The sequence below is a fragment of the Vanessa atalanta genome, chromosome 7, assembly GCF_905147765.1.
Source record: "Vanessa atalanta chromosome 7, ilVanAtal1.2, whole genome shotgun sequence".
NCBI lineage: Eukaryota > Metazoa > Arthropoda > Insecta > Lepidoptera > Nymphalidae > Vanessa > Vanessa atalanta.
The window spans coordinates 12907200-12979288 of NC_061877.1; the positions used below are offsets into that span (position 1 = coordinate 12907200).

Below are 72089 nucleotides of genomic sequence, written 5' to 3' on the forward strand. Positions count from 1 at the left end.
AAATTATATTCCAAAATGTATATCATGTTAGCGATTTATTTTTTAAATAATTCGCTAAAATAATATAGGCTAACTTTTTTAATGGTTTTATTAATTTGGAACACTAGCATAGCAACAATATTTTTTTTTAAATGCTAATCAAATATTAAACGATTTGTCCTTCAATTCAATGATTCCACCAGATATGAAAATGGCGGCCGGTATCAGTTATAAAAAAATCATCATTTCCTAATTTATCCTTTTCTGGTTCTTCGATAAGGCTCGGCTTCGGAATCTCAGTAAAACTATTCCCCAATAGGTGTGGGCTACTGCGTCGGTATAGGAAAACGATCGAGCTAGCGAGGTGCGATTGGCCATTACCAAGGACGTCGTAAAGCGCTCGCTCGGAACGCGCAGATACCGGCCCGCTACGGATTATTTTTGACCAGCCGCGATACACCGAGCTCATTCGATAGTCACGCAATAACAATATTATCAAATATAATATTAAATTTTGATTCAAATATTATGACATAAATAAGAAGTAACACAAGAAATAAGTTTGTAATGGGTAACGATCCTTGAATTTATTTATTTATTTATTTTATTTATTTATTTTATTTCAATATATTTTATGGTTATGCTCAGTAGGATGATGATCCCTTATTGTAATCTGTGGATTTTTGCGTAACGCATTTAGTCCAGCACTAAAGAACACACAAACACGTTCGTTCGTTTGTTTGGCAATATTTTTTTTAATAACTATAATGACTTAAGATAAACAACAACTCGCTATGAAATGATTTTTGTAAATACTTGCCGAGAATATGCCTATATACTTTTGCTTTGAAAGCCCTTGTAAGGCTGAACGCTGATGCATACATAGTAAGGCGTATTGGCGTCTGACAGGAAGTCTGAAAAAGTAAGCCGAATATATATAATCTTTAAATAAATATATAATAAATCCCGGTGTGTCATCATTTTTTCGCTACCTTATTTTATGGGGATTATACGATCAGATCAGCGTCCACCTTGTCAACGTTCCACATACCCAGGTTGAACATTGTAATCGCTACAAGAAAATCCTCCCCAGTCGACAAACCTTTATTCTTAATGCAGTAAGATTCAAAAACGCATATTCCAAGCGTAAATTTGAAATTGTAGGTTTAGGGTAGTGAGGAAAATTGACTTACCCAAGATAAGGATAGTAATGGCCAGTGTTTTTTCTTCCCAAATTACGTTTAGACGTTAACCGGCCTCTTGTTTACCTTTATTTTGTTGGGTTTATGATATGGGCAATACGAATAAATTGTTTTCTTACGCGGTTAAAGGGAATTGCAACCTTAAAAATATGATGTGACGAGTTTTTGTATAAAATTCGAACGTCTTTCAAAAGATTATTGAATAAGGAAGTATTTACTACTCTTCCTTGTACAGATCGTCATGGATTAGTTACAATTTACTTTTAACTGGATCCATGCACAGTTGGACATAAAATTATAGAACAACTATAGTGTTCTTGGAATAACACCTCGTCTCATTGGATATGGGCTGGCTTATTTTTTGCCCACAGGATCGGAATTGTGATTCAACGGCAAAATACTGCTAACATTCTTTTGATTTGTACAGTAACTATTATTAGTTTTTATTTGTATATAATCAAAGCCTTCGTGTAAATAATTGTTAACGAAATATATATTTTATACAAATTAAAATCTACTAAATAAAAATAACACGTAATAAGTAGTTTTTGTATATAATTTGATTTCAGCACGACCAACTTAAATTCACAGATTAAATTTGTTGTTAAGGTGTGTTTTTAAAATAAGATTTAAGTCAAAGTTTGAAATAGAAGAAGGTGTTTAGTTACAAAATTTTTGCCGAATGAGAAACGATTTTGATATTGTTTTAAAAATTTTAATTTGAAGAACGTAATCGAACCTATATAGTTATAACCATACCAACCAATTTGTAAGTTTAAAGTTTTATTTAAGTATTTAAATAATAATAAATTAGTATTTTATAAACTTTTCTCAACGTAATAAATTTTAGTAAAGTTAGTTTAAATAATGGCCTTTTTTTGTTAAATTATGATTAAATTTATGATGTATTTCTATGATTAAATGGACTTCAAGCTTAAGAATGTCTTAATCTGCAGTGACAAGTGCATGAATTTATGGCCATTCATTAAAATTCGCACGTCAATAATACCTTATTTGCTACTCCTGGTTTCCTCCTTCCTCCAGTTTTGAAAACGCAATCATCGGTTCAGATTCACGTGTTCTAACAACTTGGCCACCTCGGTTCATAACTATAATTTGGAATTAGTTTGGAAACCATTTATATACTTCCTTATAAATACATTTAAAACACACTAATTGTAAAAAATAGCTTCAAAGAAAAAAAATCTATTGCCAACATTTCGTATAGTCTCGTTGTAATTCTAACTTCAATAAATACTAGGTGGGCAGTGTATGCATAGTTTTGCTAAACAAATTGGGGTAACTCTTTGCCAACAAGCGCTATAAGTTAAATTCGTTCAATCGTAAACTTTAAGTGGTACTACGCATTGCAGACATTTCAACTATATATCTTTACTGAAAACAATTCAACATGTTAAAACATACTTCTTGTACATTTTTTTTTTTATTAAACAGTTAATTATTGCTTGTGAAGTTTTTTCATGATAAAACGAAACATTTGGATAGTAGCTTAGACGTTATACTGTATACAACGTTTCACAAAAAAAGGTCTATCTAACGCGAATATATTTTTTGAAAATTTTTATTTTAGAAACAAAAAAACTGCTATGGACCTAGAAAATATCGCTACTTTTTGCCTAGGCGCTAAATGATATGGCGCGCTATCGTTTTCATCTCTCGCTCTCGGGACCCTATGACTCGTGCGCTTAAAAACGACAAGCTTCCGAAAGAAAACGAGAGCCGAGAGATGACGCGACGAGGGCACTGTACTCGACTTGACTTGTGATATCTCTAGGATGACGAAGAAGATTTCAAGTGTTAATGGAAGGAAAACATCGTAAGGGAGGAAATTGGCAAATTAACCACCTGATGGTAAGTCACCACCGATCTTTGATACTGCTCTAAAAAAATCACCTATGCCCCCATTGCGCGCCAACATTGGGAATGAAATCTCTTAAAGTAACTATTCAAATAACAGCTTGATTAGAAACTGGCCAGAGTTTAAGATTTAGAAGCTTATTCCACCGAGCTGATCTAATGCTGGTTGGTAGAATTACATGAAGCAGAATTTGAACTTACTTATTATGCAGGTTTTTTTCGTTCACCATCAAGTACGAAATTCATTTTAAACAGAAATTAGGAACACGAAATAGTGATCATTGTCCTAATATGAAACGCGATCATACGATACGATTCACGTGTTCTAACCACTGTGCTATCTTGGTTCAATAAAAAATACATATATACAAATATCTTTCACAGCAAACGAGATAAATGTGATAAATTATGTACTTGTACAAAAGGCGGTCTTATCGGTTTAAATAGTGATCTCTTCCAGACGACCTTTGGGTAGATAATTTGTAGTTCAAGTTGCGATGGCTAGATGTCCAAGGGTCCACGTAAGCTTAATAAAATAAAAATAATTAATAAAAAAATAAAAAAAACTTATACTTAAGGTATGGTTTGCTTCTACGTTTGAGTTATCACTATATTCTTGCAATTCGTATTCCGACCTAAGACATTAATTTTCTAGCTGCGCACCTCTTATGTAGGAACAGGCATCCTAGGAAGGCTGCCAAAGTAACCTGTCACTGCGTCTTTTTATTTTTATTATACATTTTGTTTTATGTACGAGATTCCTGGGTCTTTGTTACAGTTCAGAAACGTTTTAAAATTTATATGTAGATATTATTTTGCAAACGGTACCCTTGTGCAGTCGATTTTTTTTAGTTCCAAAAATGTAACTAAAAAAAGTTAGATTTTGCAAACTAGTTGAATTATCTGGGTAAATAGTTTGCTTACTATGACTACATTAAGTATATTTATAAATATTCTGTACGTATGTAATTTAATTCTTCCGAAGCGTTTGGAGCAATTTCGATGTTTTTTTGTGAGTATTTAAGTGCTTAAAGGTAGATTGTGCTGCGATCGGGAGCGGAACAAAGCTGCACCATAATAAATTATTAAAGAGCCGAGGTGGCCTAGTGGTTAAATATCTTAACCGATTATTGCGGGTTCAAGCCCAGGTAAGCACCACTGAATTTTCATGTGCTTAATTTGTTTTTATTATTCATCACGTGCCGTGAAGAAAACCATCGTAAGAAAACCTGCATGGGTGTAATTTCAACGAAATTCTGCCACATGTGAATCCATCAACCCGCATTAGACCAGCATGGTGGAAGCGGAGAGAAGGCTTAAGCTCAGCAGTGGGAAATTTACAGGCTGTACTACATATATTAATCTTCGCCGACAACAGAAACTGTTTAAGAATAATGAATGTCATATTCAGTGGCTAAATTAATTGTTAATTGTAACTGTATATTCATCTGTGTTTATAATTCATCCTGTGCTCGGAATGTAAGGAAAATATCATCTAGTACTCGTAGTAAATCTGCCACAAGTGTACTCATCATATATTCATCATTCCGCTAAGCATCGTCGTCAAATATGTACCAAACCTTCTCCTCGAGAAGGATCGCTTTTGCCCAGCAGTGCTGGACTACTACTTTATGGCAGATATACTAATTAAGAAAACAATATATATATTCAATAAAAAAATATATTTAATAAATAAAAGCGTAATAAAACAACCTATATTTATTCAGAATGTTATTTAAAATATTTTTTCCTTAAAAGATTGAATAAGTGTTTTTTTTTATTTTATTGGTTGGCGGACGAGCACACGGGCCACCTCATGGTAAGTGGCCACCACCGCCCATAGACAAAGGCGCTGTAAGAAATATTAACCATTCCTTACATCACCTATGCGCCACCAACCTTGGGAAAAAAGATATTATGTCAATTGTGCCTGTGATTACACTGGCTCACTTACCCTTCTAACCGGAACACAACAATACAGAGTACTGTTATTTGACGGTAGAATATCTGTTGAGTGGGTGGTACCGACCCAGACGGGCTTGCAGAATAGTTTTTTTTAGTTACAAGGAATTTATTTATATATAAAATAATTTGGAACATACGTAGCATAATTACAAGATGATGAAAAATAATATGCATACAGTCTATTGATAAGTTATGTTTTGTTTCACGATTCATACGTTTCATTCATAGAAAAGAAATTTGCGCCATCTAATATGAGCACATCTTAGATGGCGCTTTGTGCAAGCTCGTCTAGGTAGGTAGCACCATATTTCTCCTGCCAAACAGCAATACTAGTATTGTTGAGTTTCGGTTTGAGGTGTGATTATGATAGTGTAACTACAACAACAAGAGATATAACATCTAACAGGAATGGTTAATATTTCTTACAGCTCTATGTCTATGGCCGGTGGTGACTGGTTACCTACCTGCGCTTACTATTTTATATAAAAAAAACAATAATTTTATAGTATTAAAGAAAATAAAATGTATACTTATTGTGGTTAGCTTAATCGAGTTTCAAGTAGAAATATCAAAACTTGGCAAGTTAAAAGAGCATTGGACATTCTTAGCGAATTTGCTATTATTCCGTGTACCTGTTGTATGGGCATTGAATGTATGGGGCCTCGGCTGCCAAATGGCGGCGTCTTGCCAAATTATATCATAAAGGTTAATATCCAGGGGACCAGCGGTCGAGATACGCTCTTGATGCACGCCTAATGGATTCTTATAGTTTGACATTGTTCGGTTATGTTTCCTTTCATTGTAACATTGAAAATATAATATATTTTCTAGCATTGCAATGTTTATGGGCTAATTAAGACTTTTAAAAATAAATATTGACAAGGATTTTATATTAATGGTTCTCGTAATAAATAATTATAAGTGCACATATAATAATATCTTATTTTTATGGGTTATTTTGTTGTTTTATTTGATTAGTCTGTAGTTTTATATGTTTAAATATTTATATCACTAAGTCCTATTATTGTAACTGAATGTAATATGTAAATATACATATAGTAAAATTTTGTCCTTTAAATCATTTCATAGTAAAACAATTTTAAACTTTAGTTGACAAATATCTTAAACATAACAACATAATTTTTACAAACAGATACACTGCCAAGTAATCCGAACACCGGCAGACGGCCAAAGATAAAGACGCTCCTACACGTGTGAAGCAGTTAGCAGGCACTTAGACGCGCTGAGATACGACTTACTCACATGTTAAGATATTTTATCTGTGATTTAACGCTACACTATTCGATATGTATCATCTGTGCAGCTAAAAGTTGCCATACGTTTTCCCGCTATAACGATTTTTAAATATTGGTTTCATAATTTATTTCACCAGTAAAATTTTCTCACTCTTTAGCAAATTTTCAAATGTTTTTTTTTTCTTATCGTAATACATATTTACTTAAATGGTGCAAAATAATATTTTACTTATTAATTGAAGTTATTACATAAGGGTATTTCAGCAAAAATAAAATTAATCGTTCAATGCACTTAATTTTTATTTATAAACAATACCATGCTTGGTAGGTATTAAATCACCGTATGGAAACCTGCTTAGTTATGTATAAAAAGATTCTGGCACATAATATGTATTCATCAACCCGCTTTGAGAAAACTTGGTGAGTCGAGGCAAAGTCTTGCAAAAATCCTAGCAGTATGACATTTAAGTATTGTTCGTTAAATATTTTAAAACATAAAACTAAATCAATATAATTTAACTAACAATAATTAAATAAATTACCTACCAAAGTATTCGAGAAGAAATCATTAAACATTAAAGTTTTAATTTTTGACTAAAAAGTAAACAACTTGAAAATGCACACTAAAATTTTCTCTGTAAAATTTACAAGACAATAATTCGAGGGAATAAATTTCCAAGTGAGATTTCTCTATTTGCTCTAAGACATCGCACTGTTCCCCTCCGTTCACCTATCTGTGGAACATTGCCAAGGTAACCTGCATATACCACAGAACAAAACATATTTGGAAATGACATGCGTAGTTCAGTGTTCACATACTTATCCGATCCGACCTATAGAGTTTAGCTTTTTATTTGTGTCCGATTGTTTGTTTGTTACTAACGTTTGTTTAGAGGTTCAATAAAAAGTTATTGAGTTTATCTGTTAAGAAAAACTGAGAAGCAGCCCGATGTTTGGAAGTTGGTAGTGTGTACTACTTGCTTTTTAAAGGGCTGTAATTGGTTGATTCAGCAGCTGAACTCTCTCCGGTCGTGTCTCGTCATCGTTCCATTAGATTATGCTGTTGCATAGACAGTCGAGTACTTTAATATACGCAGTTGCTATACTACGTTCAGCAAGTTGCTGCAAACAAAATTTGAAATCAAATAAAACGAATTGTATTTTACTCGAGTTGGATCTAAAAATCCCCTTTGGATCGTCGTCTTACATATGATAAGAACGTAGATACAACAAAAAGTAACCAGTAAGCAACTTTACTGAGGTCTTATGATATCAATGATATTAATATATGTATCTTCTGTAAATGAGATGAAAAATATATAACGGTTTATATCAATTCTACAATTTCTGTTCCGAGGTAGATGCAAACTTCTGTTTTATACAACAGATGAAAAAATAAAACACATTGTAAAATACAAGTGAGATATACTGCGTGCATGTTATTCTTTTGTATTTTCATTATTAAATCAAAGATTTTCCAGTAACAGGTTTAGTAGATGGCGAAAAAATCTTTTTCAACTTTCGTCAAAATGCAAGTCGGAAATTAAGCTTCAAAAATATTTTCGACTTAAAAGGTAACTTAGTAGCAACGGTATGAAACATCTACAAAACAAACATGCTTTGAAGCGTACTCATAGAATTCGTATAGCTTAAATAGCTGGAGGATTCTTGCGGGTCTTCGCGAGGATATCCCTCTGCCTCACCCAGCCATTGAAGGCTAAGAATACCTTTGTAAGATTCGATGCAAAGCAGCGATGTTGCTTCACCATTGTGGGATACCCGACATACGCTGAAGTTGTGTCTCCCTGCGAGCTATCGTAGTCTCCTTCTGTGGAACCGTGATGGGTCAGAAGGAAACGGTGGAGCGAAAATAGGATGAGACGGGTAAAGCGGAGACGATGTAGGCGTCGAGTCGACGAGTGGAGCTTAGAAGATAGAGCGTGACCCCGAGACCGTGGTTCTATTTCAGGCGGCCCCCAGAAGAAAGGCAGCTTAGATGTCCCCGCGCTGACCTACGCACTAGCAAGGAGTGTAGGGGGTGAGATCACCTTAGCTTCTCAAGGAAAGCTTTGCCAGGCCACGAGCAGAGCATAGGAGTGGGAAGAGCCGTGGACGCAATATTTTATGCATAACATTATCAAAAACAAATTGAGAAGCGACAGTATTCTAATAAATAATGACTGTCGATATAAGATTAATAATTGTATGTATATTTTGGAAAAAGAAATATCAAAACTATTTTTCAGAACAAAATAATATTCTTTTACACAAATAACAAACAATTTTTATTTAAGAAAGAGATACAGATACAAAGTTACCATCGCGATAATAACGAAGAAAGCAAATTGTAATAAATTAATCAAAACTAAATTTTAGCAAGATAACATCTTGTCGATACTAACAGAACTACTAAAAATATATATAGTCCGTAACATAAAAACAATATAGAAAAAAATCCATTAATTTAAACAAAAGTGCGATGCAAACGAAAAAGTTACGACTTTTCTTAGCAAGACAAACAAGTCACCTTATTTACGAGGATAACAGATTAATTTACAAACCATTAACAAATTAAAAGATAAATAAGTACATTTTGAACAACTATGAATCTGTAATTGCGTTTAAATATTGATACAGTTATAAAGTATTTATAAGCTACTATATGAGTGAAATAAGCCCGTGGTTACAACACGTCATTTCTGACCGATGATTATGGGTTCAACCCCAAGAATTTTCATGTTCTCAATTTGTGGTTATTCCAGTGCTCAGTCAGTCAGTGTGGTGGAATTAGCTACAAACATTATCATCAATGAGAGAACAGACCTTAGCCCAGCAGTTGGACATATACAGGCTGTTGCAATATGATTAAACGTAATGTGTATCTTTGTATTAAAAGCGGTATTGATGAAAGTGTTTTATCTAGGAAGTAAATTGACGCAGGATGGACGTCACAATAGAAAATAAAGAAGAAGTAGCCATACAGTCGAGGATGATAATATATTTATTTCATTTGTGTTGCCATTTAATTTGAGAAATTATGTCAATTTATCTGTAAATTATAAATTTTTTTGTCAAAATTTTTGGTAGGTTATACAGATTTGATTAATTTTCGTATTATGTTTAAGCGTATAAAGCAACTTAATTTAAATTGCAAAGAGTTAATACAACAGCACAAAGTGGTATAAGTAACAGATAAGCGTTTTATCTGAAATTGCCTAAATTAAGCGCGACGGTGTAGCGGTGCGTTGGCCAGGAATTTAATTTAAATGTTGTCACGTTAAAAATTGGAGCGTCGCTACCTGTCGCCGTGGCGCGTGACACGCCGCGACGTGTCGTGCCGGCTGACAGGGACAGGTTTATGGTACGTATGTTTTCTAAATGTGTAAAATTTAAAATAGCTAACTCGTATGCGGTTTTGTGTTTCTCGAATTTATTTGGATTGAAATTGGTCAATTATGTCCTTATTTACGTGGTGTTACGAAAACATTTACAAAATAGATTCTGTAAATGTTCCTATTTTATGATTGTGTTTCCCTTAAAGTTATAAACTTAGATTATCTAACTGACAAGTTTATCTTAAGATAAAATGTGCCTTAAATAGTTACACAACAGTGTTAGTGATATTATTGTACTTAATGTATATAAAACCTTGCTATAACGGAGTAACCATGCGATACCAAATGAATACTTTAGGCAATTATTGGCCACTAATGAGATCTATATTCAATACTTATTTTAAAAAAATGCACCGTCAACAAATACGTACATAAATGTAGTAATAGCCTTAATAATTACTTGTGAGATGACATCTAAAAGAGAAGTATGGAAGAAGAAGACGTGATGCGCCGACTCGAAATAAAATTGGTGTTAAGGGCAGGAGGATGATGAACCTAATGACAATCTTTTTTCTTTACTCCAGTTAAATTCTAATAATGGTTCGTGCATTCTTATTTGAAGTATAGAGTGAATCAAGATGGCTTACGCAAGTCCTAACATTAGTAAATAAGTAAATTTAATTCCGTGTAACGAATATTCAAAATAAATTTATTCACTTTCAACGAACACACTTTTACTTGGTTAGCTACGTCGAGTCGATTAACATCGAGTCCCCTTTTTCTATACGGTTACGTCGTAATTTTTATTTTCCACAATTCATCACGTCGCTTCTTGGGGCGCTCGCGTCACGTCGCGTGACAGGTGACGCTTGTCGCGTTTTTGCAAATTAATAAATTGCGTTTACTCGTTTACATGGCTTTGTCAATGAGGCGGTACTTTGAATGTACGTGTTTATTGTTTTACGCTTATAATAGTTAATTTTAAGTACGATATTGATTAAATAAAAAAGTAATTGTATGAGAAACATCATTTAGGACAATAAAACAAAATCTCAATTATTGATACGCAGATCTTAAAATAAATCTATTTTATTCCATGTAACCATTTTCGAATTAGGCAATCAAGCTTTACTGCAAATTTAAGTAAATTTGAATAACATTTTCCACACTAATTTATCAATTATTTGGTGTAAAATATGTTACAAAAGTTTTTATTTGTAAGTTTCTGTGCAAACTTATAAAAATATATACACAACCTACCATTGCAATAATAATATATTAATTATAGTAATTTATTAAATAGATATTCAATTGCGAAATAATAATGATTGTTGCGAGTGGAGGTGCTTAGAAACCGGCAGCTCTTGTGCATTTGGCAGGACATTTTGTTTACTTATATAAATTTCTACTTATTCGTTTGCGTTTGCAGTTGCAAATTATCTATCTTAAAATATTTATAAAGGAACCGGCGCTTGCTGGGAAATTCTCGTAACATATACATTTGTTTTCATGTGAAGACAAAAGCACGTGGAAAAAACTCAATGGCCTTAAAGGCCGGCAACGCACCTGCATGACCCTCTGGTGTTGATGACCATGGTAACCGTACCTCTAGTTTGTTTGTTACAACTAAAAAAGCTGCTGCTAATACATGTAAGGCGGGCGGACCATCATTGAAGTTTCCGAGATTATTATAATCAACATAAGATACAGTTAATAAACTTTCTTATTACATAGGGCTGATAATAAATGCCTAATAAATAAACAAAATAAAAATCAATGAATTTGCCAAAGGATGTACAATATTACAACATACATGTTCAATAATAAAAGCAAACAATCGCCCGGCATTGCAAAGCAACTTGTGTTTATCAGTTCTTTATATTCCGAGACAGTTAGATGTAGTATAAGGAGCCAGAGGGCCGTAACCCTATTAGACTGGAGGGTCCTAATGAGCTCCATCTAATTATCGCCTCGGCGGTACGTGAGTCAGTTGCTAACACCTGCATAATGGCGACAGGTTACCGCTCGGCTCGATATTTGTTCTGCTGAGTTTGTATTTTGTACCAAAACGATACCGATTCCCATTGTCTGTCTCTTTCTGTCTTTGTGCTTTTGTATAATTAAAATATATCACAGAGTAGGATACATAATTTGTGTATTATTCGATTTCAAATAAATTATTTGAATTTTCGCAATTTTGATGTTCTAGATCAATTGATATGAAATATTTATTTGCTATAGATTAACAGTTATATCGCGTACAATTCACAAAGGAAGTAACATTTTTTGGGTTAAAATCGTATCACTTAGTATCTTTACATATAGAAAGTTTGACTTAAATTACACATTGAGATTGTAATCAAAGTGATTACAAGCGCGCAAGGAAATTTCACTTTAAATTCGTTTTATTCATTTCGTGTTCAATTGTTTTAAAGACCAAATGTTAATAAACGAATTGGTGGCGAAAAATATCGTTTTAACACAATATATAATAAAAATAAAAGCTTAGCTTGTGTTTTTCCTAAAAGTTAAGAGTCAACGATTCTCGTATTTCCAATGTTGTGGAAGAAAACGTTGGTCGGGTCGCACCCCGTCATCAGATGCGGTCGTAAATCAGCGCACCTGACCGCGGCCACTTGTCTGAACGCATAAATCTCGGGGTCACTAAGCGGGCAGTGATGTTACATTATTAGCGTCGATAGTATCGATAGTGATCGATTTAACTATTAACAAAATAATCATCTTTGTTTTTAGAGTTGATTTTTAATTACGTTAATATTTCATAAAAAATTTTGTTTGTCTAGTTATGTAGACCTCCAAACATAGTTTAGACTTAGTTACACGCATTTTTTTCTGTATGTAACATTTTTACGAACATTATCGGTATATATATGATACATAATTAAAAAAAGGACCTACTTTAGGATAGTACATAATATTGTAGAGCCAATTGCTATATTATTTTAGGGTTTCTTAAAACATAAATTTCACAAGGTGTATAAAGGTTGAAATAAAACTAGTTTTTAACGGATTTAATCGCGTATATGAATTATTTTAACATCCCGACGAGTCTGCCCGTAACCACGAACACTGCAAAGTGCTCGAAACGTCGGGATGTTAAAATAATTAATATACGCGATTAAATCCGTTAAAAACTAGTTTTATTTCAATGTGTAATAATCGCGAAAATCTAAGACAACATTGTGTATAAAGGTCATTTTTATAGTAATATTTTACAAAACTCTGCGTAAGGTTATGAAAATTTATAATAGTTTTACTACCGTTATTGGGTTATAAACATTTAATCGATAAATAATGCGAGATTGGCACTTCACTAAATGTGATAGTAGCCTCGTAAATATTGAAGTATTGACTCCGCGGCGACGGCGGGTTAGGCCGACTGCTTGTTAATGATAGCGGGGTCGAGACACTGAGAGGGACATCTTTGATTTCCACTGCACTTAGCAGTTGAATAGACAGTGAAACGAAGAATTGAAACGAACGGTTAATATTTCTTACAACATATATTTGAACGCGGGATTCTCACAGAATATCGAATGATCCATTTTCCTATGTCAATAAAAGTCGAATAACTAAAGTCATGAATTGAGTATAGTATATATAACCGAGCAAATATCACATTTTCATAGCGGTGATAAACATGGTTTGAAAATCTTAGTATTATCACATATTCACCAATACGCTGTATAGTTGTGATGGAAAAGTGTTCAAACTTTCTCTCTAACAAGAGGGGAGGTCTTTTCCCAATATCAGGAGATACATATTTCGACATCAAATTATATTAAATGTTACGACTTAAAAATCTATCGTACGTGTATACTTTACTAAACATAAAAATAGGTTTAAAAACATTAAGCGTAACGTTGAATAAAAAAGGAAGCTTGCCCCCAGACCGTTGAGTGGGGCGAAATTAGAGCCTTCTTAGTAGTCCAGACGAGAAGATCGTAATACAGGTTGTCACCGAGTGCATATTAATATACCTGCATTCATTTACATTTTATACTTTGATAATAAATATGTTCTTGTAACATAAAACTTTTAACTTTTTAATGAAATAACATGAAAAAACATGAATTAACTTATTTTGTTTATAATTTGAAAAAGTATTACTACTTTAATTATGAAGGCTGATATTGTGATGTTAACCTAATACAATTATTAGGTTATTTGAAAACAAACCTTTAATGCTAGAATTATCCTTTATAAAATAATAAAAACAATTTTTGAAAATCGAATTGAATTTCAGTCTTAGAATAAATAAATCTTTAGACATCATATGTACACATAAGAAAATCATTGCTCACTTCAGTTAAACAAGAATGTGTTGCATCACAATAGTAATCCAATATAATATCCGTAGCTTCGTAGAGCGTCTACGCAAATAGCTACGGTCGTAAGGGAGAGCGGCTGTTACCGCAGCAATAAAACTTTTTCCATTACACCTGCCAGTTCGTTGAGTGTTCGCCACATTCATTATACCACGCGATTGATGTAGTTTCGATATCATTAGAAAACTATTTCTTGTCCGTAGTCGTGAGTGAATTTGTTTTATGTATACGACTACCTTTAATTACGGTTAAGATATGTGGAAGGTAAATAAAATGAACAAGTGTTTATTATTATTATTATTTTTGTAAAATAATAATTACGGTGTCTTGTTATAAAGGTTAGAGCAGCTATATGTATATGTTGCAAGGTCATGAGTCTGAGCTTATCTTCTCTACAAGTAAATTTTTAATTAACATCTCCTTATAATTTGATTAATGAAAATAAATGACCAGTGAGGTATATGCTCTTCTAGATATAATTTACATTCTGTGCCAGTTCAAATAAAATTTTGAAAGCGTTTATAGCTCGAATGGAGTCATTTATGATTTTCATCTTTCATAATATCCGTACATATTTAAAAAAAAGGCTGAGCGTTTTGCTTCGTTTTCAAGCAATAAGCGCGATTCAAGACTAATACTAAGAGACAAATAATATTTCCAAAGTTCTCATAAACTTGATTATTTTTTTTACTAAATTGAGTTAAAAAGTATTAATTCCCTTCTAATACGTTTGGCAAAGCCCGCAAGTCTTAGTCAAAGTATAAAAATAGAATAAAAGACAAAACGAAAAGAACTAAACCATTTATCTAATTTATGAATCCATTCCGTTCTCAATTTGCGACTATCTCGGACCTAGGTTTTAATTTAGTGTCCAAGTCTGCGACTAGGTCTTAAATCATACCTGGCAGGTGCCGGGGCGGCGGGCTAGTCAAGCGTGAACTAGATAGTAATATATGAAGCTACGAAGGTGGACGGAATGGGTTATGGAGAACCAATGGCGCGTGACGTACGATTAGTGAAGTGATTAGACTTCTTATAAATATCTCTTAATGACAATCTGATGTTTTATAGAAATAATATCACAAAAAAATTCTTGGTAAAAAACTTTTATATGTTATAAACGAAATGTTTTTTTTTTCTAAGCAATTTTAAATAACTCCATACGACAACAACAAAAAAGCACCCATTGTTGTATTTATTTATTTGTATGTATGTAATATTATATTATAAGCCATGCGAACAACAAAATCGAGATGTGTATAAACTATAAATCAGTATGAATATTTAATTTAAAGGTATGCACGATATTAACAGGAAAACGTATTCAAACTTCGTCGTTACAATTTTTAATTATATTGTGCACGGTTGATTCATTAACGGTTCTTATAAAATAAAAATACAAAAACTAAAACGGGTACAATAAAAATGTGGTGTTTTATCAACAAAGCCAAAATATTTAAAAAAAAATAAACAGCTCAAATAGTTGGGTGAACTAAAATTCATTTAGATTTGACCCACACATAGTTAAAGCCAAATAAAAACTTGTAAAATGTTTACATATTATTTCTGTATAAGTATGTGGATGGGAGTGCCATATATGCGTTTTATGTCAAAGACGTTTATGAACATATTTGTCCCTGTCCAAATAACTTGAAACAATAGTTAAAAAATAAACACAAGTCATATGTGATTTTGATCGGTTGAATAAAGTTGAAGGTTAACGTCCACAATAAACTAATTTCGGGAAAACCTATCTTAGCTCGCATCTACAGTACCAAACGAAAATTACCTTCAAATTTCACTTTTTTATGTGTACAAACAGCAAAAACAATTATATTTATATAGAAGATTGAATAATAGTATATGATTTTGCTAAATTTGTAATTAAAACATTAAAGTAATGAATGAATATTTAACCAAAACATTGAACATATGTTAGAAAAGAACCGCTCAAACCGTATAAAAATCTCTTTCACAAAACTTGCTGAAACCATTACCGGGAAATAAAGCTCCGACCACCTATAACTCACACGCCATCGCGTTACGGGTCATCACTTTATTTCAAAAACCCACGTGAGACCGTAAACCACAAATTCAATATTTTAGTTTTTCAAACCAAAGAAAACCTTATTACAATGCATTGTGGGTCTTAGTAAATGCAAATACAATGTACGGGTGTACTAAATGCAACGTAACGTCTGCTGTTGATTATGCAAAAACAGACTTTATTGCGTTGTAAAAAGAACGATGGAACTGTAAATACTACTTGGAGTATTATGTCATACGTCAGATGGTCTCATTTGCATTGGGCAGGGAAATATATATCTGAGTGGCATCTCCGTGTAGACAAAAGTACAATATATAATATTTCACTCGTATGGCATTCAGTGTAGGTAGTGGTTTATTTGGGTAGTTTGGCAGCAGATGCCAACGTTATGGATTCAAATAAAAAAATAGTTTTTATGTAGAGACAACTTATAGTTTGGTAATTTCCCTGATTTCTCTTCAGTACCTCGGACAGTACGTGAAGTTCCTGAACTCTTTCCGTTATGTTTGATTTGCTGTCCCATCAGGTCACGAGTGTGAGAGAATACACTTTTGTTCACACACATGTGCACTAGGTAGTAAAACTGATGACTATCGTTACTACTTTTACGAGCTTATGCTGTTAAAAATTGTATTTCCAGGTTATCTGACGCTTCGTTGCATTGATGGCAATTTAAATTGTATCAGCGTCTATAATGTAGAGGTATCCTTACATCTAATAAACATCTAATATTTGTGTAGCCATGGATTCCGTCGAGTTTACGCGGGGCGTTAGATAAACTAAATTGAGCAATGTAACCGTCGGTTTTACTTTTTATTAATAAAAAGTAATTAAACCTTTTCTAGACCGATTTATTGACATAAACTTGCTTACATAATATATATTGATGAAATGATTATATAAAACATAATGAAAAACTACAGCACAAACTAGTCTAAGTTAATCTTACATTATAATAATTATTACGTAAAAGTTTAACTCAATTAATTGAGATATTTTTAAGCGAATGGAAAATATAAAAGTATGTTTTTTTTATATGCATGATAATGAAGCGACGCGTTTTATTTTAATTAAAAATATAATTAATCTATAAAATCAAATTGAATCTATAAAAAAAAAATCAAGCAAAATTGAGTTTTAATTTAGTTACATAAAAAGTTTACAGTGAGCACGGCAGCTGATGTCTGCTTCGTAGTCCGAACGCCACGTGGTTTATTTGAACTCGTTGGTTACCTTCGACAATTTGCAATTCAAACAACGGAACAACATGAGCGGTTACTCTTTTTGTAGCCAACAACTTGTCTGAAAGAATATTCTAGTGAGGATTATTCAATATATATATTTATTCTGTTATTTTTAGTATTAGGCTTAGTCTTGATACTGTCATAAAATTTGTATTAAGACCTTGGACATTTATAAAGTTCTTATAATTTATGTAATAGGACTAAGGTCTCCTCTCTTTTTGAAGAAAAGTTTCGAAGCTCATTCCACCACGCTGCTATTAATATAAGTTCGTTACATTTTTCATCGGACACGTGCAGGTTTCCTCACGATATTTTTCTTCATCACTGAGCATGGGTTAAATTAAGTGCATAAAATGGTGCATGACTTGGAACCGCAATTTTCAGTCACGATCGACTTATTCTAAAAACTAGGCCGTCTCTTTCGATTAGTACTTATTATACTATAATAGCTATGGCACTTAACCTGGGCTAGGACTGCATGCAGAACAATCTTAAGTAAATCAGTATTTATTTCTGATACACCAGGGATATAAAAAAATTGAGTATGATTTAGTTCGCATTTGGTTATAAAACAAAATATCGCTCTACTTATGAAGATACATATTGCTATATGTGAACAGTGACTCGTAAAAATTACCCCATTTTCTAAAAGAAAACTTAATATACTTTCCCACCTGACGTAGAGCGTTGATGTTACAATCACTAAAGTCTGAAATTGATCTAGTAGAAAGCATCGAGACTCAAGTCTGAAATATGATGTTTTCTAGATTTCGTCTGCGGTCTAGTCTAGACAAATCGCCTAGTTAGACGAATGGAGGTGTTTGGATCATATGGGATATTGGATGAGCTAGGTGAGCGGAGATGTGGAAAAATTTTAAGACGTAGTACAGTACCTTGTGGGTATAAACAACCTACTTAAAGTGATTTACTTTGTTACTTGATTCTTTTGAATTTTATTTATAATTAACAGGATAATAATAATTATAGCATTATGACATCATCGCCGACTAGTATACTAAGGACTTCAAAAATATTTTTGTTTTAAATATAGGTATGGAATATTAAATAAATATACATTATCCAGTATAAAACAGAAAAAAAGTAAACTATCAGGCTGTCAATGTTCAACTGTTGTGATCAGGTGTTTGAAGAAGAAATTTCAGAGATTATTTATTTTCCATAGTTAGTAGTGGCACCTTGTGAAATTTGTGTTTTATCCGGATAGACAGATCAAAAATACTACCGCAAAGCAACAGTACCTAGTAATGTTATTGTGTTTAGGTTTGAGATGGCTTGGTTCACAATGTTTGTGGAGCGTTGGTGAATATGGCGAATATGAAATGGAGCAGTGATGACGATATACAAACTAGCTATTATAATTATTAATAGAATATAAATTAAAGCAGCAAAAAACATTATATACATACATTTATTTATATAGCCAAATAGTTCACAAATATGTCTTGAACCTGTTACAGTGAAGTTAGTCAGCTTTTCGAAGTATCGGGCGTTCCTCGCAGTTGATAAACTCAATTTGTCATCTCGGAAACCGTGTTTAGCTATTGGAAGGCATTATAAAGTTCAGTATCAGAAATATAGTTCAGTTTCGATATGAAACTAGCTTGAATATTTAAATAAAGTTTTTTTAACAATCAAACCTTCGTAGAGATGATATGGCAATATTTTTATTATAAAAATCATACTCGAAATTTGAGGTTTGAGAAAAGTTTAAGATTTTAAGAAGAAAAAAAAATCTCTCGTGTATATGATGTTGACCATGTAAAATGGTAGGTAATGTTAACCTCACACTTTCGTGTGTTGTTGAGATGGCTTAGTGTATAGAACGCGTGCATCTTAAGCGATGATTAGTGGCTTAAATTCAGCATCACTGAATTTTCATGTGCTTAATTTGCGTTTATAATTAATGAAATAATTAAAATTCTCTCGTGCTCGACGAACATCGTGAAGAAACCTGCATGTGTCTAATTTCAACGAAATCTGCCACATGTGTATCCACCAACCCGTATCGGAACATCGTGGTGGAATAAGCTCCTAACCTTCTCCTCAAAGGGAGATGTGGCCTTAGCCCAGCAGTGGGATATTAACAGGCTGTTACTGTACTGTACTGTATGTTGTTGAGGATGGTCACCAAGTTCACAACCAAACAAGAGGACACACACATTTGTGTAATTTTAACTTATGTTTATCTTGTTTTCTTGAAACTTTAAGTGGTGGACGTAAAATACTAGCAGTGTTGTTGTATACTTAAAATAAGGATATTTAATTATTTAGTACAAAAAATAATACGCAACGGTCCAATTGTTTTTATGAAATTTTGGAATCAATTTCCTCAACATTTTTGAAATTAAATATTTATCCTTTTTTTTGTTATTTCGAGCGAAGTCTATATAAAAACAGAGAATAATTAAAAATATTCCTCCAAGAGTCTATTTAGTTTTGTAATATTCGTGGGAGCGAATGGTCGAGGCACTTAATTCTGGCCAAGTAGGAATCTTGGCACGGCCGCCAAGCTCTGTAACTTAACCTGAGCTGACCTGAAACTTGGTAACGAGTTTCACTTATTTGTTTGGAAACTTCTGATTAAAGTTATTTTATCAGATTGCTCATCGTGGTTTGATCTTAGACTGGGTTTTAAAGTAAGATTTGTAGATCGGGACGAAAGATTTTATGACTTTTTTAATATATTTCAGTAGAAGGAAACTAGTAATGTTTTACTAGTTTCGACGCTTGCAATGACTTCGTATTAATTGTTCGATTAATATTTTAATGTGTTCTTGAGTATATACACATTGAGAGAAAGAAACAAATAAAAAAATACGTAACTATCGTTACTTTAAAAAAATAATGAAAAAATTTGCATCGGCCGGGAATCGAACCCGGGCCGCCCGCGTGGCAGGCGAGCATTCTACCACTGAACCACCGATGCTTGCAATATAGGTGCGTATTTATCAAATACATTGAAGAATTTATTTAAAAAAAATAATAACAATGATCCGATAAATTGTTCCTTATGGTGTAATAATAAATATAGCAAAATTTTTAATTTAGTTTCAACGTAATCTTAAGGTATTTCAATATTTCTTTGACAGGTATTTAAATTTCATAAATTACTTATTTATGAAATAATGATATAATAATTTTCCAATTAATACCTAGTTGTATATACATTATTGCAGAAGTATTAAAAACGATGGTATATTGATGTAAGGAGAATCTTTAAGCCATATTCATACCCAGGCAACAATATAATATTATACATCTTTTGTTACATACTCGGTATTCGATGGGTCTGTAAATGATCTGTCGTAAGAAATCTCATGGTACAATAAATAATAAAGACATACCTACATATAATATCGAGTAAAACACATGACCTTCGTCTACCACTACAGAACTGTGCCCAACTCAATTGCAGTTCCTTTGTTTGATAGGAGTCCAACTGATTTGTGCTTGAAAGTAAACACTGAAAAAAATCCGAAAGAAATGAAAAAGTTTAATAACTTTTTATTAGTTGACAACGCGGAATTTGAACACACGACTTCAGGGCGTGTAGCCTTATAAACTAGCCACTATACATACGAGGCATTTATTTATAAACAGAGTCGATTTAAAATGTAACAAAATATAAACAACAAAAGCAACTGATTTACAAAATAGAATCATTCGAGGGGTCAGAGTAACATCGCAGCTAACCTTAGTTTAATGCGTCCCGCGGGTCCTCTTGTCCTGAAGCTGGATTCCTCCACTTGCACGTTTACAGTATCTTATTAACCTGAGGTTATAAACGCTTGATTAGTTTGCTACAAACAACTCGCTTTAAAGCCTTGGAGAGTTTTAGTAACTATGACTTTGAGTACTAACAATTATTTATACTAAAGTGTAGAACTTCTCATATTTATATATTTTCTGTTATATCACGAGGGTTCGTTGTTTATGTTGAAAATGTTAATAATATTTTATGCCATATATTTACATGAAAAAAAAAAAATTAAAGCGAAGGTGCTATTCTGTAAGAATTTCGTATCTCAATCGTGGAATGTTGATGACCACCTTCCGGTGACAATAATTTGGCGTGTAATATTACGATGTTATAATAATTATTATAGTCAGTTTCATATATCTTTCTGACATCTCGTTTTGTCGTGAATTTTATGTTTGTTCTATACACGCATTAAATAAAAGCTTGTTCAAATCAATTGTAGCGGGAAAATGGGCCAATCTTAAAAAATCCGATGTCCGACATTCTTTGAAGATACCGAATGTAATAGTAAAATACCGAGATTAATATTTAAATAAAAATTACAGTAAAATTTATAATACTACGAATTTATATTTTTTTTTATTTCTAATGGCAAGCTAGTTTTGTTTCCGTTTGAATGACGAGTGAGTCAGTGTAGTGGTCGGAGCTCTTTTAATCGGTTCCGCTTTATACTGGCTTGTCTGATTACGACCTTCTTATTAATTCTACTACTGCCAAACGGCAATATTTTGTTTCCGTTTGAATGACGAGTGAGTCAGTGTAGTTGTCGGAGCAAGGAATAGAGGCATTTTTGTTGCCATGAGAGTTTTGACCTTGCATGAAGTGGATTATTGTTTTGAAAAAGAGTAACTACTGAGTTTCTTACCGGTTCTTCTCGGTAGAATCTACATTCTGAACCGTTGGTAGCTTTACTTTAAATAGTTTGTTAAATGACGATTCAAAAGTGCTTGTAAAAGCCTACTTGAATAAAGTATATTTTGATTTGATTTGATTTGATTTGATTTGAACGCCAGTGTATTTAGCTCACTTAACATCAGATGACCCATTTGTTTGTGCTTTAAATATGCTTCAGAATAAATTAGAAAGAAAAATGACGATATTTTTTCTCTTTCTCGAGTATATCAGGTGTTGAAAACCGATAGCCGGCCAATATAGTACGTGAGGGCGGTCAGTAATCCGTTTAGTTGCTGTTACCGGTAAATCATTTGTAAGCCCTTATACCTGACTGGAATTTTTATACGAATGTTGGACCAAATCTTATACTATCGAGTTTATTGTGAGAGAAATGATGCTGTGTTTGAAAACATTTTTGTATCTTATTTTATTTTTAATATTTAAAAAATATTTTAAAAGATAATGTGATACTTATGTATTTACAAGAAAGTTGATATTTGGATATTGTATCGCTAAATAGTTCAATCGTTGTTATTGCTGAATCTAACATTTAAACGAAAATAACACATATAAAAATATATAAATTTGTACTGTTCTTTGGAATAATTTTATCATAAAATATTTAGTAAAACATACTCACGATGATCACGTATTAATCTATAAACTGCAAAACGAAAATAAAAAAGGGTATGCATCGGCCGGGAATCGAACCCGGGCCGCCCGCGTGGCAGGCGAGCATTCTACCACTGAACCACCGATGCTCATGTATGAAATATAAAATTCTCCTTTCTGTATTGAGCATTCAATGAGACTGTCAATAAGTGTTTGAATTAAGAGATGATTACATTATCATATTCTTACCTAAAAACGTATGCGAGTATCCGCGTACGCATGTATACCTATCGACTGTGATTAGAGAGGCGCTGCGAACGTGCTCTTTTATTGTTAGATAAAGTCATTAAATACTAACTTTAGAGAATAAGACATGATCGAGCAAAAATAGTGCTATGGTCGTTATGACGTCATAAAAATAACTCTATAGCTGTCGCTAAGCAGGCTTTAATTTATTTATAAAAACACTGTAATTAATAAAGCCTATTTAATAAATATTGATCAATTAAGATTAATTATATAATTATATAGGAATTCAATAGTTATATATAATTTACACGGATTTATTAAAAAAAAAAGAGCTACTTCAGAATTTATTTCTCGTTGTTTTCAGTTGAATCAATATTTCGAATGTTAAGATAAAATTCGTTCTTAATAATTATATAATATTAGTTGTCACACGCGGCTCCGCCCGCGTTTTAAGCGTTGATCGTCACATATTAACAACAAAAAGCCTATGTTCGTCCTTGAAGTTTAAACTTGCTTCATACAAAATTTCATCAAATTCAGTTCAGTGGTTTGGCAAGAGCAACAGACAGACAGACAGACAAACAGTGTTATTTTCGCATTTATAATATTGCTATAGATCATGGCATGACTACGCTAAATGAAACCACAATGTTAATAATAAAATTTTACCACATGTTTATTTAAATAAAACCTTGTAAAAACAACACCGTCTTACTATATTTGATCAATAAAACGTATATATTTGTATAATCATATAAATTATTAATGAATGATACAAACACATAGAACCTGTGTTAATTCAAATGTTCACAAGCCGGTAGTTCTCGTTAAATGCCATGTGTTATCAATGTCCCCTTCAATAGACTTCGTCAGAGTGTCAATCGTCTAACGTCCTGTAATTTTTCATACTAAAAGACGTGAACGTACTAAGTTAATTTAGTTTATTTTGATGTGGCATTATTTGGAATTCATAAGAACTCAGGTTTTGTATTTATTTTTATGTAATTCAAATTATAGGCATGTTAAGATTACCTGACACATTTTGTCACATTAATGTCACTAATTATAGGAGCTCTATCAAGAATAAGGAGCCAAAACATTTACTGGTCTAAATTGCAAGGTATTTTTGACAATATTTAGGCTGATAAATAATATATAATTTATTTTGAAAAGTATTTAAGTACGTATATAAGTATATAAGTGTTTTTTTTTAATTTACCTTCTCCATTGAAATAATTCATTCATAATTCGTGGCACAGAGTTGCTTCGTCACGTCACGTCACGGCGCGCTTCGGTGACGTGTTTACACCGGTTACAGAGTTAGTTTGAGCACGGCACTAATGGTTCCGCTGAAAAATGATTTCGTTTTATGAATTTTTATTAGGCCTATCTTTACTTTGACGTGCTATTAAGTTTACATTGAAAATTGCTTTAGAGGGTTATTAATGCAATATTAAGTAAGCTATTAACTACTAAGCTCATTTGTTTTTTTTTTTTTTAATGTAGGTAGGCGGACTGGCAAATGGCAATCCTGATGATAAGTGGTCACTTGGTCAGAGACATTGTCGGTGAAATATTATAGGTTTCTTACGTCACCAATGTGCTGCTTACCTTGGAAACTAAAATGTGATGTCCCTTGTACACTGGCTCACATCTTTTTATCCCATTACAATATACTACTTGTTTAATATTAGGGGTAAATGTATTTTCGTCTATTATTATCTAATCTATTATATAATATTAATAAAATACTTCTAATATTAAATCCTATTGTTAATTGCCAGTATGACATGATATCGGTGTATCTGATGATAACACTTATTTAACTCATAATTTTGATATTTGAGCCGAGATGGCCCAGTGGTTAGAACGCATGCATCTTAACCGATGATTTCGGGTTCAAACCTAGGCAGGCACCACTGAATTTTCATGTGCTTAATTTGTGTTTATAATTCATCTTGTGCTCGGCGGTGAAGGAAAGCATCGTGAGGAAACCTGCATGTGTCTAATTTCAACGAAATTCTGCCACATGTGTATTCCACCGACCCGCATTGGAGCAGCGTGGTGGAATATGCTCCAAACCTTCTCCTCAAAGGGAGAGGAGGCCTTTAGCCCAGCAGTGGGAAAATTTACAGGCTGCTAATGCTTTGATATTTAACGGTAGAATTAATCGTTTGATCGTTCTGGCTTTGAATTGGCTTAAAACCTATCTTTGCCCTTTAATATTATCACAATTGTTTTTAATTACCATTATGTTTTTAATTATATTTCGTTTATTTTAATGTTGCTTGTTAATTTATGTTAAATGTATGATTTGGAGGGAGACTTACTGAATGTTGCCACTAAGGAATACTTCTTATGTATTTAACGTTTTATGTATTGCTGTGTTCCAGTTTTAATGGCATGCGACGTAGATACAGGCACAAGGAAAATAACATATAATATCTTAGAAATTACTTATATATCTTACAGTGTCAAAGCCTATTAGAGAAGTTGATTTAACTTAGTCTATTTTTAAAATACCACTATGATTTAAAAATTAGTAATAGGGTCCCGTTTTGTCCTCAGGACTAACCATAATTTTATTTTGCTAATTCATATACAACTATATGCCTTAACATGTATATTGAAATAAACAATTGAAACACCAAATTATTCTGATAAAAGAACTCCATATAATCACAAATGAAAACTTGAATTCATCAATTGAATGATTCAAATGTCAATATAAAAGCGAGAATGTCGTCAGCGTTAGGTCGACAAATCGTTCGAGCTGTGAGGTGAAAACAGCTGGAAAATGGAGGCTTAGATTTATTGCAACGGCCTTTATACGCCGAGTGATTGATTCCCGTGAACTGAATGACTATGAATTTTAAAATACGACTTTCAATATTAATTTTTGTGGATTTTGATTCGAAATGTTCTTGTATTGTTCGACTATCAAAATAATTTGTGATAATGGTTACGATAAGATAAGTAAATGTTTTGGCTAATTTCTTGATATAATTTATTTAGCAAAATTGCTTTAACTTAATATTCATAAAATATCACAATTCAAAAGACCTACTACAGAATGGCACTGCTCGATGTAATCCAATAAAATCTGACTGAGAATATAATATTGTTACGCCTTCATTATTTAAATTACTCAAACTTCACAACACTTTACACTATAACACTTTAATTTTCGACGTTAGAATTTTAATTATAGTAAAAAAAAACACTTAATATTTATTAGTTATCACTTCTTTCTCGTTTGTGTCCAGTCAAACGAATGGCTGGTTGTCCGACTCTAATTATAAGCTTAATTTCTAGTCAAAATAAAAACCCTATTTAATCAAAATAAATATTTAAATCTAAACGGAAATAATCAATTGAAATACTAAAATATTTTAAGGGTATAGTTTGTGATTTATTAAAGTATCGTATATTTCCGCAATGTATTTAAATCTAAATACCTAAAGTCGGTAATAATATATAGTAGGTATAAATAGTTACAAATGACGTCCATAAAAATATAAATAAATTGTTTATAAAGCTGAAACAAAGTTCAGGAATAATGGCAATAATCGAAATAATATATTATTAATAACAACATTTAGTTTTTTTTGTAAAAGAAGTAACGCGATTAGGAAGATAAGATTTACTCACGTCTCTTATCACAGTCATGCAATTATAATAATTCATATTAAATATGATTATTTTCATTAAAATTAAGAACTATAAAGTTTATGAAGAAATAAATTTATTATATAGTAATTTTATTAACAATTAGCTTAACCCGCGGACTTACCCATTCAAAATCTATAAACCTTTACGAACCTTCACCTACATTTTATATTTTGGATTATTATTTTTATATTGGATAGAGAGATATTTATGCATTTATTATATTAGTAGGGGTTATACATACGTATTTTTATATTTCTTTATTAAACATAGATATTTTATTTATTCAAAGACGAGGTGAATGTTTCCCAAATTGAAACTGCAGTGCGAGGTGAAAACAGTCGGGAAATGGCTTGAAAGCCTGGGATTTATTACAGGCCTTTATACGCGGAGTGATCGATCCCTCTCTGCTGAGTGACGATGAACTGCGTTATTGCGGCGTATTTTAATTCACGAATTTTGTATTAGATTAACGATAACAACGACGCGGCCGCCACCGGACTCTACGATCATTACGAATTAGATGGTCATTGAAATAATTTAGAAGTAGCTATATATTATTAAGACGAATTACTAAGTGTGGAGTAAAATAAATAAAAACATAAACTTTCATTAAGATAATAATTATAAATTTTCTACACTTGTAATACATACATTCACAGAGAGAAGCAACGAAGTACATTACAGGTGGCTGGGTAGCTGAGAACGTCACGCCGTTTTCTGTCATGGCATACGAATCGGTTTCAACCTCAAGGCAGCGACGACGACGTTTTACATTAAAAAAACCACTGAATTTCTTTCCCAGGTTCCTCGAGTAATATGTTTTTTTTCGAGCCAGTCGAATGTTTTTATAATAAGCAATAAATATAATACAAAATAAAGATTTAGACTTTGATTTCTTTCAAACAAGAAGTAGTAAATTATTAACTGGATAATGCAGTATGTTTTGTTTGAGTGTAATCGATATGGAACCAAAAATACAATAATCATAAAGTCCAATTTGGTCATGTAATCATGCGTCATACGCACATTATTAAATACAAATTTTTATCATTAATTTTAATAAAATTAAGATATCAGATTATGATTACAATCTGAGAACGGAAAAAACATTATTTAATGATTAAACAGAATTACTTACTTAATATATTCGATTATTTTTTGTTTAAAAGTGAAACATTCAAGAAAGAACACCTCTTATTGTTTAGACAAGTGAAAGCGACGGTAGGACAGACAAATCAGCTGTTTTAGTAGTTGTTGTTATATTTGCTATTCAGTCTAAGTTCGTTTATTCTTATTAAATTTGAACACAATTTGACTTGAAATTATAGTTTTTCTATTATGTGCAATAATGAATACGATCATTAATAACACAATACATATAATTAAAAGTATATATTTATATGTATAGTGAATATTCAAAATCAATAACATATTTATTTTTTTACTTTTGATGTAAGTAAGTTCGTAAATTCAGAGTGTTTAAATAATTGCCGTGATATTGTGCCTGTTTGCCAACATCAAAGTATATTTTAGCCTTACCGTCTAAATTGATATTTATTGTATAAAAATAATAAAAAACCACGAAGTCGGATAATATTTTCAGATCAGATAATAAATTTTCATCCATCCAGGCTTCACAAGTTACACTAGAGCCTCGATATTAGACTAAATAAAAAAAAAAACAAAGACAATCAACCTTAAAAACTGCTCCCATTAAAATCAAATGGTGATAAACAATCGCGTCAGCGTTTAAAAGAACAGGGGAAGAGAGACGGCTCAGTGATATTGATGGTGTCGATAAATGCAAAGTTGGAGCATTCAATTAATCGCTAAGTATCGCTGATAAACGACTGGTCAATGTCGATCGAGAGCATAGAATTTGAAGATAGACGAGTGTAACGAACATACTTCATAATAATGTATAATTTAATAATTCCTTAATATATAGCGTGTGATAGTTCCTTTTATTTGAGTGCGCTTGTAATTTAATATATTTATATTATACAGAAAAAAAAAATTGACAAAAAAAACAAACCCGCTGAGTTTCTTTCCTCGGTTCTTTTCGGGTCGGATAATTTTCTTTTCCGAACAGTTTTCAATTCGACAATCAATAAGTAAGTGTAATGCTTCTATATTTAATAAATAATTTTGATTTGATTTGTTTTGAAACGAACTGTAATATTATTTTGAATTGTTTAATATAATTAATAATAACAACATTAAAATTTAAAGTTAAATAAATCGCTCTAATTGATATGCGATTATCAGAACAAAGATTCAACATGAAGTATAATTTAAACGCGTTTCTTAGTAGATCTCTAAGAAATTGATGGTGAAAAAACTTAATAAACTAAATAAGTTCTCGATATCGGCATTACGTTTGATAAAATAAATTATATTTTAGACAGGAGCAATAAATTATCAACGTTATTGTTTAAAAGTGGGACTTATGAAAACACTTAATATATCTTAAACGAAAGCGTTCATCGCGATAGCTCCAATTGAAAAACGAAACGGAGGCGTCCGAAGGTTTTTAAAAAGAATAATGGCTGTGAATAGCTTTTAAAGGTGGTGCGAGACAAATGGTGGTGTCGACGCGCTCGCCGCTCTGAGCGATGGTTTCTGTTGCCCAATGAAATGTTGCTTTGTACCCCTTCGGGAATATCTTGGTTTACGTGTTTCGTTTGGAATTGTTTTCGTTTATATTACGTTTTGCATTTTTTTTTTTGAATTATTCGATTTCTGTAATGTTGGATTTTTATCGGATCAAGTTTAATTGGTTTAATCTTAGAATTATTAAGTACCTTGAAGTTCTATGATTTTTTATAGATAAGATATTTCAAAATTATTTTTGTTAACTTCTTTATTATTCTTTTGAATTGCATTTTCTGCACACACGATTTAGAAAAAGTTTTAATGTAAAGGTCGACCATCGAATGGCGATGCCGATTCTACCGGGTAGAACCGGCATGGAACTCTGTACCTATAAGTTTTTGTTATATAAATCTTCAAATTTTGTTTATGTATTGATAAGTTATTTGTAGTATAAGTTAGTCAGTAGAAATATTAAAGGAAAATTCTCTTGTTCACTAAGTTGTGCAGTATTCGAAAATCTTTGCGATAGTTCAAGTTGACTCCTATAAGTTAAAAGGTTGCTAAGTTCAAACAGGTAAAGGGCAACGAAGTGAGAGAGATAGTAACTTAGCTTGAATTTCCTCCAAATTACTGAACTATTATAGAAAATGTGTTTTTATTATTGTTTTTGTCTTTATATTGTATGCCTTTATGAAGTTTTTACTGTCATACGGCTGTTTTGAGGCTTATTGTGAATAAAGAAAAATGTAAGGTAAATGTCGTCTGACGAAGGCATTCGCTCTTAACGAGTAAATCAAACTAAAATCCTAATATTCAAGATATATAAATTAAAAACTACCACAGCAATTTTTATTTAGTTTATAATTGTTCATATATATTCAATATATATTTTATTTTATTTTAGAAAAACAGACAATAAGATGATACTTATGGCATTTGTAATATACAATAGTACATACATCAGCTCAGTTGCCATTGATAGTAATTACACAATTATTAAAATTTAACAATTTAACATACGTAAAATGAAATAGGTAACATTATACAATCAAATGAGAAAGTTAAATACATTGATATTGTTCATTTAAATACTTTGGAATAGCATTACACAATTATGTATTATAATTCATTTAAGATACTAAAAAGCCATATATATTTATTAACATTAAGACAGTGCAAATATTATTCAACATAAGTTCACAAATCATAAAATATATTGTGTTGATTCCAAATGATTTGAAAGATCTTTAATTTGTTTGATATTTCATTCTCGATTGGGTGTATCAAATTTTCTTCAAGTATTTTAATATTAACATATAATAAAACATAGATATATTTTGCTAGAAATACCACACAACCTGTTTACAATTTGTTTTTAAAACGATATCATTCAATATAATGATTTATTAAAGACTTATATATAAAAACTATGTTAGTATATGTCAATTAAATTAAAAAAATATTTCTTTACATTTATTTTAGGACGATAGATGAGTCAACAGATCACCGGCTACATATACATGTAAGAAATTAGTCACTTCATGACTGGTGTATTTACACCGATTCACTGACCATTTAAACCGGAACAACAGTATAAAGCGTTATTGTATGACGGTAGGCGATGGTGAAGTAACTACGCAGACGGGTCTGCACAAAGCCCCGTTGATACATACACTATAAAACACGACAGGACGAATACACATCGGAAAAGCTTTTTAACTTAGTCGTACTATATTTATTCTTTTACTTAATTTAAGCATGTGTCTCGCTTCGGTAAACTCGTTAAGGGTTATTTTTTTCATTCTTTCAGCGACTGTCGGGTTTTGTTAATTGGAAAACCTGTCGTATGTCGTGACGCGCTCGTAAGTTGAACAAAAAAAATCATTATGTATAAAATTAGTTTATATTTTAGATTTTAAATCTATACTAATATTATAAAGAGGTACAATTTGTGTGTATACGTGTAAGGGGACAGGTAGACATGACCAACAAAAATAAATCGTTAGAGTTACATTATTCCGAAGTACTATCTATATAAGATATGATATCATATTATTCGCGCAAAATAGTTAATTAGATTACAAGATTAAAATAAAATATTTATTCAAGATTATTTTTATATTATTTTGAGCATGAACGTGGATGGATATAGAGGAAGGGGACGACCAATGAAAAGATGAATGGATTGTGTGAAAGATGATATGGCTGGAAAGAATATTACTTGTGAGATGACGTCAGATAGGGAAGTATGGGAGAAGACATGCTGCGCCGACCCCGAGTAAATTGGGATAAGGGCAGAAGGATGATGATGATGATTTAAGATCATATCGCTTTTAAGTTCTTTATGTTGTTTTTTTTTAAAAAATTCCAATTATCAATTAATGAGTGTTTCATATGAATTAGTGAATCTGATAAAATGCACCAATGTTTCTTTTGTTAAGTAAAGATAAGAGTAATTATAATATCATCTGACTTAAAGGAGTATCTTTAATAAGAGTGAGAAAGAGTCTTCTCTGGTTTATTATCTGGTATACGTATACCTCTGTAACAAATTGCGCTGTTTATAATAAAAATATGTAAAATCCTTACCTATTTATCAATGTTTAATTATTATTAGAAAAATAGCCTTAATATATTGTAAAAATAGAATTTCCACAAACACATGTGTTTATAAATAAAGTAATACAAAGCATCGATAAAGTTCACAAATAAAGCTCAGTACACATATTTTAAACACCACAGACAATAAAATATAATCGTAATTTAATTTCAGTTCACGCGACCAATATAAAACAGATCTATGAAGGAATTAATACCCAATCACCGTTGTTCCCGTTCGAGAACAATTACCTATCTGGTTTTATTGAAAGTAATAAAAGGGGATTAGGGATTCAATAACTTCAGCTGATAAAAGTTTGAGAGCACCTGCCCCGAATTTACGAGCAACCCTTTCGAAGTTAGCTAATAATTATCTGGTCTGTTGACTACAGGTCTAATATTGATGTTTTCGGGTCTATTGGAAATTGTTGTATCGCGTTCTGATTGGTTAAATATTGATGTATCGTTTTTGTATGTTCATGCATTGGTATAGTGGCTAGCAAATGATGCTACAGATATTGGGGTTCCGGATTCAAATTCAGAGAATAATTTTTATTATATGCTCATGAGAAAAGCACTGATTATATTAGGGTTTTTATTTTAATTAGCGCTTACTGATTCTAAATTTAAAAAGTATCATTTTGAAATCACAAATACAAATTATAATATTAAAGTGCAGTATTTTATATAATAAAACTGTAAACATCGTCAGCGAGTTCCCTCGTGAATGCAAAGCAATCCACGGAACGAATAGAGTGCAGTCTCAGCACGATTCAGGAACACCTGAGTTACTGTTTCACTTGTTTATAACCTCCCTCAGGAGTTGCAAGAACTTTTAAAATGTACGTTTGGGAACATTTTGTTTAGATAACTCTGTATCGTTTAGTTATACGTTTCGAAATTGTAAAGAATAGTTTATACAATGTTATATTTTATTATCAGTTTGTGTATTTGAGTAGTAAAGTAGCTTAGTTTGTTTTTAATAATTTACATGCGTGCAATTAAAAAAAACTATATGAAATCCTCGTATAAGCTTACTTGAATAAAGGTAAAAACTAATAACAAAATTAAAATAAAATATAACTAAACTGGTGTTTCAAACGATTTGAATCGTCATTTAAAACAATAAAATATAACCTAAAAGAAAGAGCAAGGAACTCAATGTACATTATATATAGTAATGATCTAATATATCCCCTAAAACAATAATTTGTTTTATCTCTACTGATGACAAAACAGTAATTGAAATATAATAAATGCCACTAACAAAAAAAAACGCAAACATTTTCTAAACTACAAAACAATTGTTTGTTCAATCACCAAAATCCGTAGGCATTTATTTCCGAAGCATCGGAAATCGTTTAGCTCACCTGCCCGCATTGTTTGCTCGGAAAAGAATAAAACGGGGAAAAAAATGTCCGCGTCCAATCAATCGGGACGAAATAAGAAAAAATGATTGGATTCACCTCACGTTCGGACGGGAAAAAATTGTTGGTCTTTTTGCTAGCCGCTGTGTGTATTTGTGAAATTACTGATGTCAGATTTGCGCTTTACGCTCGACCGTCGCTTGTGTTCGTTGTGGTTAAATGTTTGGCTTATTGTGTTGTTCTGGTACGCATGTTCCATCTCTTGTTTGTGTGTCTTGTAAAATGTACGAAATTACCTTTAAAAATTCTACACTTTATTAAGACTTATTTCTTAAGAAAAATTCGGAGCTCTACTACGGCTCTTCATAAATGCCTTTTAATAGGTACGAAAGTGGTAGATTTTCATTTGACATATGCTATGAAAATTTATCGGAATTTGAATATTGAACCCGTAATCTTCGGTTAAGAATAACGTGGGTAACGTTCACTGGGTAAGCCCGACTACTAGTAGCGCTGATTATTTTTGTTATAGATGACTAATTTATTCGACTTTAATGTAATTCTTTGGACAGACTAATATATTTACATCTAGCTCTAAATACTAGATCGGGACAATAATATGATATCGTCGGTTTCTGACAAGAAATCATATATATTTGCTTAAGCAACCAAATAGCAGTACTTTGTATTATTTTATTTCGGTTTGAAAGTATCAAGAGTTAGAAAGTGCACAAGGAATTGAAAAAGAGCATCTTAAATTTTAATGTCGCCTGAATTGACTTACCATTACCTATATAACGTACTTATATTATAAATACAAATAAAACTCCGACTGTCTATATCGCTTTAACAATCAAATTACTGAACCAAAACTTGATAAAATTTGGCATGAAGCAAGCTTGAACCCAAAGGACTTGTCTATCTCGACTACCTATTTGTGTCTTTAAATTAGTTGCGTTATCTTAAATTTTGAATTTAATTCCGGTAAATAAATACAATTGGCAGATAAATCTTTAGCGATCGTAAATCAACGCAATTGCCTCGAAGCAAAGTTCGAATCGAGGTGGGTAATGAAAACTAGAAACTTTGATGTATCTGTTTGGAAAGTTGAAATCGATTTCAGTTTCACATGACCGAAGGTGACCGGTGATTCACTGGAGTGACTTCGAAGTTTAGATGAGGGAATCTTGGGAAATAAGATTGTGATTGTTGTTTCAAGCCGAAAATAAAGAGTTTTGCTTGTGATAGAAACATAAAAACGAAACGAAAAATATAAAATACCTGTGATCATAGTCTTTCTAATCTTTTGATGTACAGAATTGTTTGATACTAGCACATGTGGTCCACGTGCCTTGCTCTATTTGTTACAATATTTGGGCGTGACTCGTTTCAAGTCCGACCTCCGAAACTTCTTTCACCTAAGCGCGGCTACAAGGAAACATGGTTCCACAGTAGTTCCACTATATTAGCACCGATTGTAAAATTTTTATTCGATTATTAACAGTTTGAGGATCGCTATAATAAAATAAAAAATAAATAAAAACCCTTGATGCTAATTTTATTTGAGTTGTGTGTATTCAGAAGAAATCAAAAAAACTGCAGTCATTGTCACTAAACATTGAAAAATATTATATTTAGATAACTAAAATCCCGTAGAAAAAATGTGAAATTATAATATTCAAAATGATGTTATTTTATAAAATAAAATTGAATGTATGAAGGTGTTTCTCTATGCATTCTTGAAGTATTCGTTCGATTGTGCTTAAACTATGGTGAGTAGTTCTGTGTACACCAGAGAAGTTTGTGAGACAACAAAAAAAAAAAACGTTTTGTTATATATATCTGTAAATCCGTCAATTTGAGCGTATTATTGTGACCTGTGCGACATCCGGAAGGCTTTTAATGATTGTAATTAGTTATGTGTTCCAAATAAATAAATAATCTGACTTTAAATATGAATAAAGGGTCCAAAGAAGTAATTTAAAAAAAAAGTTGTTTGAGTACATTTGAATATAAGATAATTTATGGTCAAAAAATTTTTACCTAGAATAAACTTTTTACAAACATAAAAAATTAAAGTAAGACGATGTTGGATCACGAGAACCTCATAACGACGAACGCGAGGTGAGACGTCTACAATCCTCAAAGGATAAAATTTTAATTAGAGCGAACCCATTCAAGTTATTACACTGGCAGCTCCATTAAACTTGCAAGACTAAGTTACCTATCGCTTACTATTTCACTGATAATGCAGAGAGCAATTTAAAAAAAGTCTTTCAACACACAAATAGCATTATCTTTTTGAAATATTGCTGTATGTGGTTTTTGAAATTACAGGTTTTCAAAATTTTATCAGATCAATAAATCATAATATTATTAATCTTCTGAAATACATTGTTTAGTAGCAATCAACTAAAAATACTCGTAATGCTTAAATACTAAGTACTTTGCTAGTTTTATGTTATGTTGTTGAAAGAACGTTTTTTTATTATATTTATTTTGTACTTTATACGTGTATAATCTAGAGTAAAAGTTTTGGCTAGCTCAGTCGAGACTATTATTATTTATTACTTATTTATACTATAACAATACTCTACTCTTCTAATTCAAAATAGACATATGAAATAAAATTATGTCATATACTCGGTGGTAGGGATTTGTGCAATCCCGTCTGGAGTAGGTACCGACTTAACAGATATTCTACCGCCAACAGGGAAGACTTAGTGTTGTTGTGTTCTGGTTTTAATTGTTATCGAGCCATTGTAACTGTAGGCACAAGGGACATAACATCTTAGAGTGGTGTGATGTAAGGAATGTTCAATATTTCTTACAGCGCCATTGTCTATGGTCGGAGGTGACCATTTATAATCGGGTGTTCGATTTGCTGATCCACCTACTTATCACATAAAATAAGTAAGTTTTACAAGGAATCGTCACGAGATAATTAATTTGTCAAATCAAATCAAGAAGTGTATTGGAAACGCATTTTTTGAAATTCACGTGTTCAGCCTCTGATATCAACTAACGGTATAACAATTCTTAATAAAACAAAAAAATACTTGATGAGTTGAAGAATGCCAATCCAGTGTGTATCGAACTTTATAATAAAAAAGTCGCGTCACGTCGCCGAGCGCGGAAGGTGAGGGGTTGCAATAAAAATGTATAGAGGGATTTGTAAGAGAAATAAACTCCATATTCTGACCAGCGGCCGCCGCATCGCCAATTAATGAATTATTACGCCGAGCGAATTGCAATAAGCTGTATAAAAATCACGAGCAAGTCGTAACGTTTGTGACGAATTTCTTCTGACAAAAGAGAGTATTTAAAAAAATTTGGAAATATTTCATAATTTTCGTGTTTACGCGTTTCGTTTTTAAAAACGGCAAATCAGCTATGTTAGAACTCATATTTTGAAATATGAGTTCTAACATAGCTGATAGATTGGCAAATTGGCCATCTGATGAGGTACGAAGACCACATTATCACTGTTTTGAAAGTGAATCATGCCTTATAAAGTCATTGCGAAACTTACCATAGAAATATTTGCAAAATATATTTTGTCCCCTGTGCCTTTTATTATTAACTCACTCATCCTTCCAACCGGAACTCAGTAACACAAAATATTGCTGCTTTGACCACATAATCTGCTAATACTTAGAGATAAAAGTCCTACTATACAGTGCGTTAAGTACGCCTAAAAATGGTTTCAGGTATCGGAATACTGCTGAGATTATGTCTGAATTAGTAGTTGATTTCTGACATTCAATAATAACTGACTTTGAGTTGACTTTCAACGTGTTCCTGATAATTGTCAAAGCTCATCTTTCTTCTAAATATGCTAGACCTTTTTCCAATCACGGCATTGGTGGAATGTCATCTGATTGCACTTATTATAAAAGCCTATTGAACTGCAACAAATTATTTGTATCCGTTATGCAAGATAAATTTTATCATCTCTTCCATTTTATTTATTAATCTGAAATATCGCAATATAAATATATGAATATAAGTTGTATGTCGTTTGGCTTTCGGCGGGACGTCAGATTAACTGTTTTGTTCATTAAAGCGGATAAGCGGGCAGGGGCGGATGGTCAGGTGAGCTCGTGTCCAATTTAAGGGATTTATTTTAAAATCCCATCGCGGCTTATGTTTAATTTGCTTTCATATTTCATGCGCCCTAAGAGGTTTTTTTTCAATGTGTGTGTGTTCAGAGTATTCTTGAACCCGACATCGTTTTATATTGATGTCCAGAGTCTCAATGTTGGATCGACTTCATTCATCAACAGCATGTAGTGCACAAATGTGGGTGATAACTTCACTCCTTTTCAAATAATCGTTCTTTCATTAATTTGACGCAATTGGAGTGAGATGCAAGATCCAAGACTAGTTGCTGGTGAGTCACACTTCCTAACTCTCTTATTTCCTTCCTTCCAATAAAAAAACAATAAATTATTTTTAAATTTAGAACTTTATATATATACAGTCTTAAAAAACTGCAAAAACTATATTTAGCCTTCATTGATTTGAAAAAATACGTTCTGAATTGTGGTGATTTCACCATACTTTTAAAATGTATATTTATAATCACTGCTGAAATAAATTAAAAGAAAATACAACATACATACATAAAGTTGTTTTGAAATCGTCCTGTTTCCAATTTTTCTTTACATTTAAAAACGTATTTATGACACGAATTATAAATGTAAAAGTATTATACCTTGTAAAATGGTATACGGTTATAAATACTTTTACAAAGAATTCATATCCATTTCCAATAAAGGTCATTTTCGATTGAACAATGATATTTTTGAATTGCAGCCGTATCAGCACAACTCACGGTGGATTCTTAGGTGAATCAATCAATGTCTCAACGTATCAATCCTCGATCCTTCATGCAGGTCTGTGATCCCTACCTTTATCTGTGAGATTATGATACTGGGAAGAATTTTAATGGTATTTTTATATGTATGTCTGAGAGTAATGATGTTCTTACGGATCTTTATACAATAGCATAAAGGATTTTTACTTGTAAAAGGCACGAATAGTAATTTTATTTTCATAGTATGTATCGAAGACACCAGGGTCTTGAGGGGAATTCAGGTTATGTTTGATTCTTATTTACAGAAACTCTCTACGTTTGCCTACCGGGACATAACTAGATCGGAGAGACTGCGGATTTGCGTCAGGCCTCTACCGTTTTTTGGGCTATTCAGTGACTCTCCTCGGTACTAATTCTTCTTATTCCTTACGTCATTATATCAAGCCAGCACAACTTTTTTATAATTTGAGGGAAGAATAGAATCAGTTCTTCAAGAAACGAATAACGAAAAGGCGTATTTTTAAAATTCTGTATGAAATGTTAAGCTACTTGATTTATGCGTATTATAATTTTGCTTATATATTTATATGTTTAATTATAATGTTTATATTATACATAAATCATATAATAAGGTAATTTTTTTCGTAAGGTCGTATGTACCGTGAAAATAAAAGGGTTCGAAAAGTTAAATTAAAAACATTATGGAAACATTCAACGTCCACGCGATGGAGATTGTGGGCATAGCAGCTTGATTTAATTAATAATTGTAAAACGCTTCTTCAGTTAAAATAAAACCGTGTAACATTCCTCTCGTCATTTCGCGGTTGTTAATTCTTCGGCGTTGTTTAGCGGCGGTGAATTAACGAGATTATCAGAGGGGAGTCTCGCTACAAACTTCGAAGCTATCTTTTGAATAATTCAGTACAGTTTGATAAGCTCGAAACAGGTAGCGGCTTTTTAGTTATTTACCGAAAAGTCCTTACTTATTTGTGTTAATTAATAAATAACACAAATTTCTCACATTCATCGTTCATATTATAGGTGTTCCCATGCAGTAACTCTGTATAGTTCTCGTTGGAATTTGATTCAAGTTATCAGATATTTTAATAAAGTAGATAGCGCATGAGTTGTTTTATAAAAAAATAATAATGGGATTTTAGTTGCATCGTATTTAACTGTCAAGTATTGTCTAGTTAATAATGTGATTAAATATGTTGTAACTCTTATATCTGCTTACACTGGCTCACTCATTTTCTACCCTCATTATTATAATCAGCAGCCAGTCACAGGCCTTTACTCTTTACATCCAGTTGAGTCCCATCACCGTCTTAGGATATTTTTAACCTTGATTGATATAAATGATTAGTGTTTGACATTAGAACAACAGATGAACCATTTGTGCTTTTCTGTAAGAAAACCCGAACTCGAAACTGACCGGAGCACACGAGCGAGAGATATCAGAATGCGATAGCGACATTGACCATAATTGTTATAAAAATAAGGAACGTATAAAATAAGACGTATCAAAATGGCGTATCACCGTAAGCTTTCAACATTCTCACGAGTGAGATGCAAAGTAAATTCTAACAGAACATGTATTTGTTTTGTACTTTATTACCTAAACTAAAGTTATTATGCGTAACATGATATACACGATATCTTTTTCATCTCATTCTCATTTAACGTGGTCAAGAAACAATACAAGTGTATTTGCTATAGGTAGTCTAATTGAATCGATTCGTTCCTTACTGAAGAGTTCGCGTCTTACAGCGGGCGTCTCGGGCCAATATAAATGTAAATGTCCCGAAGTACTGCTGGCCATCTGGGCAAAGATTATAAATATTTTATATGCGAGAATAAACATGATATTTTTTATTTGTTTGAGGTTTATAGCCATAACTGTATTTCTTATCTACTCAATTTTACCCCTCGAGAAGTGATTTTAAAATAACCTGTGCTAGAACTCAAACTAGGTATCTCCATATTTCGTATCGTTTCGTTCGTATTTCGAGGAACCGTTTTGTTTTTATTTCATCAAAATCTTTTGAATCTATCAAAGCTATAACAACTTGAAGTTTCCGAACATATAATCTCGAAAAAAATTAAAAACAGTTTAAAGGACTTTTTGAAAATGTCTTCGAGATAGAATAAAATGGTCATTTGGCTTTTTGTTAATATTGTTAAGTTCTAGGATTTTTCTTCTTATTCCATCTAAAATTCTACCACCACCATATTCAGGATTATGGGTTAAAGAACGTTTTTATAATTATTGCACTGAAATCATGTAAATATATATTTTTTTATTTTATTTTATAGGTATTTTTAAATTCTTATTAATTACCAACAGCTGAGAGGGTATAAATATTACAGTAAATCAATTTATTCTCTCTTTAAAGGACACAAGACTCTTGTATAAACGACCTTTAATATTAAAGGAAATGAATCATCTAATGTATAAATTATTAATAAACGTCACTTCTTCCTAATTTCCGCATATTCTTTGATCACATATCGGCGACGTGCGTTCCGAATCACAAGAGCTCTCATGCATAAAGAAGCCGACCGCGGCGCATCACGCCACCTGCACGTCAGACCATTGAATATTTCATTCGTTTCAGCTTTACACACCAGTTACCATGAATCGGGAAATATAATTATTAATAGGCTTTCACGCTTAACAGAATTTTTTTTACAGCACATTTATAAGTTATCTTTTATATCTTTACAATGTACGAGTGCGATGTTAAGCTATTTTTAAGTTAATGTTATATTTACACGTTACTTAGCCTCGTTATTATAACTAATTATAAGTGTAAATAAACACAAAATTTCTGTAATCCCTAAAATCGAGGTCGTTTAAGTATTGAACGCCTGCAAAAATGTTATAGCAAAAATTAATAACAAAACGTTTGCTAAATTAAAATGTAAATATCTACAGTTTGTAACAATAATATCTGAACCATTCAAGATTTTCAATAACAATTAAAAACATTACCAGTAAGGGCGGCTGTAATATAAAACTTGGAGTTTGGATCGCATTTTTAATTTACGTCGAATTTCAGAAAATAAAATGCCGAACTCTCCAAGATTCCACCTGACCCGACGAAGTTTTTCAGTTTTAATGAATACTTTATTCAATCGGCGAACTTGCGAAGTTTTCATGATTTTTATATAGCGAAGTTTCGTCCGCATTACCTATGCATTGTCTCTCGGCGCAGTACACGTATTTAATTTTACAAGGGAAGCTACATCTGTTTAAAAGTTCGGTACAATGTTTTGAATAAATTGAATTAGTTTTATTTAGGGGTTACAGTTCAATTTTCTTTTATGGCTGCTTCATTATAATGTACGTTACGTTTACTTTAATATTTTACTGTTACAATTAATATAAAATATATTGTTTTGTACAAAAATTTGTATGAACAAATAATTTTCTGAATCACGCTTACGTTTTATTCGCTAAAATATATCTATAGTTCTCATTATTTCAAATAAATGTCATTCATTTTATTGAACGCTTTTTCTTAATTTAATTAACATGACATAAGATTTGTCAAACGGAAGTTCTCTTTGAATTGTATTAGTATTTAAGTGTTACAGACACGATGAATCTTATAAGAATGTCTAAATACATCTAGCTGTCTGTAAATAGCCATCTTTTCATTACATAGAGATCGGAGAGATCATTGTTTTTTCACGCTTTTAATCTGAACCTATCGATATTAGGCACTCTCGCAATCTGTACCTACCTTTGTTTCATTTCCTGATACTTCTCATATATTTTTTCTAACGCAAGACCAGCTTAATGTAGAGATGGACTAATTTAAGCAACGGTTTCTCACATTTAAGAGATAACTTCCAGTTCTCTGAACATTTTAACTACTGTTGTATTTTATACTTTTTTGTGATATAATTTTCATTTAAATCTCTATATATTTTATTGATTTTAGTAATGATAAGTTTACTATATTTTTGTTACAAAATAGTTAATAATACTTATTTTACCGTAATTTAAATTTTGCTTTTCGATGTAATTTATATTTTGTACGCACGTGTGAATGATACTTTGTCATCGGCGTCTTTTACTATGAAAGAAAAGCAAGTGAGATAATGTTTGAGTACACACGTATACATACATTTATTGTGTAACTTCTACTGCGTAGTTGGCTTACCCCCGTTAAAATGGCTGACGTGACCAAAAGCAGTCAAGAGTACGTAGTTGTCATAAAAAACGACAAGCGGCCAAATTATATACAACATATTCATAAATCCAGACAACTGCAGTTTACACGCTTTTAAATTTATTTGTACCTTTAATACTTATTCTAAATGAAATTTTTATAAATAAATATATTTATTTTCTGTGTTTTAATGTTAGCTTTATTGAAATAAATCTATTAACACTAGAATCCATCTCCACAGAGGAGAGCGTTCGTTATTAGGTAGGTACGATCCGAACGCTGGATTTCAATAAAGCGTTGGACCTTTTGTTACGTGTGCCACCAATATTTGAGCTCGCCCGCGCCGCGATATTAAAAGATTCATTTCACTCACTCACTCGTTCATCATACAGTACCTTGTTACGTACTTAGATTGAGATCGATTGAATCAAACTTGCAATAGCTTGGTGTGATTGATTAATTATTAATTGTATATCGTGATATATTATGCGGGGGTATATTAATTGCTAAACTCAAAAAGCTTAATAAATATAGTATTGGTGTGATTATGACTCTTTGTTTATTATTATTAAAATGACTGACCGTAATTTATTTATTTTAAAAATATTTTTAGGAATACATATATTTTTTAACGTAAGTATATTTATGACAAAGCACGTATTATTGATATTGACGACCTCCGTGGTCGAGTAATGTGTGCACCGGTTTTCATGGGTACGTCACTCCGAGGTTTTGGATTCGATTCCCGGCCGAGTCGATGTAGAAAAAGTTCATTAGTTTTCTATGTTGTCTTGGGTATGGGTGTTTGTGGTATTTTTGTAACTTCTGATTTTCCATAACACAAAAGCATTAGCTACTTACATTGGGGTCAGAGTAATGTATGTGATGTTCTCCAGTATTTATTATTATTTATAACCACCATCACCTCCAAAATTCCTTAGTTCATAACGTACATCAATATAAGATAACTGGCCAGACATACGTCTGTTATTTATAAACGACAATTCTAAAACAAATATCTATTTTTAGGATCAAAATAATCATCCATAGAATGAATAGCCGTCCTTTGACAGTTGGCAGACATACTAAATCTCTCCTATAACTTGGCTTAGGAAATAACTATTAATCATTATTATTAACGACACGTGCAATTGTCTCTGTAATTAGTTACGTTCCTTGTACTTTTTGCTTCGTCTTAGCGCCGTTGATATATCAGAAGACATTCAGTAAAATGGCATAACTCTTTTTAGTAAAATATGTAAATAATTTCTGCCAGTTAAGGTGTCATTGTAATAATAAGCGTTAAATTAAATACAATGTATGGTTTAGTGTGGAAGCTAAATAAAATTTGCAAATTAGGAATTTTTACATACAAAATAAAATCGGGTTTACTGAAGCAGAAACAACGCATAAAAATCTCATTTATAAAATGGTTGGTTATAACTCGGTTGTGTCATATGTTTATAAAAGCGACAAAACTAATTCAATAATTGATTTGAAATTCATGTATGTTTTGTTTTTAATTAATAACGAAGCATTTCTCGGCATTTCTTTTGAAGTACAACTTCTGACGCTTGCGCAACCTTCAAGTCACATTAGAGCACTCGATGGAATAAAAATAATAAAACATATAACATAATAATATAAATAAAGTTAACAATATGTTTTAACAATTTAATAACAATTGTACGCTGAAAAAACACGATCTAAAAAACAAGAATTTATTGCCAACAATTATTATTAAATCGTTTATATTTATACGTAATATTAAAATAAATTTTAAGTTGGAGCCATTCGCTCGTATGCCGTTTATTTTGCAGCCAAACCATTTTGCATACTATAAGTAGATAAATTGTAATTTGAATTATGTAATTTATACGAACTAAGAATATTAAATTCGTTTTCAAGCAGATGAGATCTACCTCAGAACAAATAGAGTACGAATGATTTTGTGACTTTTATTTTTATACATACTTAAACGCCATATAATGTTTTATAGTTAGTTAATCGTCCAAAAATTATAAAGCAAATTTTTTAGATTTTTTTTTGAGTCTTTTTTATATTCATAAAGAAGGAGACGCTTTTTGTGTTGTCTAAATAAAAAATAAATATTTAACCATAGTTTTATGGGCTTAATACTTTTTTGCTGCATACTCAAGTAACGATATCAGATAAATCAGATGTAAGATCATATAAGGTTATAGTATATAATAAAAGGTAGGCAACACTTGCCACCGGTTTTGTTTGTTATTTTTATATATGTCATTTTATATGTGAATAGTATAATGCGATAATAATATACATATTTTGTCTTTATTTGATAACAAATATTATGACAATCGATGTTTTACAAATGAATTAAAGTACTTATATTATTATATGTTTTTATTACCTTTCATAATTGACCGATTGCTTTTAATAATAAGACTTTAAATACATCTATTTTCGGGCATGCATTATTATAAGAAGTTGTAACAAAATAATCTTCTAATAAATAAACTGTCTCGTTGGCTTAGCACGTAGCTTATGTTACAGGTCATTTAATTCTGGTTTCAAAAGTCGCAGAATTTTGCTATCACTAATCTGTCAGTAACATTCTAAAATTAGGACAATAGCTGTGTTACAGTACCTCGGAATATTTGTAAAAGCCCATGGACTTGAACTCGATCAATTGAGTTTTTCATGAACTGACTCTTACGACATACTTACTGGTGTATGTTATCATGGCATTGATAGTTCCGCAGGACATAAAAAAATACCTTCGCAGACATTTTCGGTACTCATTACAAATATCAGATTGGGTAACTCTTATTTAATCTATAGGAAACCACACGACAATTTGATTTTAATCCACCACGGTGCTCCATTCCGGTGCGATGCGGGCTGCGGACGTACATTTAGACTTTGTAGCCATTAATAAACAAATGAATTCTAAGTAGAAAGATCTGCTTAGTTTGTAACCTTGGATTAAGAGTCACATGTTCTACTTTTGGGCTCATTATTTACTGAATTTATTGAGAACGATTAAATTGTTTTCAAAGTTTGCTAATACATTTAATCAATATTAATAAAGATAGTACTTGTGGTAGCAAGTTCACAGAGTCGGTTCGGTCACAGTTTAACATATATGTAAAAAATTACCACGAAATTTCAATGTAGGAAAACGAGAAAATGGTCCGGATACAAGTTTCGGAGTTAGAAGGGGAATGTCATAAACAAGTGAAATTAAACAGTGGCCATAAAATACGCGGAGCGCGAGAAATGCAAATGCAATGGTGACAATAATTTCCGCAGCGGAGTCGGGCGCATAAATATGTACGTGAGTTTTCCTGTTTTACACAGAACTATTGTTTTTAGCGGCACTTAATGTTGCTTTAATTTTCATATTATTCGGTAACTGTTTTCTGAAAGCGACCATTTCGAAGTTGTTTTTTTTATTTGTTATTTAAAAGCATCGTTATTTGTTTAAGTTGTTTTTATCGTGTCTGATAATAAAGAGAGTTGAGATAGCTAAGTGACTAGTAATATGTCTTAACCAAAGATTGCGGGATCAAAACCGAAAGGCATCTCTGAATATTCGTGTTTTCTATAAGGAGCTTCAAATTCTTCTTCTGCATGGAGGTGGAGGATTGAGCGTGCAGAAATCTGCAAATAATATAGGAATATTCTTAAATAATACTTATATAATATTTGGAAATTATGCAATCGTACTTTTGACACTATAAGCTAATATTAATCTTCCAAAATTGAAATCTTTATAATATGATCAGAAAAGTTTTCAGCGATGTTTTTTTAATTAAATGTAATATCGTCTAAACCTAGTATAATAAGCGTTGTAATAATTCACTCTAAACTGTGATGTACATTAATATGTGAGATATATAGATGATAAAAACACATAGAGAGTATTCGTTAATTTTTATTCAGGATATAATGTGGAATGTAACTTTGCCACATTTTAATCCATAATCCCTTACTAAAGCAAAATCACCGTAGTGAGATACACATTTACGAGCAGTTATTTAAATTACTAATAAAATTTATGCGATAAATATTTATAATATATATTTATACTACTTGCTGAACGTGCTTCTAGCGTGTATTTACTAACAAGTTAGAAATAAGGTTTAAAATCTTATTTTTATAATTACATTTCATTTGTTAGTTTAAGCTGATAATCTGTTTGAAAAATAACGAAAAGACGCAACAAAATGATATTTCCAAAATTCTCTTATTTACTTTGGTTTTTTATGTATTTATACCGAAAGCTATATTTAAATACAATTTTTGTAACAACGATGTTAGTGATATTAAAAATTTGCCAAGTGCGTCTGCCAATTGGCGCCACGGTAATCTGAGTGAAAGAATTAAAACAAAAAAGGTGCCAAGTTCCATTCCTGACCTATAATCTAAGCACGTCACGTCAATCAAATAGATTAAATATATCTTCACCATTGTATTGATAAATTTTAATAATATCGCATGTGTTTTAATATCTGGAGTATTATTGTTAAGTATTTAAGAATACAAATTTAATTGGACACTGGATCATTTGGTTCACTCTTTAGTTATCACTTGAAGGTGTTCCTCTCATCTCCCTTATGCCTGTATTGACAAGGGATCGTTCACCATTTAATTTAATACACCGTTAAACGGAGGAATAACAAGTGTGTGCTTAATATCCACCCATAATAGTAACAAAGTGATATTACTGCTTAAAATGTACTAATTAAAAAAGATGGGGTTCATTATGAAACTTATATACGTCTAAAGGTAATTGAAGATGGTCGGTTTCCCTTGAGTAATTATTAATTAGGTACAATGTTCTGCAGCCATGAATGAATCTTTATCACAATACACAATAACAATTCTTACGTAAAATTCGAAATTCTTTATTCAATATTATATCTTTAGACTAGCATTGTTTCCGAAAAAAACCGCCAAAATAATCCTAAGTTGGTTTCTCAATGACAAATATTAAAATTGTTTACAATTTTGTATAAAGACATATCTAAGCGGCGATTGTTTCATTTTTAATTATGTTATTTTATTTGGTAAAATTGGATTTTAATTACAGATTACAAAAAAAAAAATCAAACAAATTAATTTTATCTTATTTTGTTATGGACAGCAGTAATACTTATACATACTCGTAGTATTGTCGGGCTTCGGTTTGTTTTGTAACTACAGGCACAAGGGACATACAATCTCAGTTCCCAAGGTTGTTGGCGCGTTTTTTATGTAAGTCATGGTTATAATGTTAATGGCGTCAATGTCTGTGTGGCGACCACTTACCAAAAAACAGCTCTAATATTTTATTAATATTCAATCGAAAAAAAGAAAAATTGTGCTCATTTCTGATTTTATGGTATATATTATTGATTTTATTAATTATTATTTATTATATAATAGTTAAAAAAATGTATTATTGTTTTTATCTCTAAATATGATTATGTTTAATTTAAAGCCAGTGTAATCACAGGCACAAGGGATATAACATCTTAGTTCCCGAGGTTGGTGGTGCATAGGTGATGTAAGGAATGGTTAATATTTCTTACAGCGCCTTTGTCTATGGGCGGTGGTGACCACTTACCATCAGGTGACCCATATGCTCGTCCGCCAACCAATGACATATATATATATATATATATATATATATATATATATATATATATATATATATATATATATATATATATTTAATATATATTGTACAATGTGATAGTGCATGACTACCTGTAAATAGTAGAACATTTTCCAAGATAATTTATTTTTAAATGTATTTTTTTATTTTGATGTTATATTGTATCTATTGTTGGTTGTCCTACTGAAAATGATTACTATAAACTGAAATTTATCAAGTCGTATAAAAAATAGTCTTGAAATAAATTGTAAACAACTTACTTATTTGAAATGAAATGCATACAGCATTGTAAAGTGAACACTTAAAATAGACTCCAAACGAAAAAAGCAGGTATTATTCATCCGTCGATTGAAAAATCGTCCTTGGTAATGAAACGGCCCATTCGAGTGCGTTACAACCGCATTATAACTGCGTTTACAGGAAAACGAGTGTGCCATTACTCATCCTCTGCCGTATTAATGACAGCCAACTGCCTGACTTACCTTTTTCGTTACGAGGCATCGTGTAAGGGAGGAGATGTTGCGATTTATACAGAAACTTGTTTTAGTATAAAAATATGTATAATAATAAATGATGGGACGACGAAGGTTTTAGTATGTAAGTAGATTTGCCTTGCAGTTTCACCGGCTTTAGTTTTGAGCACTATTGACTTATCGGGGCAAATAAAACTGATTAAAAAAAAATGCAACAAAAATAGGTTTTATATGTCTTCGGACTCGTTAATAATATTATATTTATTTAGAAAACCTCATCTACATTCTACATCTACATCAAAATTCAATTACATACTTGAATTAAACTAACGGGCGTTCATTTTTACGTTTGTATTTAAATAATATTAATAAATTAATATATTCTTGTAAACTACGTTTAAATACTTATTTATTTGTGATGAAAGTGAATATATGTATATTTGTATAAAAATAAATAACATCTCATCAGTAGCTCAAGATCTACCAACGGAAATCCTTTTGGTAGGTCTACGATATTCACTAGTAAACGGTGTTTCAAGAAAAAACGATATGTGTATAATGCATTAAGATTTTGTGTTAATTGGGTGAAATATGATGAAGTGTCGGAAAAAATTATACCACCCAATAGAGAGGTGGTTTTTTTATATAAAATAGGTAGGCGGATGAGCAAATGGGCCACTTGATGAGTGGTCATCACCGCCCATAGACAATAAATAGCGCTGTTAAATTCTCTGTTAATTTTATTAACCATTCGCTAACCTTGGGAATTAAGTCACACTGGCTTACTCACCTTCTAAACCGTAACTCAACAATACTCAGCACCGCTGTTTGACGGTAGAATATCTGATGGTGCTACTCAGACAGGCTTACATAAAGACCTACCACCAAATAAATTTATATTAGGATAGATAGTTTTTATGACCTTTATTATATCCGTGTGTTCGGTAGCGAGTATGTAATAATTATTAAATTATAAATAGCTGTAACAGCAGAATTTTTCAACGAATTTTGTAACTTGGACCTAATTTACCTTAACACAAAACACATCGAATTTTGATTTCTATTGCCTACGAATTAGGGTTCTTTTCATTGAAGTGTCTGTTTCAAGGGTTTCGTAAGCAGGTTGCTTTAGGGAACTCTATTCGTTACAATTTTTCTTTGTCACAAAGAGACGGATTTGGGCAGAATTAATTTTGCGAGGAAATTTTATTAAGCGGTTTTCAAGGTTCCTTTGTTGAGTTTGATCGTTTGGATTTCTGTATCAGAAATGTTTTGAGAAAATGGTTCTTTATTTAAATTATATCATAAAGTTGACGGCTAGGAAGACTCTCCTAGTATGATTTGATATTAACAAAGTTATTTTTTAATCTTATAACAAATTTCAAAATCAACCGTGTAGGAACCTTTCAAACCGAAACACAAAAATACTAAGTATTGCTGGTTGATAGTAGTATATCTATGTAGTAAGTGAGAGTCACCTACCCAGACGAGTTTTTACAAATAAAAAAATCTTTATTCTTACTCATATACATATATTACGTAGTAAACTAATTATATACCGTTAGGCCATATATACATAATTTTAAAATATATATAAGTACGTCTTATAGTTATCATCATTATCATCCTCCTCCCCTTATCCCAATTTTTACTCGGGGTCGGCGCAGCATGTCTTCTTCTTTCATTCTCTGTCGGACGTCATCTCACAAGTAACATTCTTTCTAATCATATCGTCTATCACACAACCCATCTATCGTTTCTTTGGTCGTCCCCTACCTCTATATCCATCCAAATCCATGCTCAAGACCTTCCTTACAACACGGTCCTCATTCCTCCGCATAACATGCCCATACCATGACAACCAGTTTCCACATAGTTTTTCGTCTTATAGCTATATAAATATATAATAAAAACAGCTGTAATTATGCTAATATATAAAAAAGAACAAGATAGTCATTTCAACGCTTATTAGTAAACTGCTATCCATTTTGTCATCGTAGTAAAGTTAAAATGTTGTAGAGATTTATGTAAAAATGAGTATGTCAATTTCACATGCCAATATTAAGTGGATGTTAATCTGAGACTGGATATAAAAATATGGAATTTAATATCAATACAAGAACACAAAACGAGAGAAATAACTAACGAAACATCGGCTTACAATCCTCCTTTACAAAATAAGGTATTTTCAGTTCCGTTTTAAAATTCCTTTCGCGATTTCGAAACGTAAGCATCGCATTTACATCGTAGCGACAGCGATACGATGTCGAATAACTGCGTTTCATTTATGCCCAATTCATTGTCTATGCATTCAATATTTTTTGAGCTAGTTCACTTGGTGGTTGGTCTTTGACCCCATCTGGATAGTTACCGCTCCACCCACTCCACACATATTCTTCCTGCAAACAGCAATATTCTTGTTGTGTTCTGGTTTGAAGGGTTTAATGAATCAGTGTGTTAGAAGCACGAGTGACGTAATGTTTTAGTTCCCAAGGTTGGTGGCACATTGGTGTTTTAAGGAATGCTGCATATTTCTTCTGGCGTCAATGTCTATGGGCGATGGTGATCACTTATCAGGTGGACAATTTGCCTGTCTATCTATATCACAAAACAAAAAAAAAACAAATGTTTATATGTCCTTGTTTTAATTGATAAATCTTGTAAAATCTTTCTAGATGTTTAAATGGATTCAATAAAGATATAATAATAAATTTAATTGAAAACCAATTCACTGTTTAAAAACAAGATTGATATAAATATTATCACTTTTTTTTCATTAATTATGAAAAAAAAGTGATAAAAAATACTTTTATATTTATTCATGTATAATAATTATCGCATCGTGATCGTCTGAACTAAAAGCGATAAATACAAGAGTAAATAAAATTAATTGACTATTCTATCCGTACCTGTCGCCTAACGAAGGAAGCTGTTGAGAGCCGTAGTGTCTATGAATATAAATAACAAATGTTTTTATAGAAGACATAAATGCTTCTCTACTTCAGTCTTTCTTTCTTTTAAATGTTCTTCATGTTTTATATTACAGTTTTTCTTATAAATCAAGCTGCATGATTAAAATATGTATCATGTGATAAAACGATGTATGGATTATTAATTTACTGGACTTGGGACTTTTATATTATGCAGTTGCCTAATTACACTAGAATACTTCGTCCCTCACTATGCAAGTAGGTGTATAAAATCGTACAATTCGTAAATATATTAAACTCAGTCACTTTATCAGGCATTTCATTGATTAAATATTTTTGAAGTATTACTATAAGTTAAAGTTTGTTGCTTTGAGCGCGTTGATCTGACCAATCCCATTTAATATATATATATGTATGTCGTCGATTACAAATAATTATTAACTTAGATGATTCTGTTGTATCTGTGGGGTGTAACGCCGTGACGTAATTAGTCACGTGATCGAAATCGTTTGAAGGGACTACTGTCACATTTTGGGTTCTTTTGAGTCGGAAGCTAAATTTTATTATAAAGTGCGATACAGTTCGGGCCTTCCAAACGGGACCGTTGACTTTATAATTTGTGATTGCTGATTACCTACGTAAAATACAAGTATTGACATGCTGTATCGTTGTGGTTAATTGCCTGAGACCTACGCCATGAACCCTGTACCGCAGTATCGCAGTCACTGTCATATAGATATATTAATTTGCATTATAAAGGTAATTTATTTAATTGGGAAAGATAACAAATGATAAATAATAGCACTACGAGAAACAGTGACGGTTGAAATCACGCGGGTCCACTATTTATCTGTATTATAAGTCGTCCTTATCGATATAGAAAAAAGCTTTAATAGAGACATATAAATCCCGTTTGCTTCGCCGCACTCAAATACATGCGACACCTGTCGATGGCGTTAAACTCAATGATACATCATCAAGACGGAACGTGGGACGGATCCTTAATCCCGGCTCACCTGCGGGATTTGTCGAGGGTTGCTATCCTGGCAGGACTGTGATACTGATTAAATACTTCATAATATATAGTGTGTGTTATTTCTTGTGTCTTACTCGCGGGCTATTATATTATATTCTAGTTGCGGCTTTACTTGCGCGAAATTTTTAAAACTTTACCAATACATCTCAAATCATCACCCCCATTTTATCTTATTTAAAGAAAGGTTCGTAGCAAATTTCATTTAAATCTCTTCAGTGGTTTAAGCGTGGAGAATTAACAGACAGTTACTTTCGCATTAATAATATTAGTATAGATATAATATCTACTTGTATCTTCCTCTTTCTGTGCTTCTCAGACCAGTAAAGGCTGGCAGTCAGTTTCGTATTCCTCGCTACTTCTTCCGTGACGAAACAGCTCGGCGGAAGTCCCGATTACAGTCAACTCCCTGATGTTAAGTGAGGGTTTTTTCTTGTGACTGCTAGGCTATGAAATATAATATTTTTTGTCATACATATGTTCATTATAGGCATAAAAGCACATGAATACTAGTTACTATTAGTATTTGTGTACTATAAATAAGTCAGGGTTTTTTTTTTAATTAATTGTTGTATTAAATGTTAATCTCTTATCTCTATTAAATGTTAATATGAGATTGTAACAAGTATTTGCTTACAAAATTCCATGAACAATATTTAATCAGTAGCCTTGAGCATCTTCAAAAAGCGAACACACTTTGGTATGCGTCAGACAACTTGGAAAGAATCGTTTAACTAAAACTGCGCAGTGAATTGGGTGCTTAAGAAAGTTCACCTGAACTCGTGAAAGTTCTCGGTTTTAATGAAAAAATAATTTCAATTTGCAAAGTCATGCGAAAACTTTGTCGACATCATTACCTTCGCATATTTGAGGGTGACACTTCTTAAGTAATTTCCTGACCAATTTTCGCTTAGAAGTTTTTGCATACATAAATTAAGCCGGGATGTTAGGCATGACAATATATTTTTTTAATATAAATTTATAATTTAATCATAATTTTATATATTTATTAAAACTGAATTAAATTATATTCTCATTTTGATCTCGTGTTTCAGAACTATATACTAGATTACATTCCGAATTGGTAGTCTTATTTTCATATAACATAATTCAAGTGTCCATAAGAGTACTTCAATAGTTAATATTTTCATTTTGATTTTGTAAATTGAATGTAAAGTTACTACCAGATGAAATATTTATCTATTAAAAATAACATGAACATATTTTCATTCATAGATATTGAAAAAAATGACAATTTTCAAGTATAATCGCTTTCATGGTCGAGTAAAAATCTTTTTATATTAAAGAACTATTTAAAACTCCCTATTCAAATATAGCTATTACATAAAATAAAATTACGTGAAATAAATAAATATTCCACAAAATTTTCACAACGATGTCCTTTGTATCATCATAATTATAGACGTGAATAAAATTCACAAGACAATGGAAAACTTGGCTCGCGGTACAGGTGCTAATCCGGCACCGATGAAATATTTCACAACAACTTTCGTAACTTGTGACAGCCACCCGCGGCTGACAGATAACATGCCTGAAATGTATAGAAACGAGTCTCATACTTTTTTCCTAAATTTTATTGAGACGTTAAATGGTGTATTATTTAATTCTTCTTCACTTTGCTCGTCTCTGATGAAATTATTATTTCATCATTCATCATTTACTGGATGGTTTTTTTTTCCATTCGATAAATAATGTAACGACACTACCATCAAAGATTTAATCTTGTTTTTCTTTATAAATTTCAGTACCTTACTGCATTGTTTTTAATCGTAATTTAAATATAATTCAGTGTGCTTTCCTGTACCCTTTCGTATCCTCTATCCATTATCCACCGTATAAGCTCGCTTGCGGCGTAAGTCTAAAATCGTGTTTGATCCGGTTCGGGCCGCCCTGAACCGGAATAATCCGCTCCACCTGATCCGGTGCGATCCGGTCCGCCCGACTTGCGGCAAGGCCCGCTGTTTGCTCTACGGACCAAGTTTGTAAACTCTTCTGTTTATACTTTATTTTATGTTTTATTTGCATGAAAATAAGTCGTGGAAATTTGTATAAAGGAGATTGTCGCTAAATAATACTTGGGAAAACAATAACTGCAGATAAAAGGACAATTTTACACATATTGATTAGATATCATAACTTAAATCGTTTTTATAATTAAATTTACTGCGAAACTTTACTCGAATTTCTTTATAATATGCTACTAGCATTCAATTTATTGTTTACTGACAAATTGATAAAATAAACCTTCTTCTGTAATCTGAAAAGAACTGGCGAAAGAAACTTATCTTTTGAGATTATAAAATTGCTTACAATTTTCAATAAAACTGAGAAATACTCAAGATCATTTAATTCCGAAGGTGTCCCCAAACTCACAAATTTAGAATATTTTTCGGTATATACAAACTGATGGTTTCTGAGATAAGCGCGTTCAACCATATAAATTTTTCAGTTTCATACTATAAATATATGTATACCTACATAAATTTTATTATATATACGTGAAACAAAAAAGTTAATTACAATTTTTTTTTTTAATAATGTAAGCAGATTTACTTTCTACCCTTTTACGAAGCATTTTCTTCTAATGGGAGGTATTCAAAATGTTAAAGTTAGGAAATATCTTGAGGCTATTTAATGATTCGATTACCTTTCAGCCCTTCCAGAGATTGCAAAGGGTGGTTAAAAATTGCTGGGGCTCTGAATACCTGACTAATTCATGCAAACGAATGCAAGCCAATTAATTAAGAGCAGTCGGACTGCGTTCAGAAATCTGCTGCCGTCAGAGGAAGTAGCGGACGACTTCACACGGGAGATAAACGCTGCGATTATTTTAATATCAACAAATAATTGAATTCTTTGAAATAGAAAAAATAAGTTTAATAACTCATTATATAAATATACTCTTTTGAAGTAAGTATTTACTAATTGAATGTTTGTAAAGTTAACGATGACTAGTGTTCGGAATGGAGATTGTACCGACGTACAGACAGCGATCGTAATCAACGTCAATGTCAATATATTTTGTTAACCAAATAAAAACAAAAAACATGGTAAATATCCCGTTTTAAATACTTATAGTAATAAAAATAACCATGTTAATTTGAAATCTTATATTTTGTTAAGCTCTGAACAAACTCAGACTTACTAATCCGACTAAATAGCTACTAAACGCTTACTGGTCGCCTATTACTTCATTGAATTATATTTGCTTTCGACAAATAACAGCGTTTTAAAAACTGTATTGCGCTATAGTCGTTTTAATATCAGTATAATACATCACATGTAAAATAGTGTTATAAATAAAAGTAAATAATGTCTCGTATACGTTAATATAAATATAAAATCGTTGCACGTCTGACACGCCGCTGATTACACTAATTAATATCGCAGAATCTCATCACTCTGCAACAAGATTCTGGAAGATTAAGGTGTTCCATTATGGATTTTTTTCCGCCTTATTTGATGGAAGTTAATATTGTTACTTTTAACTTTTAACATTAATATTATTATTAATGTATTAAGTATATTTTATGACTTTATTTGTTTTTATTTTTAATAAGAATTATTGTTTAATAATAGCTAGACACTATTACTAAACCAAAAATGTTGACGTGATACCATACTTAAGTCGTCAATGCGCCACTAACCTTGGGAACTAAGATGTTATGTCCCTTGTGTGTATTATTACACTGATCCACTTAACCTTCAAACCGGAATACAGCAACAAAACGTCCTAATCTAAGATGGGCTAAGTATATTATATAAATTGCTCCCTCTAATATATGTACCTATGTGTGTCGTTATGTTTTTGTGCATCTAAGATATATACGAGTGTGTATTTGTGCGTTTGAGTTAATGTAAATTCACAAAATATGTGTCAAGAATATTGGACCCTTGACCTGTCATGAGCTACCCAAAACTGGACATAAATTATGACGCAATCAGAAATCGTTACACATATTTCCAATACGAGTGATATATTGTAACAAGTACAAATGGCACGGCTCCGGGACATCAGTTTCGGGAATGAGAGTGAAATTGCGTGTTTAGACACACTGAAGCCACTCCGGGTCCACTGACTGCAAGCCATTTGTCAGATTCCTGGGACATAGTGATGTGGTATGTTATGTCGATAAAATTAACTAAATTTAAATATATTACGATTTACACTATTGTATTTTTAAGAGATGTTAGTTTCAATCTTTGAAGTTTTATATAACCAATAAAACAGTATTCTATATTTATGAAGATAATTAAGGCTTGGTATCAAAATAGAGAAAGTTATTTGCTGAATATATAACCTTACAGCTATATTACGAATATGTTATATTTATGTTAAACCAATTATCACACAATTAATACTGATAAAGCATATTATTTTGTAGCTTAAGACATTGGGTGATAAAGATTACGTGATTTTAGTACATTTAAAACCCAGATTCATAATGGAAAGCCAACGTAAAGGAAGTCCTAAAATTATTTACTGTACCGCATTCTGACTTTTGTAGATTAACTATAAGTATCTAACCGAAGAAAAAACAACCGTATAAAAAGTACACAGTAGACATAGATAATCTTAAAATGGAATCGTAGAATTATCATGGTACATCACTAGAGCGCATCTGCGTGAAATCAGAAATACACAGAGTTTTCCCGGTCGAGTCCCGCGAGATGAATGGTGTCTTCGGAATAGTTTTATAACTTCGAGTTCACCTCCACAAATATTATGTTTCAAGATGGGTCTGAACCGTGTGGACTTGATCTTTTAAACCGAATATTTTACATAAAGACATTTTCTTAAAGGCATAGCATGCAAAAGATTTCAATTGCATTATTTATTTGTTTTGGAAGAATGTTGTTATGCAAATGGATTGGAAATTACTTATCATGACTTAGTTGTTTGAAAGTTCAATTCAATAAAAGGTTTATGGATTTTTGTACATACGTGAGAAGTTACTTGGTGGTAGGGCTTTGTGCAAGCCCGTCTGGGTAGGTACCACCCACTCATCAGATATTCTACCGCCAAATAACAGTACTCTGTATTGTTGTGTTCCGGTTAGAAGGGTGAGTGAGCCAATGTAATCACAGGTACAAGGGACCTAACATCTTGGTTCCCAAGGTTGGTGGCGCATAGGTGATGTAAGGAATGGTTAATATTTCTGACAGCGCCTTTCTCTATGGGCGGTGGTGACCACTTATCATCAGGTGGCCCATGTGCTCGTCCGCCAACCAATGCCATAAAAAAACATCTACTTCTTCGACATAATTAAAACTAGTTTTTAATTACATAAAAATCAAATAATAATAATTAAAAAATTAGATGCGTCGTGGAACACCTGGTTGCAAAAAAGTTACTTTATTAAAACTAGACGAAGCTTTATTAGATAATGTTTTAAATAATACACAATGATATAAATAAACAACTTTTAAGAATAATTTAACGATAAGTAGATATTTTTTATATGAATGTCCGTATGAATTAAAACAATAATAAATGATAAGTTAAAATAATCTCAATATGAATTCAAACATCTCGGAATACTTTTGTGTATTATTATAAATGTATAAAGTATATTTTATGTCGTTATTTTTTTTTTACAATAACAATTATTGATTAAAAATAACTAGAAATTGTTACATAACAAATGCAATGCGCTTATTGGTTATTTTCTATAGATGTTGGCACTCAAAAATATTAACTAGACTTTTTATTAATAAATCAAAGTTCACTTTAATTGTTTATTATTGACGTTTCATAAACTGAGTCAGAAATGAAAATATCCCTTACTCAAATAAGCTCACTCAATCATTGGTTCTAATTATTAATTTTGTAAATATTTTTATATACTTACTAATAAAGAAATCAATAAATAAGAACTGAAAATAAATTTAGGAATTGAGCATTTATATAGATTTTCTCTTCTTATTAAAGTATAAATAATAATTATTAAGAATTAAATTAATGTTTATACATAAGTATATAAGAATATATAGTAACGTATTATTTATATTCGATCTTCTTTTAATCGAGTCAAGCTGAAATACAATTTCCACCCCAGAATGGCTATCAACCCTTCCATTAGATAAGCTCCCACCTTCGCTATCTTCTCAATCATCGCGGGTCATTCGTCTACGTCACGAAAACTTTTCAGATCTAATCATTGTTTTTACAACTAACGTATTGTATGTTATACGATTTTTATCAATGGAAATGTTTTTTTTAACTTTTACTTCCTTGGCATTAAGGTTTGGCATACCAAATATTATTAAATTCTATTTAGTGGTTTGGCCGTAAAAGAGAAACAGAGACAGAAAGAGTTGCTACCCGATTTAGAATGTTAGTATTTATGTAAAATATAATAGTTTCAGCCGCTTTCAATTTAGACTATCGACGTGAGAAGCTCGAATTTGATGAGACGGTTCTTATAACACGATAAGAGGGCGAAAGCTTTACGTGCTTTCCGAAGTACGATTGAAAACTGCCAACTGCCAAACTTTGTTTTGCCAAATTTTTTTTTGTAGGCCTTATTTGGAGTTATAAATCAGGATTCCATATCCACAGCCTAACATTGCTACTCGACCAATGAGGCAGTTTTTCCTTATAATAAAATATTATGATGATTTTGATTTTGTCTAAATGTAGTAAAAATACTTTTAGCCAAACCAAAAATAATAAAATAAACCCAAAGTCAAGTGTCTTAAGCCCCGAGCTGTTCCGAACTCACGTAAGCCATTACGTACAAACTAAACGATCACCGGACCTCATTACTGGCGTCTTACCCCCACCATAGGGGGGAGCTAAGTGACTCCGAACGGAAATAAAGGTGCACGCGACTGGAGGTAATGTTAATTGAATTTCTGCAGACGCGTGGCTAGTGATGTACTTAGAGTGGCTAACTATCGATAATTAATTTAATTTATCGATTTTATATTGAATTTATTTAGTATTGTAAACAGCTGAAATCGATATATAACTTGGTAGTAAACGAGAATGTATAAATTCTATAATTCACACAATATGGCTAAATTTCATTATTATATTTCATTGGTGGATGTACACATTAGTATGGTATATTAGTTATATCTTATAATTATATTACTGATATATTGTTACTTTTATACGATGGCTTTTAATAATTTGAATCTTATTGGATTTCAAAATAATTTTCATCATTAATATTGAAATAATTAACTCCTTTGGTTTATCGTTAAAAGTAATGATTATTATCGACATATCACATCCCTAAGATCGCCCGTCGAGTGATACCCACGCGGCCGCTACGCAAGATTAAACGTCACCAACCGTCAGATATTTCTACCAGAAGAGGGGTAGAAGCCCCCACACTTCATTAACTCTTATTATAAACATATAGAGTCGAAAATACTGTAGCAAAAATTAAAGCTTTTATTTGTAAGACACCTGCAGTGAACAACTTTAAATATGACGCTGGGTTTAATTTTTATTGTCAGTTTATTTGCTAACGTAATTGTACGATTAAAATTCATTTTTTAAAATTTTAAATTCATATTTCGTTCCAATTACAGAATCAAGATGTACATTTTTATAGAAAAAAAGTTCGTCACTCGCCAGTATGTGGTCACCAACGCCCACAGACATTTCCACTGTAAGGAATATTACATCGCCAATGCGCCACCAACTTTGAGAACTAAATTGAAGGAAATAACATGTTCCTGTAGTGTAACTGGCTTCTACAACCCGGAACACAGCTATACTAAGTATTGCTGTTTGGCAGTAAAGTACCTGATGACTGGGTAATAACTACCCAAAGGAGCTTAAAGTACGTAGGTATGTCTATTCTTCTTGGTAGATTTATTTATATTCATAGCTGGTTGGTTAATTCACCAAAAGGCATAAGAGTTAGAAGAGTAAATGATTTAAACCGTCTTGCTATATGCCGAAGTTATATAATTACTAATTAAATAAAAGATGGAGTAAAGAGAAAATAATTAGATAAATAAGTAAGAATATTCTATGAGATTTTAAATATCAAAATAGATTGCGATAGAATACTGCATCTTATATTAAACAATTTATAAATAAAGATATATGAACGTTAAGGTCAGCTAAGTGCAAGTACATTTGTCGAGTTATAAGTGCTCATAGATTACCTGCTAGAACGTGCTCCGAGAACCTTACCTTTACTTAGCGGGAAATGGCGAAATGGCGTTGAAATTGAAAGAAATTGCCCTAAAAATTGCTCTCGTGTTACGGCTTTTGAACAATCCTCTGGTGGAAAACGTTTCAAACGATTATATTGAAAGGTGGAACTGTTACATTTATTTCTGACAGATTTTAAAGCATTATAAGTTGTGTTAATATTTCAAACTTCGTTAATGGAATTAACTAATAATTATATATTTAATTTATTTATTTATTTTCTTTATGTTTCTAAACTAAAGGACTTAGCTTAACATTCGCAATATGCGAAAACGCAGACTTATTACCACAACGTGACACGTGATCTCTTGACTTTTTTTCTAAACTCACACCATATTTGACTTCAATCTGTCTCTCTGTCAATTATTTTTAAACAAGATGTCGAAATATTTCTTTTATTCAAACAATTGAGCCCTCAACGTTAGTCCGATATCCGTGTAACTGATGCCAGTGTTTGCGGGCGTTTAGCTGAAAGGCAGGTCACCTGACACCGCCTTTTAGCGTTGCCAAACAGTACAGGTGCTTAGGTTATTATTTGCGGTAAAATGAGTCGATTGCTTTGTTTTTCTTGGCTGATGTATTTGTGAATAGCGGTTTGAATTTCCTTTTGATTATTTTTATTTGTGCGAGATCATTCCACTCTCAGATTACTTTTTTTTAAATTGAAATTTACTTTAAATTTCTGGAAAAGACGATAATTTATTTCATAAAATAATTACCACCTGATACACGCAGACATTTCTTAACAATATAATTATATAAAACTAAATGTTACTTTTTTATCCGTATATCAGTACACAATATAATCGGCTTCGTGCCAACAACTCACATTAAACCTTCTCATAAAGAGAGAAGGCCTCTGTGAAATGACTTATTATCGTCGTCAGACTTTTTCCTTTATAAATTCACCTAGGTATTGAATAAAAAATGTTGCGAATGGTTCGACGGATGTAAAAATTCTAAAAGTAATCTCGTTGAGCTATTTAGAATGGAGCTTTTTTACATTTGTGCAAATAAAAAATCATGGTGACAAAATTAATTAGCATCAATCTTCTATACTTTGGAAGGAATATCCTCAGAAACGCACTAAGCATTAGTAGTTTCTGACTGCTACTCGAAAACACAACTTCACGTAAACGGCAACATAAAACATTTTCAGCAAGACCAGTTTACAGTGCTTATATTTTTGACTTGTTCCAACGGGAATTACAATACATCCTTTCATTTTACAATCAACATCCATAATCCAATTTCAAATTCAAAACTATTTCCTACATTTATTTATAAAGATGTCCATAAACCAAAAAGTATCTATTACATTTATATAATTATCTGATTGAATATAACTCAACAGCTTTAACTTTTGCTTTAGCTTCAGCTTAACCTTTAATGATGATTTATAAATATTGTACATAAAATAAAAGTTCTTCTTAGTTTAGCCGTCATAATTATGTCATATTAAGTATAAAAATTATTTTTATGTGCAGGCAATGTTCTTAATCATCTATGAAATTAAAGTTATACTTGATAGTTTAGATAATATAAAGGAATTTATTTTATCAAAAGATCAGATCTTATTGAAGTGCTGAAATGAGGCCGACTTGGTTCCTATACAGATTTATGCTTGATGTAATAGATTTTTTCTCGGCTACCTTGAGATGTCGTAGAGATTGGTAAAAACTAATTGTTTATTAAATCGGATCGATCCATTAGGATCTGACGTTGATTGAGTTGTTCTCTTAGTTTTGTATCATCGTTTTTGTTTACATTGTACTAATGAAAAACAGTATAGACTCAAGACAGCCTAGTCTAATTATGATACTCATTTTTGAATTTCTAATAAATTATATAAACACTTTTCCAGATCTAGAACTGGCACTGTGATTTTATTAAAAAAATATTTGGTAGTTTAACATTACAGTATATCTATTAAATGAATGTTTGCAATGACATGTTATGCATACTTTGCCTGCATTCGATACAAACCAAACTATACATAGTTTGGTTTGTATATAAATGCTAGTAAAAAATTTGAATGTTTACTAGCCGTGTATCCGATGGGATATCTGGTATCACATCTGAAACATTGTTGAGAGACTTATTTTTTTTTGGTAAAGTGCCATTAGCCTAATTTAACCTTGATCGAGGCAAATAATTTAAGTTACAACGAACGTTCACATACAAACGTCCATCCCTTGTTTAACCTTCTTAGGTGATGTATTCTCAAACAACAACAACAAACTGTGTTCAACTCGTAAGCTGAACCCTAAACTTTGATTTCTGTATTTATATTATAAAGAATGCCCAACTTCCATCCCAATGTCACCGTTTTAGGCTTGAAACGCTGTATTTAATTAAAAAACAGAACCATAAATACAGAATAATTCTATATTCCTAAAAATATATAAATAAATAACCCTTAGGAGATGAATTTTGAAAACATAATCTCTTTCTACTCACTCATATTCTATAAGGAATTCCTGAGCAAGATTTCCTCATTAGTATTCCTGACATACAACTCACAACGAGTTGTATGTCAGTCAGTGATCTTAAAATTTTATTATTTATGTGATGATATGGGATAAATCCAAAATTTTTCAAAGTAACAATATCATGGTAAGGTAAATTTGTTTTACATAACTAAGCTTTCTGAGCATCTTAAGTATTAGTTTAATTTATTATTTTTGTTGCACTGTTAGACATATTTTTCCAAATGTACTTTATTTTTATTTAAATATTAAAGTTATTTAATTACTGGCATTTCTGACGTAAGTTTAGTATTCTTTGATTTCTTTACAGGATATCTTAATATAATACAACAACAATAACAATTTAATGCAATATGATGATTTAAAAGTTTAAAACTTGCTAAAAGTCTAATTGAATAAAATGTATAAGATTTGATTTTATCTTGAAAAATAGGTTAAAGCGTTCAGAATTGATGTATAGTTGTACATTACGCGTACGGGAGGTAACATAGTATAAGAGAGTGACCGACCGCTATTATATCAAGTAACTTAAGCGAGCATAACGTGGATGCGCTCAGTTAGAAAACAGTTTTTTTTGTACAAAATAATTATGTTATCAAAGTTATGATCATATATTTACTAAGTTTTTCAACAGATCTTTGTCCAGATTAGCTTGTTTTCGTTTCGCGGGTAAAAAGTATTTAAGCGTTTCTTCCAAGGGAGGGGTGTGTGGAACTGGCTTATGCTGAGAATTCCGGAATACCTGCTCAATTACCAGTCAATCACCGGTTATTCTACCGCCAAAGAACATATTGTATTTCTGATTTCTGTTGTGACTGAGTTCGCCAGAGAGTTAGACAGTATAAGAAGTGGCTTATAATTAATTTTAATTAGTGTTAGGTGTGGCCGATTGTGCCAACGTTATATACAGCCATCAAATCTCCCATTTGGTCAACTGTATATCTAAAATCAGTTATTATATTCTATTGTACAATTCCATTTGTCAATTTAATTATTATTTTTCAGCAAGAGACACTCAAATAGATTTTTAAAGTAACGAATAATCTAATAATAATAATAATATAATCTAGTAATCTGTGAACATATTTATTTAGTTATTTTTTGTGTTCACCCACCATCCACAGGCATCTGTTATTTAAAAAATATACCACCCCCAATTCGTTTAATTTAAACCTTTGCGCTACCAACCTGGGGAGCTAGGATAGTATATTCCCTGTGTAGTAACACTGACTCAAGCATCCTTCAAGCGGAACATGACTGTAGAATATGGGACGAGTAAGTGGTACGAAATAGGTAAGTATAAATAAAAGTATGAGATGAGAAGGTTGGAGGGAATGTGTGGTATTACGCGAATGAATAGAGTAAGGAATGAGTATATAAGAGGAAGTTTGAAAGTGGCACCGGTAACCGAGAAGTTATGTGGAAGCCGGCTGTCATGGTATGGTATGGTATGTTATGTGGAATAAGGACCGTGTTGTGAGGAAGGTCTTGAGCATGGATGTGGATGGATATAGAGGTAGGGGACGACTAAAGACGATGGATGGATTGTGTAAAAGACAATATGGCTGGAAAGAATGTTACTTATGAGATGACGTCAGACAAATAAGTATGGAAGAAGAAGACATGCAAGGCAGGAGGATGATGAATGGCACCTTCAAATTTAATTTGCCTGCCAACGGCCTAATAATAATTCGATTATCTTATAAGAAGCTAATCGAATAAGTATAATTATTATAATTTAAAAAAAAATGGTGTCGAATAAATCTAACAAATACTTAAATCGATTTTAAAAGTCCATACAAAGATTTCCTCGGTCAGTCTGTAATTGGAACTATCAGAGAGCGGCAGGCCATAAAGAGGTGCAGCGAGGTAGTCCGATCGAGCGTGAAACCTGCGCGGAACGATGAAAGAAAACTTCTCTCTGCAGGAAATGTTCGGAGAGAATAAAGATTAACAGAGCAAAAGTTTATTCTCGGTCGGGGGATGTGGGAAGTTAGTGTATCATTAGACATTAATGAGCCGGATGTGTAACGATTTTTTATTTGTTATTTCGCTAATATTATTCGTCACATCGATAATTTTAGAAGAATTGCTTTTAAATTGAATTAATTGTGAATAGTTTTTATTTAAATTTTACAAAAATGAAAGCTTAATAGTAATTGTAATTTCGATTTAGAATCCTTTGTTATAATCAATAACTTCTTATGTTTGTTTTTCTTTTGTTTATTTCACCTTTACTACGTAATATGTATCCTGATTTTTTAAGCTTATTTTAAATGATTATTGTACAACAATATAGTTTGAAGAAATATTTGAATATGAATTTAGTACATATTATTTTCGATACAATCTCAATTTTATTCAAATAAAATTGTGGAAGCTGAGCGATCTTTTCATTATTTAGTATGAGGAAAATTATACGACTGGACTGTTTAACAGATAACATTTTATTCATATATAATATTCATATCAATAAGACTACTCGGTCTACATTTTTTTATTTATAGGATAGAAGTCACCTTACGTCCTAAGTCTTACCAGTAAAGTTATAAATTGTTTCAAAACTCAAATACCTTTGCGCTTATTTCCATCAAAACTCCTTACATCTGCACACTTCAATATTCCATAGCATTTTCAGCATACATGTTCATCGTGTTCACAGTCAATGAGGTCTGAGAACGCTCAAGGCTAATGTATGGGACCCCACCGCTAAAAGGCCGTCGTAAAGGCGCCGCAGAGCGATTTGTAGGCCCAATTGACTGTCAATGAATGGATGTACCTTTAATACGGGTTCGGGGGAACATATACTAAGGTAACTACGCCGAGAGAATTTTATTGTAAGGAGAATTACACGATGTATTTTATATGGATCAAAAAATACCCGCCGTTTCGATCCCGGTATTTAATTAAGATACCCATGTAGGTTGGTGGAAAATAGTACATTATATGTACTAAGTTTTGTCCCGGTTCTTCTCGGTAGAATTAAATAAAGAATATTTTGACTTTACTTTTGGGAAATGTTTTTTATATGACAGTCACCTGTTTCCCTTTATTATGCCTTTTAGTCCATTCTATATTCAAATATTAATATTATTTTAAATAACAAATGTGTACTTGAAAAGTTTAATCAACAGTCGATATCTTCATCCATTAAATTAGATAGGGTTTTGTACAAGCCCGGGTGGTTAAAACTTTATAAACTCAAATATTCAAATCTCAAACCATTCAACATCTCTATTTTATTATAAAATGATAATGGATTATAATATTTTTACATTTTTTTTGTGAAATATTTTATGTGGCATTAAACTGGCTTATGCAACATAGTTGTGTTAATTCAGCAGAAGCCGTATGAAACTATTTTATATAAACGATTCATTGTCCAACTTCCAAGTCTCATAATATCGAGTGTACAACGGCGCTCCCTGAAGTGCAGCGGTGAAGGCGAGCGGTGGCGCTCCACTTAATAATATTTTTCACCTTGTTTCGTTTTCCAATTTTCCGCAAGTCACTCTCCGGGGTAACGGGCCGTGTTTTGATTTAGAAATGTGCTATGATCGCGTTCATTTAACACAAGCGATACGATTACGACAACTGTTTTAAGCGTTAGTGTTTTATTTGCTTGTTGTTTTTAAATAACAAAATCCGAGCTTGGTTATCACTAGCACATGAACGTGAGCAGTGGTACTGGCAGTGATGCTGAAATTGCGCGTTGATTTTTTTTTTTCAATTAAAGTTATAGACCTTCTTATTACTTCTATTTTAACTATTTGTTTTTTGATGTTTTTAAATGTATTTTTAGTCGTGTGATGTAAATGGAAACATTTTGTATCTTTCAGGTTGTTGAGGCGCTTCTTTGCCGCTTTATGACATAAAAATAAAAATGTTAGCGTAATTTGTAACATAATTCCATTACTCACGAGTAAAAAAAAATGTATCGAAAAATATATATATTCCATAAAGACACACGATTAATTGTACGATTTTAAAATGTTTTAATTTAAAAAAAAAAAAAAAACTATTATTATCAAAGTAAATCAAATATGACTTTTACTCAAAATACTTAAGTATTTTATTTTTATTTATAAAAATCGAATCGAAAAAGTTTTTTTCATAACAGTCAAATATAAAATGATATTTTCTCTTTCATTGTCCATTTTTCGCCGTTGACCTCACTCGTTATAATCTAATATTGTGCTGACATATATACCAAATGTTTGGCCAACATCACCAATAGGAGTCACGGTAGAGACAAACGTTAAATATATTATTTCGGTTTTGTATTTTTTTTAACTTTCAGTGTTTAATTTATTAAATACAACTCTTCTAATATATTATCTTAATTAAATCCTTTATTTAATAACAGTGGTATAAGAATTGTTACCAGGCACACATTAGTTACCTTACCACCAAACAGCAATTCATTGTATTGCTGCTTACATTTACATTTTAAATTAACAGCTTGTAAATTTCCCACTGCTGGGCTAAGGCCTGCTCTCCCTTTGAGGAGAAGGTTTAGAACATATTCCACCACGTTGCTCTAATGCGGGTTGGTGGAATACACATGTGGCAGAATTTCGTTCAAATTAGACACATGCAGGTTTCCTCACGATATTTTCATTCACCGCCAAGCACGAGATGAATTATAAACACAAATTAAGCGCATGAAAAGTCAGTGGTACTTGGCTGGGTTTGAATCCGAAATCATCGGTTAAGATGCACGTGTTCTAACCACTGGGCCATCTCGGCTCTCTATTGCTATGTTTCGATGTAAAAGATGGGTGAGCCCACGAATATAAAAGCACAATACTTATAAGTATTCACTAAGTGTGCCAACTCTTACTAACTTTAGACTATTTACTTGACAGTCGCTAATCTAGTAAGGAGGGTTCCTATTATTATTTTAAAATAATCATAAATTACTCCTAGCCGCTGAAAATTATTTAATATTGTCTGTTTTGCTAAACAACGCTTATAATGCTATTTTTTATATGTATAAATATTTAGCCTGTAATTGATTTGCCAATGTAGCCATTAATGCCTTATATTTTGTTTCTTTTATTTATATATTCATAATTGTATAAGCTTTCCGTTAGTATACGTTTATTGATATTATTAATATTTAACTAATATATTACGTTACCTATTTGATTTTATGTATGTTAGTCTTTTTTTCAATTTTAATAATTGTGTAATTAGTATCAGAAACTTAGCTGATGTATGTAATATTGTATGTTATCGTGCTATAAGTGTCATCTTATTGTATGTCTACCTAAACTAAAAAAAAAATAACAAAAAAATTTTTTCTTCTACAATGTACACTTATCCTGAATAAATGAGATAAGATCAAAAGAATGACGATGGATGCTGCTACTGATGATGGTTTTAAGAAACTTTGCCCAATACTGGGACAATTTAATTTAAGTGAATTTTATAAAAAAAACATCTTAGTCTACAGTTAAATTATTATTTATATGATGTTCATAGGTTGTAGTGACAGTTTTTGTACAAAGAATTACTGATATAATGTATAATAACGTAGTAAAATATTATTTTAATTTAATTTCAATATTCGTTAACAAATTAATTTTACAAATACATAAAAATGCGCAAATAACTTTTTATAAAAAATAATAGTGTTTAAAATAAAAATGTTTGTTATGACAACCGTACTTAAAAAATATTGGCGCAAACGTTGGCCGTTCGTGATAACTTTCGTCTCATAATATTTGACGTGAGGGGCGAAGACGCAGGTAACTTGACGGAAAATCTAATTTAGCAAATTGAATTACACTGTCCACTAACTCCGGGATATATTTCTATTTCAAGTGCCTTTGTGACATGTTATTGTGAAAAATTCTCTGGTATGTGATAGACGACATTTCTATAAATGATTCTAATGGATACGTTGGAAGTGACTATGGCATTGATCAGGAAAAACGAGATTTCTCGTTAGCTGTAACGGTGTCTTACAGAAACTATCAACTAAAATAAACATAATTTATTAAAAATATTGTTTCATATTTTTAAGGATTTTATCTAAGCGTGAGACTTACGTATGTTGAAATTAAACTATGAGTAACATTTATAATATTAAAGAGTTATGAAAAGGAAAGTATGACGTTTTAACTTTGATAATTATCAATTTAGGTGTTTGGATATTTATAACCTTTATCATTTTCGAATGATACCCAGTCATAGACCAGGTTAAATAAAATGTAATTTTTTTAATTCTTTGTGTATTTAACTTTTAATAAAACTTTGATCTGCAGTACTTATCTCTAACCCACTTTCCATCTCACTAGTGAAATGTAAAATGTAATGACTCACGGTGATATGTTTTTTTTGTGCGTGTAGTGTACCTTTGTGAAATGTCACAAAAACTATTATAATCAATATCGCAAGTCACTTTCTCTCAGTTTACTTTTAGCGTCGAGTCGTAAGCTTACTCTTAACAAAACGACGTAGTATTATTTATTGATAATATTCTGAAAGATCTCATAGTTCTGTGTCGTTAACAATTATGAATACATGTACAATTGTCTTTAATTTACACTGTCCCAAACGTCAAGAATAGTTTAAGAGGCAGTTGCGAAATTATTTATCGAATCAGCCCTGTCATAACACTGTCCCATGTCCGGTTAATACCGGCTAATACCAGGTGGCATGTGTCACTAAAACTATCCGCTTAGTGGCGTAATCCCTAAAATCCATATGTCCACTCGCTACATCACTTTGACATACTTTTTGTTTGAATTTCGCGATATATGAGATCTGGTATCTGTTGGGTTGTGATAGTTTTTATTTGTTATAAAACTATTGGATACTCGTTGAAATAAAATTAACTTTTTTTTTATATAACAGAAAGTAATTAGGTAAACATTTCGATATTTAATTCACAAGGAAACGATAAGTGAACCCTTAACATACACCTTATAATACATCCAAACATTCTTAATTCGTGAAAATTTTACATAAAAATTAAATCACATTGACAATCTTAAATTTGAATTCAGTTTAAATTTATTAAAAGAAAATGTCAGAACAATTATTATAAAATCGGTATTAATTATATATAATCGATTGAAAAATTTAAACGAAAATCCATTCGACTGAAATGGTATTTTAAAGTCGAAACGGTATAATTATTAACCATAATAATTGAAATGGATGAATAAGACACTTAATGGTGTTTTTACTTTAAGAAGATAGAACCAATTCCTACTCTGTCAATGAGCTGACAACAACAGCATCTAATATATTATCTCCCAGGTACCTAAGAATATGTATAATATTATATGTAAGGTAAGCTCATCACTCCAGCCTCAACATAGAAATTCAAAAAGTTCATGATCAATCGTCATCATCATGATCGTCATTATCATCAAGACAGCATAGGTGGGAAGTGGATAGCCACACATAAAAAAAATGTATTAAAACCTACCACCGTTACAATATTAAGAAGTTATTATAAATACATAAATTATCATTATATTATATTATCGCACTAAAATTATCTCTCATAATATATAAACTTAACTTTAAAACAACCAATAAAGGTTAAACTTGTTAAATCATTGAGTCAAATATACATTAAGAAATTCTCAATAGTTTAAAATATTTAAATGATCGTAGACAAGCGAAATTATCTGATTATCTGGCGCAGATGGTACTAAAAAGTAAGTGAAGTGTGCAGAGCTCACCTCAGCAAAATGCAATTAGATTCGTCTCGGGAGACTGACGCGACCCGCATTTATAGGCAGAGGACCAGTAGGGCAGAAATAGATCCTTTTATATAACTGTAACATGTCATTACAATTTTAAATGCATTTAATTTAATTATTATAATATTAAATTTTAACATGGAATAGTTTATATAGCATTATTAAAAAAATTATAACAACATAATTCTACTAAAATTAGAAAGCCTCAATCTATTGTATATGTGTTTACATGTACTTATCATCTTCCATAACGTTATAGTTGTGCTCATGTTTAATTTATTTGAGTTTATATAATAAAATAAAAATATAGTACGCTTAAAATAATTTATTAATTGAATTTTTAATTTAAAAAGTTTTTTTTTTACAATTATAAGATGCCAATACACAAATGACAATTGGCCCTCATACTATCTTGCCCCGCGTCTGATTTACATATAAATTGTAGCTAACTCACGTGGCGTCTCTTACTTTTAACTGCTGTAACCGCACGCCCTGCGCTGTTCTACACGAATTCAGACAAAAATATCTCCACTGTATAGACTCGGAATATTCAAATTGAATCGTTTTATTGTTGTATCAAGTCGTGCTTACAAGATTGTTCTGCAATTCTACGATTATATCAAATGAATTTGATGTCTGAATTTCGAAGTTGAAACCTGGCTTATGCAATAAAATCTACATGTTTAAGTTCAAGGATATCGAGAGAAAGCGTGCATGTGTTAGATTAAAATCTGCCACATTTGTATCCAACGACCTGTTTTGCAGTGGAATAGTGGGATTCGTGCTTCATAACTTCTCTACAAAGGGATAGGTTTAGAACATTAAGAGTTTTATAGTTTATGTTACTTTTAAATTAATAATATGACGTGACATAACAACACATTATTTACTGAAAATATTTAAAACAAAAATAATAGTTTCATTAATGTATTTCAAAACTAAATATTTTTTGTGGTATATATCAACTTTTTTAACATAATTAAAGTTGTGTGAGTGAGTGCTTATCTATTTTTAGTAAATTGCTGAAGAGATTTAGAGATTTTGTGGTTAGTGAAAACATGAAGTAACAGTCCGATTTGAATATTGCCTTTTTCCCTTCGATAACTCGTTTGAAGATTAAAATTATTGGTTACTAAGACCCACGAAAACAGAAGTTTTACAAAAAAAATCATCGCCTGAGAACTACCAACAGATACTAAAGATACTAACCTCCTAGTCTTGAAACACATCAAAACTAGATTAACTAATTTGCATTTAATCTGAACGCCAATTGGCTGCGTATGGCGTCATCGACTGCCGCCGTCCAATCACCACGTTGATACCTCTCAAATAATATTCTTAAAGATTTAATACGCCCTAAACTTATGCTGTCAGTTGACATTATCTTTATGAAAAGCGAAGAGCAAGTGAATTTGTTTCATACTTGACTTTGAGGGTTAGATTGATTTATATGATTAAAGGAAAGTCCTATGATGATGTTATTTTTGCCACTTGATAATTGTCAACTTCTTGTATTGTTAAAATTATGATACTAACTACTTGTAGGGGTAAGTCTTTGTGCAAGTCCGTCTGG

At 31.7% G+C, this 72089-nt stretch overlaps 1 long non-coding RNA gene and 2 other non-coding genes across 3 annotated transcripts; all 3 read right to left on the bottom strand.

Annotated features, from left to right (window-relative positions):
• Nucleotides 1-18741: 18741 nt before the first annotated feature.
• On the bottom strand, nucleotides 18742-21038 carry LOC125065401. The gene is made up of 3 exons (XR_007119619.1): nucleotides 20970-21038; nucleotides 20625-20739; nucleotides 18742-18814 (listed from the first exon to the last, which is right to left on the bottom strand). It is a non-coding gene; the product is annotated as an uncharacterized LOC125065401 (long non-coding RNA).
• Nucleotides 20132-20202, bottom strand: Trnag-gcc. The gene has a single exon. It is a non-coding gene; the product is annotated as a tRNA-Gly (tRNA).
• Nucleotides 21039-22620: 1582 nt separating the features above from the next.
• On the bottom strand, nucleotides 22621-22691 carry Trnag-gcc. Its single transcript has one exon. It is a non-coding gene; the product is annotated as a tRNA-Gly (tRNA).
• Nucleotides 22692-72089: the final 49398 nt, after the last annotated feature.